The sequence below is a fragment of the Oncorhynchus gorbuscha genome, linkage group LG05, assembly GCF_021184085.1.
Source record: "Oncorhynchus gorbuscha isolate QuinsamMale2020 ecotype Even-year linkage group LG05, OgorEven_v1.0, whole genome shotgun sequence".
Taxonomy (NCBI): Eukaryota; Metazoa; Chordata; class Actinopteri; order Salmoniformes; family Salmonidae; genus Oncorhynchus; species Oncorhynchus gorbuscha.
The window spans coordinates 91,972,308-92,044,396 of record NC_060177.1 but is presented as its reverse complement, the minus strand read 5'-3'; the positions used below and the strand labels follow the sequence as shown (position 1 = coordinate 92,044,396).

Here is a 72,089-nt window from a genome sequence, read left to right as displayed (position 1 = left end):
CAGCACTATCAACAAGGCAGGTCCTACAGGCCCTAGTTTCTACCTTCTTAACAACACTATCAACAAGGCAGGTCCTACAGGCCCTAGTTTCTACCTTCTTAACAACATTATCAACAAGGCAGGTCCTACAGGCCCTAGTTTCTACCTTCTTAACAACACTATCAACAAGGCAGGTCCTACAGGCCCTAGTTTCTACCTTCTTAACAACACTATCAACAAGGCAGGTCCTACAGGCCCTAGTTTTGTAACACCTGGACTACTGTTCAGTCGTGTGGTCAGGTGCCACAAAAAGGGGCTTAGGAAAATTGCAATTGGCTCAGAACAGGGCAGCACGGTTGGCCCTTGGATGTGCACAGAGAGCTAATATTAATAATATGCATGTCAATCTCTCTTGACTGAAAGTGGAGGAGAGATTGACTTCATCACTACTTTTATTTATGAGAGGTATTGACATGTTGAATGCACTGAGCTGTCTGTCTAAACTACTGGCACACAGCTCAGACACCGATGCATACCTCACAAGACACGCCACCAGAGGTCTCTTCACAGTCCCCAAGTCCAGAACAGACAATGGGAGGCACACAGTACTACATAGAGCCATGACTACATGGAACTCTATTCCACAGTACTACATAGAGCCATGACTACATGGAACTCTATTCCACAGTACTACATAGAGCCATGACTACATGGAACTCTATTCCACAGTACTAGATAGAGCCATGACTACATGGAACTCTATTCCACAGTACTACATAGAGCCATGACTACATGGAACTCTATTCCACAGTACTACATAGAGCCATGACTACATGGAACTCTATTCCACAGTACTACATAGAGCCATGACTACATGGAACTCTATTCCACAGTACTACATAGAGCCATGACTACACGGAACTCTATTCCACAGTACTACATAGAGCCATGACTACACGGAACTCTATTCCACAGTACTACATAGAGCCATGACTATTCCACAGTACATGATGGAACTCTATTCCACAGTACTACATAGAGCCATGACTACACGGAACTCATTCCACAGTACTACATAGAGCCATGACTACACGGAACTCTATTCCACAGTACTACATAGAGCCATGACTACACGGAACTCTATTCCACAGTACTACATAGAGCCATGACTACACGGAACTCTATTCCACAGTACTACATAGAGCCATGACTACATGGAACTCTATTCCACAGTACTACATAGAGCCATGACTACATGGAACTCTATTCCACAGTACTACATAGAGCCATGAGAACTCATGACTACATGGAACTCTATTCCACAGTACTACATAGAGCCATGACTACATGGAACTCTATTCCACAGTACTACATAGAGCCATGACTACACGGAACTCTATTCCACAGTACTACATAGAGCCATGACTACATGGAACTCTATTCCAGAGCCATGACTACATGGAACTCTATTCCACAGTACTACATAGAGCCATGACTACATGGAACTCTATTCCACAGTACTACATAGAGCCATGACTACATGGAGCCATGACTGACTACATGGAACTCTATTCCACAGTACTACATAGAGCCATGACTACACGGAACTCTATTCCACAGTACTACATAGAGCCATGACTACATGGAACTCTATTCCACACTCTATTACAGTACTACATAGAGCCATGACTACATGGAACTCTATTCCACAGTACTACATAGAGCCATGACTACATGGAACTCTATTCCACAGTACTACATAGAGTCATGACTACATGGAACTCTATTCCACAGTACTACATAGAGCCATGACTACACGGAACTCTATTCCACAGTACTACATAGAGCCATGACTACATGGAACTCTATTCCACAGTACTACATAGAGCCATGACTACATGGAACTCTATTCCACAGTACTACATAGAGCCATGACTACATGGAACTCTAACAGTGGGTTACTGTGAAGCAACGCAAACATTGGCGCACACACACACACGATAACATACATACTATACATACACATGGATTTACTACTGTAGATATGTGGTGGAGTAAGGGCCTGAGGGCACACAGTGTGTTGTGACTGTATTGTAATGTTTTAAAATTGTATAAACTGCCTTAATTTTGCTGGACTCCAGGAAGAGTAGCTTCTGCATTGGCAGCAGCTAATGGAGATCCATAATAAATACAAATATAAGATTGTTTGATCATCTCTGTTTTCCTGAACATAGACTACTTATTTCAGACAGAAATTAGCCATTACCTCCCTGATTTGACATTTTATATTGAGATAATGGCAATAAGGTCCGATTCTAAGGATTCATCAAATTATTTTAAATATTTTTTGGTGGAGTGGTGGCAATGAATATAGGGGAAACACTGGCCTATATCTTAGGGCTATGCTATAGCCTGTATATGTAAAGGTTTTCTAGGTGTGAAGGAGAGTCGGACCAAACCGCAGCGTGTAGATTGCGATCCATGTTTAATCAACAACGTAAACACGAAATAACAAACACTACAAAACAATAAACGTAACGAAAACCGAAAACAGCCTATACTTGTCAACTAACACAGCGACAGGAACAAAGACACTAAGGACAATCACCCACCACGAACTCAAAGAATATGGCTGCCTAAATATGGTTCCCAATCAGAGACAACGATAAACACCTGCCTCTGAGAACCACTCCAGACAGCCATAGACTTTGCTAGATCACCCCACTAGCTACAATCCCAATACCAACACCAAAACCCCAAGACAAAACACACCACAATACAAAAACCCCATGCCACACCCTGGCCTGACCCAATACATGAAGATAAACACAAAATACTTCGACCAGGGCATGACAGAACTCCCCCCTAAGGTGTGACAGTATACTGTAATTGTACCATCGAGTTTTGTTTTTAAATAGGCTATTTTCTAGAGGGAAATGTATCCTAACGATTTGAGAATCTACACTAGTAGACCCATTTGTATTTATTTATTTCTATTTATAAGTATTTAACATCCTACTGTAGTAACATCGTTAAATCATTGTTTAACAACAATCTAGTCACCTAGTATTTGAGTCAACTTTAACCAACCATATTTTGCAGAGGTATCTCATGGCCTTCTGCCAGGCCGTCATTGTGAATAAGAATGTGTTCTTACTTGACTCACCTGGATTACAAAATGTTAAATTACAAACTTTTTTTTTTAACACTATGCCTGTATTTGGGCAATTCCTCAGTAACAGAATGATTCTGAGACTCATTTTTCACTTTAAAAGGTAAAACCATAAAACGCCAAACACAAACCTTTATTTTGTTACCCAACTTTGCATCTGCACTGTTCAGGTAAATTGTTTTTTTAGTACCATTTATACTGGAAATTGTTAAAAGTAGTCATTGTGCATAGTTGTGATCATTACATTTACATTACATTTAAGTCATTTAGCAGACGCTCTTATCCAGAGCGATCATTTGGTTTTTGTTTGAAATTTTAAATGTCTGAGCATCATTCTGTTAATGTAGGATCAGGTCCTCTCCCCGTCCGTGTCGTTATGGGATCGGGTCCTCTCCCCGTCCGTGTCGTTATGGGATCGGGTCCTCTCCCCGTCCGTGTCGTTATGGGATCGGGTCCTCTCCCCGTCCGTGTCGTTATGGGATCGGGTCCTCTCCCCGTCCGTGTCGTTATGGGATCGGGTCCTCTCCCCGTCCGCGTCGTTATGGGATCGGGTCCTCTCCCCGTCCGTGTCGTTATGGGATCGGGTCCTCTCCCCGTCCGCGTCGTTATGGGATCGGGTCCTCTCCCCGTCCGTGTCGTTATGGGATCGGGTCCTCTCCCCGTCCGTGTCGTTATGGGATCGGGTCCTCTCCCCGTCGTTATGGGATCGGGTCGTTATGGGATCGGGTCCTCTCCCCGTCCGCGTCGTTATGGGATCGGGTCCTCTCCCCGTCCGCGTCGTTATGGGATCGGGTCCTCTCCCCGTCCGCGTCGTTATGGGATCGGGTCCTCTCCCCGTCCGCGTCGTTATGGGATCGGGTCCTCTCCCCGTCCGCGTCCGGGTCCTCTCCCCGTCCGCGTCGTTATGGGATCGGGTCCTCTCCCCGTCCGTGTCGTTATGGGATCGGGTCCTCTCCCCGTCCGCGTCGTTATGGGATCGGGTCCTCTCCCCGTCCGCGTCGTTATGGGATCGGGTCCTCTCCCCGTCCCTGTCGTTTTGGGATCGGGTCCCCCCCGTCCCTGTCGTTTTGGGATCGGGTCCCCCCCGTCCCTGTCGTTTTGGGATCGGGTCCCCCGTCCCTGTCGTTTTGGGATCGGGTCCCCCGTCCCTGTCGTTTTGGGATCGGGTCCCCCCGTCCCTGTCGTTTGGGATCGGGTCCCCCCGTCCCTGTCGTTTTGGGATCGGGTCCCCCCCGTCCCTGTCGTTTTGGGATCGGGTCCCCCCCGTCCCTGTCGTTTTGGGATCGGGTCCCCCCCGTCCCTGTCGTTTTGGGATCGGGTCCCCCCCGTCCCTGTCGTTTTGGGATCGGGTCCCCCCGTCCCTGTCGTTTTGGGATCGGGTCCTCCCCCTGTCCCGTCCCTGTCGTTTTGGGATCGGGTCCTCCCCTGTCCCGTCCCTGTCGTTTTGGGATCAGCCACCCCCTTCCCCTGTCCCTTTCGTTTTGGGATCGGGTCTCCCCCCCCCTGTCGTTTTGGGATCAGCCACCCCCTTCCCCCTGTCCCGTCCCTGTCGTTTTGGGATCAGGTCCCGTCCCTGTCCCGTCCCTGTCGTTTTGGGATCAGCCCCCCCTGTCATTTTGGGATCAGGTCCTCCCCCTGTCCTGTCCCTGTCGTTTTGGGATCGGGTCCCCCCCGCCCCTGTCGTTTTGGGATCAGCCCCCCCCCCGTCCCGTCCTGTCGTTTTGGGATCAGGCCCCCCCCTGTCCTGTCCCTGTCGTTTTGGGATCGGGTCCCCCGCCCCTGTCGTTTGGGATCAGCCCCCCCTGTCCCGTCCCTGTCGTTTTGGGATCAGGTCCCCCCCCTGTCCCGTCCCTGTCGTTTTGGGATCAGGCCCCCCCCCCCTGTCCCGTCCCTGTCGTTTTGGGATCAGGCCCCCCCCCTGTCCCGTCCCTGTCGTTTTGGGATCAGGTCCCCCCTGTCCCGTCCATGTCGTTTTGGGATCAGTCCCGCCCCCTGTCCCGTCCCTGTCATTTTGGGATTGGGTCCCCCCCCTGTCCCGTCCCTGTCGTTTTGGGATCGGGTCCCCCCCTGTCCCGTCCCTGTCGTTTGGGATCGGGTCCCCCCCTGTCCCGTCCCTGTCGTTTTGGGATCGGGTCCTCCCCCTGTCCCGTCCCTGTCGTTTTGGGATCGGGTCCTCCCCCTGTCCCGTCCCTGTCGTTTTGGGATCAGCCACCCCCTTCCCCTGTCCCTTTCATTTTGGGATCGGGTCCCCCCGTCCCCCTGTCGTTTTGGGATCAGCCCCCCTTCCCCTGTCCCGTCCCTGTCGTTTTGGGATCAGGTCCCCCCTGTCCCGTCCCTGTCGTTTTGGGATCAGCCCCCCTGTCATTTTGGGATCAGGTCCTCCCCCCTGTCCTGTCCCTGTCGCTTTGGGATCGGGTCCCCCGTCCCCCCTGTCGTTTTGGGATCAGCCCCCCCCTGTCCCGTCCCTGTCGTTTTGGGATCAGGCCCCCCCCCTGTCCTGTCCCTGTCGTTTTGGGATCGGGTCCCCCGCCCCTGTCGTTTTGGGATCAGCCCCCCTGTCCCGTCCCTGTCGTTTTGGGATCAGGTCCCCCCCCTGTCCCGTCCCTGTCGTTTTGGGATCAGGCCCCCCCCCCCTGTCCCGTCCCTGTCGTTTTGGGATCAGGTCCCCCCCCCTGTCCCGTCCCTGTCGTTTTGGGATCAGGTCCCCCCGTCCCGTCCCTGTCGTTTTGGGATCAGGCCCCCCCCCCTGTCCCGTCCATGTCGTTTTGGGATTGGGTCCTCCCCCTGTCCCCCCCTGTCATTTTGGGATCGGGTCCTCCCCCTGTCCCGTCCCTGTCGTTTTGGGATCGGGTCCCCCCTGTCCCGTCCCTGTCGTTTTGGGATCGGGTCCCCCCCTGTCCCGTCCCTGTCGTTTTGGGATCAGGTCCCCCCCCTGTCCCGTCCCTGTCGTTTTGGGATCAGTCCCTCCCCCTGTCCCGTCCCTGTCATTTTGGGATCGGGTCCCCCCCCTGTCCCGTCCCTGTCGTTTTGGGATCCCCCCCCCTGTCGTTTTGGGATCAGCCCCCCCCTGTCCTGTCCCTGTCGTTTTGGGATCGGGTCCCCCGCCCCTGTCGTTTTGGGATCAGCCCCCCCTGTCCCGTCCCTGTCGTTTTGGGATCAGCCCCCCCTGTCCCGTCCCTGTCGTTTTGGGATCAGCCCCCCCTGTCCTGTCCCTGTCGTTTTGGGATCAGCCCCCCCCCTGTCCTGTCCCTGTCGTTTTGGGATCGGGTCTCCCCCGTCCCTGTCGTTTTGGGATCGGGTCTCCCCGTCCCTGTCGTTTTGGGATCAGCCCCCCCTGTCCCGTCCCTGTCGTTTTGGGATCAGGCCCCCCCCTGTCCCGTCCCTGTCGTTTTGGGATCAGGTCCCCCCCCCTGTCCCGTCCCTGTCGTTTTGGGATCAGGCCCCCCCCCTGTCCCGTCCCTGTCGTTTTGGGATCGGGTCCCCCCTCCTGTCCCGTCCCTGTCGTTTTGGGATCGGGTCCCCCCCCTCCTGTCCCGTCCCTGTCGTTTTGGGATCGGGTCCCCCCCCGCTGTCCCGTCCGTGTCGTTTTGGGATCGGGTCCGTGTCGTTTTGGGATCGGGTCCGTGTCGTTTTGGGATCGGGTCCGTGTCGTTTTGGGATCGGGTCCGTGTCGTTTTGGGATCGGGTCCGTGTCGTTTTGGGATCGGGTCCGTGTCGTTTTGGGATCGGGTCCGTGTCGTTTTGGGATCGGGTCCGTGTCGTTTTGGGATCGGGTCCGTGTCGTTTTGGGATCGGGTCCGTGTCGTTTTGGGATCGGGTCCGTGTCGTTTTGGGATCGGGTCCGTGTCGTTTTGGGATCGGGTCCGTGTCCCGTTTGGGATCGGGTCCGGTCCTTTGGGATCGGGTCCGTGTCGTTTTGGGATCGGGTCCGTGTCGTTTTGGGATCGGGTCCGTGTCGTTTTGGGATCGGGTCCGTGTCGTTTTGGGATCGGGTCCCCCCTGTCCCTGTCGTTTTGGGATCGGGTCCCCCCTGTCCCTGTCGTTATGGGATCGGGTCCCCCCTGTTCCTGTCGTTTTGGGATCGGGTCCCCCCTGTTCCTGTCGTTTTGGGATCGGGTCCCCCCCTGTCCCTGTCGTTTTGGGATCGGGTCCCCCCCGTCCCTGTCGTTTTGGGATCGGGTCCCCCCCTGTCCCTGTCGTTTTGGGATCGGGTCCCCCCGTCCCTGTCGTTTTGGGATCGGGTCCCCCCGTCCCTGTCGTTTTGGGATCGGGTCCCCCCGTCCCTGTCGTTTTGGGATCGGGTCCCCCCTGTCCCCCTGTCGTTTTGGGATCGGGTCCCCCCGTCCCTGTCGTTTTGGGATCGGGTCCCCCCCCCGTCCCTGTCGTTTTGGGATCGGGTCCCTCCCCTGTCCCGTCCCTGTCGTTTTGGGATCGGGTCCTCCCCCTGTCCCGTCCCTGTCGTTTTGGGATCGGGTCCTCCCCTGTCCCGTCCCTGTCGTTTTGGGATCGGGTCCTCCCCCTGTCCCGTCCCTGTCGTTTTGGGATCGGGTCCTCCCCCTGTCCCGTCCCTGTCGTTTTGGGATCAGCCACCCCCTTCCCCTGTCCCTGTCGTTTTGGGATCGGGCCCCCTGTCCCCCCTGTCGTTTTGGGATCAGCCCCCCTTCCCCTGTCCCGTCCCTGTCGTTTTGGGATCAGGTCCCCCCCTGTCCCGTCCCTGTCGTTTTGGGATCAGCCCCCCTGTCATTTTGGGATCAGGTCCTCCCCCTGTCCTGTCCCTGTCGTTTGGGATCGGGTCCCCCGCCCCTGTCGTTTTGGGATCAGCCCCCCTGTCCCGTCCCTGTCGTTTTGGGATCAGGCCCCCCTGTCCCGTCCCTGTCGTTTTGGGATCAGGCCCCCCCCCCCTGTCCCTGTCGTTTTGGGATCAGGTCCCCCTGTCCCGTCCCTGTCGTTTTGGGATCAGGTCCCCCCTGTTCCATGTCGTTTTGGGATCGGGTCCCCCTGTCCCGTCCCTGTCATTTTGGGATTGGGTCCCCCTGTCCCGTCCCTGTCGTTTTGGGATCGGGTCCCCCCCCCTGTCCCGTCCCTGTCGTTTTGGGATCGGGTCCCCCCCCTGTCCCGTCCCTGTCGTTTTGGGATCAGGCCCCCCCCTGTCCCGGCCCTGTCGTTTTGGGATCAGGTCCCCCCCCCGTCCCTGTCGTTTGGGATCAGGTCCCCCCTGTTCCATGTCGTTTTGGGATCGGGTCCCCCCCTGTCCCGTCCCTGTCATTTTGGGATCGGGTCCCCCTGTCCCGACCCTGTCGTTTTGGGATCAGCCCCCTGTCGTTTTGGGATCAGTCCCCCCTGTCCTGTCCTGTCCCTGTCGTTTTGGGATCGGGTCCCCCCCCCCGCCCCTGTCGTTTTGGGATCAGCCCCCCTGTCCCGTCCCTGTCGTTTTGGGATCGGCCCCCCCCCTGTCCGTCCCTGTCGTTTTGGGATCGGGTCCCCCCTGTCCTGTCCCTGTCGTTTTGGGATCAGCCCCCCTGTCCTGTCCCTGTCGTTTTGGGATCGGGTCTCCCCGTCCCTGTCGTTTTGGGATCAGCCCCCCTGTCATTTTGGGATCTGTCCCCCCCCCTGTCCCGTCCCTGTCGTTTTGGGATCAGGCCCCCCCCCCCCCCTGTCCCGTCCCTGTCGTTTTGGGATCAGGTCCCCCTCCTGTCCCGTCCCTGTCGTTTTGGGATCAGGTCCCCCTCCTGTCCCGTCCCTGTCGTTTTGGGATCGGGTCCCCCTCCTGTCCCGTCCCTGTCGTTTTGGGATCGGGTCCCCCCCCTGTCCCATCCCTGTCGTTTTGGGATCGGGTCCCCCTCCTGTCCCGTCCCTGTCGTTTTGGGATCGGGTCCCCCGCTGTCCCGTCCATGTCGTTTTGGGATCGGGTCCGTGTCGTTTTTGGGATCGGGTCTGTGTCGTTTTGGGATCGGGTCCCCCTGTCCCTGTCGTTTTGGGATCAGGTCCCCCTGTCCCTGTCGTTTTGGGATCGGGTCCGTGTCGTTTTGGGATCGGGTCCGTGTCGTTTGGGATCGGGTCCCCCCCGTCCCTGTCGTTTTGGGATCGGGTCCCCCCGTCCCTGTCGTTTGGGATCGGGTCCCCCTGTTCCTGTCGTTTTGGGATCGGGTCCCCCTGGGATCCCTGTCGTTTTGGGATCAGGTCCCCCTCTTCCTGTCGTTTTGGGATCAGGTCCCCCTGTCCCTGTCGTTTGGGATCGGGTCCCCCCTGTTCCTGTCGTTTTGGGATCGGGTCCCCCCCTGTCCCTGTCGTTATGGGATCAGGTCCCCCCTGTTCCTGTCGTTTTGGGATCGGGTCCCCCCCTGTCCCTGTCGTTTTGGGATCGGGTCCCCCCCTGTCCCTGTCGTTTTGGGATCGGGTCCTCTCCCCGTCCGTGCCGTCTTACTCATTATTATCTAAAAGGATGTTTCAGACTGAACCAATAGCATCTCTCCTAATATAAATCAAATCAAATCAAATCAAATTTATTTATATAGCCCTTCGTACATCAGCTGATATCTCAAAGTGCTGTACAGAAACCCAGCCTAAAACCCCAAACAGCAAACAATGCAGGTGTAAAAGCACGGTGGCTAGGAAAAACTCCCTAGAAGGGCCAAAACCTAGGAAGAAACCTAGAGAGGAACCGGGCTATGTGGGGTGGCCAGTCCTCTTCTGGCTGTGCCGGGTAGAGATTATAACAGAACATGACCAAGATGTTCAAATGTTCATAAATGACCAGCATGGTCAAATAATAATAAGGCAGAACAGTTGAAACTGGAGCAGCAGCACAGTCAGGTGGACTGGGGACAGCAAGGAGCCATCATGTCAGGTAGTCCTGGGGCACGGTCCTAGGGCTCAGGTCCTCCGAGAGAGAGAAAGAAAGAGAGAATTAGAGAGAGCATATGTGGGGTGGCCAGTCCTCTTCTGGCTGTGCCGGGTGGAGATTATAACAGAACGTGGCCAAGATGTTCAAATGTTCATAAATGACCAGCATGGTTGAATAATAGTAAGGCAGAACAGCTGAAACTGGAGCAGGAGCATGGCCAGGTGGACTGGGGACAGCAAGGAGTCCTCATGTCAGGTAGTCCTGGGACATGGTCCTAGGGCCCAGGCCAGTTGAAACTGGAGCAGCAGCATGGCCAGGTGGACTGGACTAGAGACTAGGTTCATAGAGTCATCATGTCAGGTAGTCCTGGGGCATGGTCCTAGGGCTCAGGTCCTCCGAGAGAGAGAAAGAAAGAGAGAAGGAGAGAATTAGAGAACGCACACTTAGATTCACACAGGACACCTGAATAGGACAGGAGAAGTACTCCAGATAAACAAACTGACCCTAGCCCCCCGACGCATAAACTACTGCAGCATAAATATACAGCCCTTTGTGCTAGGTGTCCCACTCTGCAGGTTTTCCCTGGTTGTGTCTCCTCATCACTCAGCGCTACGCCCTAAATGACACAATTATGTCCGTAATTGCACCCTGTGCCCTATATAGTGCACTACGTTTGACTAGAGTAGTGCACTATATAAGGCACAGGGTGCCATTACGGACATACAAAGTGTCTTCTTCCTTCATTAAAGGTTGAGTAGGATTCTCCTCTTTCATGAAGGAAACCACAGACTCCTTGTCTGTCTGAGACTAGATACACACACACACACACACACACACACACACACACACACACACACACACACACACACACACACACACACACACACACACACACACACACACACACACACACTGAACACGGCAGTGACACAGCACAATGTCACAGCTAACCCCCCCCTTCTCAACCCAGCACACACGAACACTGATGCACACACACCACACACACACAGTCCCCTCCTCAACCCAAGTCGCTCCCAATTTACCCTGCTCATTAGGACTGGTGACTCAGCCTCTGACCTTTGGCTAATTTTAGAGTGCAATCTATGGTCTCTCTCCTTATTTAGGGTGGTTTTAGTTGAGGGAAGCCATGAAGAGAATCAAACCAAATCATGAGAAACTGAAAGGAGAGAGGCCACCGTAGGTAGACCTGTCACTCAAGAGAAGACAGGCTATGTGCAACACTGCCCACAAAATGAGGTTAGAAAATGAGCTGCACTTCCTAACCTCCTGCCAAATGACCATATTAGAGACACATATTACACACACACACACACACACACACACACACACACACACACACACACACACACACACACACACACACACACACACACACACACACACACACACACACACACACACACACACACACACACACACACACACACACACAGAGAGAGACTTAATACAGTTTTTCCCAATTGTTAACTCACTAAAACTGGACCATAGAGGCACAATGACCCAAAACTGTAACTCATTTAGAAGAACCAGACACCAAATCTGCAATACAACTGGCTCATGTGTTTCTTCACACTCCGATTGCAATTCTACAACAAACATTTGGATAAAACCACCTTCACAACTAAAATATCTTGTGTACAAATGAAATGCGACACTGTTCGACAAGCTGCTAAGCTCAATTTCTCTCATCACAAACACTAATGTTCACTTTGCAATGAGACCATGTTGAAATATAAAACGTTGTTGTTGTTGTTGTTGTTGGTTGTTGTGTTTGTGTTCCCCTCTGAGTACACAAACAATTATACAGTGAAACAACAACATATCGGTCTCTGAAATAGCTTCTGATTGTTGTTGTGGTTTGAATATGTCACATTAGTGTGATCTCGGTTGTCACAAAATTAGATTTATTTGATGTGTGTGTTTCATTTGTATGCACAGTTTAATTTTGAGGCGCGATTACATTATTATGATTGATGTGTTTTAATTTGATAAGATGTCTGTGGGGTTTGGGGAAATTAATGAATTAGTACCTGAGATGGCGTTTCAGCAAATGTCTATTAACATTTGGGAAAAACTCTATGGAATTTGAAATGATTTATACTTTTTGATACTTAAGTATGTTATTGCAATTCCATTTAATACTTAAGTATAATTTAAAAACATTTGACTTATTTATTATTATTATTATTTACTGAGAGACTCACTTTTACTTGAGTCATTTTCTATTAAGGTATCTTTACTTTTACTCAAGTAGGACAGTTGGGTACTTTTTCCTCCACTGGGTACACCAATCTAGTACCGGGTTGGCCACCCCTTTGCTATGAAGGAAGGCACCTGGTCAGCAACAATGTTCAGATACACTGTGGTGTTCAATCGTTGCTCAATTGGTCTCAAGGGACTTAACGTGTGCCAGAAAAACATTCTCCACACCTTTATACCGGAAGGGTAGCCTAGTGGTTAGAGCGTTGGACTAGTAACCGGAAGGTTGCAAGTTCAAACCCCCGAGCTGACAAGGTAAAAATCTGTCGTTCTGCCCCTGAACAAGGCAGTTAACCCACTAGGCCGTCATTGAAAATAAGAATTTGTTCTTAACTGATCTTGCCTCGTAAAATAAAGGTCAAATAAAATAAAATACCAATGCCACCAGCCTGTACTGTTGACACCAGGCAGGATGGGGCCATGGACTTGTGCTGCTCACGCTAAACCTTGTTCCTGGCAGCAGCATGATGCAACAGGAACTGGGATTTGTCAGACCAGGCGATGTTTTTCCCACTCCTCTATTGTCCAGTGTTGGTGATGGCGTCCCTGCTGGAGCAACTTCTTCTAGTCTTTAGTTGACTTCATGTTTATAAAATAATGACACTGAATTCTAAGTAAATCTTGTCTGCCCTGGTCAGGTATTCTGCCAATGTGTACTTTTTTTGTTTATGGCCAAAAACATTTACATTTGTGTGGTTCTATCCATTGTGTCATGTAATAATATTTTAGTTTTCTGGTGCTTTGGTTGTGTCTAATGGTAATGCTGTCCTTGGGCTCTGTGGAGTCTGTTTCAAATCAAATTTAATTTGTCACATGCGCTGAATACAACCTTACTGTGAAACGCTTACTTTACAAGCCCTTAACCAACAAGGCAGAAAATATTTGCTAAAATAATTTTATAAACCCAATTTTATTTTATTTTTATTTTTAATATCACAATAAAAATAATGAGGTTTATACAGTGGGTACCGGTACCTAGTCAATGTGCAGGGATGATGGAGGTAATATAGATCATGTGTGTGTATATGTGTTTGATCAGAGCTCCAGAATCAACTGGCTGCGAGGGGACCCTTCTCTAGGTGATGGCTTTGTTATGGAAGGTTCACTTCCTTTTAGGTGGTTGTAGAATGTACCGACTCCTTTCTGGATTTTGATCATGAGCAGATCTTTTTCAAATTCTTCTCTACGTGCATTAACTGTTTTTTAAAAAACATTGTACACGGATATTTTGGCGAGTCTTAGTTGGACCACAACCGTACAGGGCAATAAGTTCTATAACTGATTCAAGTATTTTTTTTGCCAGATCCTAATTGGGGATGTCTAATTTTATGTTCCTTTTGATGGCGTAGAAGGCCCTTCTTGCGGTGTGTGTGTCTCTTTCTCTCTCAGGTCGTTGTCAAAGGTGTTTATTCCACAGACTCGTGTGACATATTTTTCTTGGTGTGGAGGATTTTAGCTATTGTTATTTTGAGAGACAATTTTCTTTTCCTGTTTCTGTCTCTCTCACACCCCCCGCCCCAGCTCTGAACTCTACCCCCCCCAGCTCTGAACTCTACCCTAGTGTACTACAGCTCTGAACTCTACCCCCCCCCAGCTCTGAACTCTACCCTAGTGTACTACAGCTCTGAACTCTACCCCCCAGCTCTGAACTCTACCCTAGTGTACTACAGCTCTGAACTCTACCCTAGTGTACTACAGCTCTGAACTCTACCCCTAGTGTACTACAACAGCTCTGAACTCTACCCCCCAGCTCTGAACTCTACCCTAGTGTACTACAGCTCTGAACTCTATCCTAGTGTACTACAGCTCTGAACTCTACCCCCCCCAGCTCTGAACTCTATCCTAGTGTACTACAGCTCTGAACTCTATCCTAGTGTACAACAGCTCTGAACTCTACCCCCCAGCTCTGAACTCTACCCTAGTGTACTACAGCTCTGAACTCTACCCCCCAGCTCTGAACTCTACCCTAGTGTACTACAGCTCTGAACTCTACCCTAGTGTACTACAGCTCTGAACTCTACCCTAGTGTACTACAGCTCTGAACTCTATCCTTGTGTACTACAGCTCTGAACTCTACCCTAGTGTACTACAGCTCTGAACTCTACCCTAGTGTACTACAGCTCTGAACTCTATCCTAGTGTACAACAGCTCTGAACTCTATCCTAGTGTACTACAGCTCTGAACTCTACCCTAGTGTACTACAGCTCTGAACTCTACCCCCCCAGCTCTGAACTCTACCCTAGTGTACTACAGCTCTGAACTCTATCCTAGTGTACTACAGCTCTGAACTCTACCCTAGTGTACTACAGCTCTGAACTCTACCCCCCCAGCTCTGAACTCTACCCTAGTGTACTACAGCTCTGAACTCTACCCTAGTGTACTACAGCTCTGAACTCTACCCCCCCCCCCAGCTCTGAACTCTATCCTAGTGTACAACAGCTCTGAACTCTACCCTAGTGTACTACAGCTCTGAACTCTACCCTAGTGCAGCTCTGAACTCTACCCTAGTGTACCCCAGCTCTGAACTCTACCCTAGTGTACTACAGCTCTGAACTCTATCCTAGTGTACTACAGCTCTGAACTCTACCCCCCCAGCTCTGACCCCCCACTCTGAACTCTACCCTAGTGTACTACAGCTCTGAACTCTACCCTAGTGTACTACAGCTCTGAACTCTACCCTAGTGTACTACAGCTCTGAACTCTATCCTTGTGTACTACAGCTCTGAACTCTACCCTAGTGTACTACAGCTCTGAACTCTATCCTAGTGTACTACAGCTCTGAACTCTATCCTAGTGTACAACAGCTCTGAACTCTACCCTAGTGTACTACAGCTCTGAACTCTACCCTAGTGTACAACAGCTCTGAACTCTACCCCCCCAGCTCTAAACTCTACCCTAGTGTACAACAGCTCTGAACTCTACCCCCCCCAGCTCTAAACTCTACCCTAGTGTACTACAGCTCTGAACTCTACCCCCCCAGCTCTAAACTCTACCCTAGTGTACTACAGCTCTGAACTCTACCCTAGTGTACTACAGCTCTGAACTCTACCCTATTGTACTACAGCTCTGAACTCTACCCTAGTGTACTACAGCTCTGAACTCTACCCCCCCCCCAGCTCAGAACTCTATCCTAGTGTACTACAGCTCTGAACTCTACCCTAGTGTACTACAGCTCTGAACTCTACCCCCCAGCTCTGAACTCTATCCTAGTGTACTACAGCTCTGAACTCTACCCCCCAGCTCTGAACTATACCCTAGTGTACTACAGCTCTGAACTATACCCTAGTGTACAACAGCTCTGAACTATACCCTAGTGTACAACAGCTCTGAACTCTACCCTATTGTACTACAGCTCTGAACTCTACCCTAGTGTACTACAGCTCTGAACTCTACCCTAGTGTACTACAGCTCTGAACTCTACCTCCCCCAGCTCTGAACTCTACCCTAGTGTACTACAGCTCTGAACTCTACCCTAGTGTACTACAGCTCTGAACTCTACCCTAGTGTACTACAGCTCTGAACTCTACCCTAGTGTACTACAGCTCTGAACTCTACCCTAGTGTACTACAGCTCTGAACTCTACCCTAGTGTACAACAGCTCTGAACTCTACCCTAGTGTACAACAGCTCTGAAATGTAAATGTAAAAATGTAACTCTACCCTAGTGTACAACAGCTCTGAACTCTACCCTAGTGTACTACAGCTCTGAACTCTACCCTAGTGTACTACAGCTCTGAACTCTATCCTAGCGTACTACAGCTCTGAACTCTACCCTAGTGTACTACAGGGACCTCGGTTCGGTCCGCACTGTGAACCCGATTGAATACATAAAAATATATATATATTTACTACGTAAAAACACTATAGGCTATGCCTCTTGAGTAAATTTGAGCTGAACATTGTTTTTCCGGGCTCTTCCATTTTAAAAATACATTCTGTACAGTTTTAGGGTGCATATTCTCATCTATAAACCGTTCTCGGTGGTTGATGGGAGGTTTGAGCACCTCGTGAAAGTGCTTGAGCCACGTTACCAACTTTCCTCTTGCATCCATTCAAGCTGTCGGGTTGTACCAGCTCTATTTAAACAAGCCAAAGACCAAGTCTTCAATGAATTGGTCAATGAACCCTGTGTTGCTCGTACTTAAGGGACAGCCCATCACGTTACCCTGGAGAAACGCCCCCCCCCCCCCCCCCTTTATGAGAGTCACAAGTGAGCATCTGACACTGAAGGAGATATGGTGCATTCGTAACCAAGTGGGAATTTCCCACATACGACTGGGGGAAAATACACTAGAATGCCCCCCCCCCAACTGGTAATTACTAGTAACACTTCTCTCATTCGGTGGCCTTTGATAGCCTCTTATAACAGCATTTTCGTCAGTTAAATGCAACCACAAAACATTTTATTTATAAAATCCAGAATCCTCCAACCAGAATTTCTGGAAAACCAGGGAATTTTATTGGAAGTTCACAGAATTTCCTTCAAATACCTCATTATTATCTATCCTGATGCCTAGTCACTTTACCCTGTCTTCATGCACAGTGGGGCAAAAAAGTATTTAGTCAGCCACCAATTGTGCAAGTTCTTCCACTTAAAAAAATGAGAGGCCTGTAACTTTCCTCATAGGTACACTTCAACTATAACAGACAAAATGAGGGGGAAAAAATCCAGAAAATCCCATTGAAGGATTTTTTTATTTTTAAATTTGCAAATTATGGTGGGAAATAAGTATTTGGTCACCTACAAACAAGCAATATTTTTGTCTCTCACAGACCTGTAACTTCTTCTTTAAGAGGCTCCTCTGTCCTCCACTCGTTACCTGTATTAATGGCACCTGTTTGAACTTGTTATCAGTATAAAAGACACCTGTCCACAACCTCAAACAGTCACACTCCAAACTCCAATATGGCCAAGACCAAAGAGCTGTCAAAGGACACCAGAAATAAAATTGTAGACCTGCACCGGGCTGGGAAGACTGAATCTGCAATAGGTAAGCAGCTTGGTTTGAAAAAATCAACTGTGGGAGGGGAATTCCAGCTCAGGATCTCAGGCCTCTTTCTAGAGCTCTTTGGTATTTTATTAGGATCCCCATTAGCTGTTGCAAAAACAGCAGCTACTCTTCCTGGGGTCCACACAAAACAGGCATGCATAGTATTTATATCAGCCCTGTGATTACAATGAAGAGCAAGACGTTCTGCTCTGTTCTGGACCAGCTGCAGCTTAACTAGGTCTTTCCTTGCAGCACTGGACCACACGACTGGACAATAATCAAGATAAGACAAACCTACAGCCGGCAGGACTTGCTTTCGGGGAGTGCGGTGTCAAAATCTCTTTATTACAGAGAGAACTCTCCCCATCTTTACAACCATTGAATCTATAATCTATATGTTTTGACCATGACAGTAATTTAGTCTCCTCAACTTGTTCAACAGTCACACCATTCATTACCAAATTCAGCTGAGTTCTAGAACTTAAGGAATGATTTGTACCAAATACAATGTTCCTTGTTTTAGAGATGTTCTGGACCAGTTTATTACTGGCCACCCATTCCAAAACAGACTGCAACACTTTAAGGATTTCAGTGACTTCATTAGCTGTGGTTGCTGATGCGTAGCTGGTTGAATCATCAGCATACATGGACACATGCTTTGTTGAATGCATTAACAACAGGGATCTAGACGGCCACAAACCCGGGACAATCTGCGGTCCCAGGCACAAAGGCTAACAGTGTCACGGGCTACGTTCAAGCCCTCAAACCCCGCTAGCTTGATAGGCAGCTAGACTAGCTGCTACACCAAATAGCTCCTCCGACCCGGCCTTGGTCGGCAGGATCACTGGACAGAGAATAGCAGTCCCAGCAACTGATGCAGACTGTTTATCGGGATCCAAAGTAAGAAGCTAGCTAGCTGCTAAGAACTTTCCAATACATTTTCAAAACAACAAACCGAGCTCTCCCTCGTTCCGCGTTCAACAGGAAGTTAACTTCTTTGGGACTGGGGGGGCAGTAATTGAGAAGCTTGGATAAAAAGGTGCTCAGAGTAAACTGTCTGCTACTGAGCCATAAAAGCTGAATATGCATATAATTAGTAGATTTTGATAGAAAACACTCTGAAGTTTCTACAACTGTTTGAATGATGTCTGTGAGTATAACAGAACTCAAATGGCAGGCGAAAACCAGAGAAAAAAATCCAACCAGTAAGTGAGAAATCTGAGGTTAGTAGTTTTTCAAGATATTGCCTATCGAATATACAGTGTCTATGGGGTCCTATTGCACTTCCTAAGGCTTCCACTACATGTCAACAGTTTTTAGAACCTTGTTTGACGCTTCTACTGTGAAGGAGGTGGGAATGAGAGCTGAATGAGTCAGGGCTCTCAAGTGAGAGCGACCTGCGTTCCATTGCATTTCTAAAGACAAAGGAATTCTCCGGTTGAAACATTATTGAAGACTTATGATTATGACTTTTCGTCTGAACTTTCGTCTGAACTTTCGCCTGGACTTGCCCGCGCCTCCGTGAGTTGGATTGTGTACTAAACGCGCAAACAAAAATGAGGTATTTGGACATAAATGATGGACATTATCGAACAAAATAAATATTTATTGTGGAACTGGGATTCCTGGGAGTGCATTCTGATGAAGATCATCAAAGGTAAGTGAATATTTATAATGCTTTTTCTGACTTCTGTTGACTCCACAACATGGCGGGTATCTGTATGGCTTGTTTTGGTCTCTGAGCGCTGTAGATTATTGCATGGTGTGCTTTTTCCGTAAAGTTTCTTTGAAATCTGACACAGTGGTTGCATTAAGGAGAAGTGGATCTAAAATCCCATGCATAACACTTGTATCTTTTAGCAATGTTTATTATGAGTATTTCTGTAAATTGATGTGGCTCTCTGCAAAATCACCGGATGTTTTGGAACTACTGAAAATAACGAACTGATGTAAACTGAGATTTTTGCATATAAATATGAACTTTATCGAACAAAACATACATGTATTGTGTAACATGAAGTCCTATGAGTATCATCTGATGAAGATCATCAAAGGTTAGTGATTTAATTTGATCTCTTTCTGCTTTTTGTGACTCCTCTCTTTGGCTGGAAAAAATGGCTGTGTTTTTCTGTGACGAGGCGGTGACCTAACATAATCGTTCGGTCTGTTTTCGCAGTAACGCCTTTTTGAAATCGGACACTGTGGCTGGATTAACAACAAGTTTATCTTTAAAATGGTGTAAAATACTTATGTTTGAGGAATTTTAATTATGGGATTTTTGTTGTTTTTGAATTTGGCGCCATGCAATTTCACTGGCTGCTGTTGAGGTGGGACGCTACCGTCCCACATATCCCAGAGAAGATAAGAGTTCATATAAGGAAAACAATCAATTGAAATAAAAAAAATTAGGCCCTAATCTATGGATTTCACAAGACTGAGCAGGGGTGCAACCATGGGTGGGCCTGGTAGGGCATAGGCCAACCCACTGGGGAGCCAGGCCCAGCCAATCAGAATGAGGGCTTTATTACAGACAAAATATACTTATCCGTTTCATCAGCTGTCTGGGCGACTGGTATCAGACGATCCAGCAGGTGAAGAAGCCAGATGTGGAGGTCCTGGGCTGGCGTGGTTACATGTGGTTGTGAGGCCAGTTGAACGTACTGCCAAATTCTCTAAAACAACGTTGGAGGCGGCTTTGGTAGAGAAATGAACATTCAATTATCTGGCAACAGCTCTGGTGGACATTCCTGCAGTCAGCGTGCCACTTGCACGCTCCCTCAACTTGAGACATCTGTGGCATTGTGTTGTGGGACAAAACCGGACATTTTAGTGGGCTTTTGTCCCCAGCACAAGGCGCACCTGTGTAATGATAATGCTTCTTGATCATCCATCTGACAGGTGTGGCATAACTTGACAAAAGAGAAATGCTCATTAACAGAGATGTAAAAAAAAATGTGTGCAAAATTGGAAAAAAAAAAAAAATTGTGCCTATGGAAATGGGATCTTTTTACATGTTGCGTCTTTATATTTTGGTTCAGTATAGTATCATTGTTTGGTTTTATTTGTGCTGACACACTAGTATTCTAGTCTAACGCTGTGTGTGTGTGTGTGTGTGTGTGTGTGTGTGTGTGTGTGTGTGTGTGTGTGTGTGTGTGTGTGTGTGTGTGTGTGTGTGTGTGTGTGTGTGTGTGTGTGTGTGTGTGTGTGTGTGTTAGGAGGCAGCTGGAGAGGACAGATTGGGTCTGGCTGAGGGAGATGGAGACCGAGAGTCTAACGCAGGCACTCCAGAAGTTCCTCCCTCCACAGTAGACAACACTCCACAGTTCCTCAACAAGGCTGTGGAGGGCCTCAACCCCAGGTAACACACATAAATACACACACACACTTCAGTCTCTCAACAGGAAGTTGAGGCGGGAATGTCCGTTTAAAACCCCCTAAGGTCGATGACCACGCCCCCCCCTCCGGGAATCTAATTAGCATAATAAAACAATCCCGAGCAAGAAATGGGGGGGGGGGGGGGTTCTGCATTGGATGAGTCTCAATCCTCCACTCTGTCGATATTCTGCATCTGGAGAAAGTTGGCCGAGCTAAAGTGGTGTTTGTCAGACCATGTGATATCCAGAAAATCTGTCTTCTCACAAAATCATCTGTAGAGTCTGAACTGTTGGCCTACAAACCCCTCTAGGACCCCTCTAGGACCCCTCTATGACCCCTCTAGGACCGCTCTATGACCCCTCTATGACCCCTCTATGACCCCTCTATGGAAAGCTGAGACTCTCGCAAACACGATGGTGTTCCCCGTCTTGGTCTACGACTCCCACAAGCGTCTTGGGATTCGTCTGAAGCCGATCTACCAACTTCTGGCTGGAGCGTCCGAACAGTTTGGGCTACACACCAATATAATAGCCCTCTGTGGAAAGGTGACTCTCTCTCATGAACACCTACATATAGGTTGTTTTGCTCTAGGATGCCCACAGGCCTCGCAACTCGTCTAAAGGTCCCCCGGTCGGTACCAGTTGAAACAACTCAATGGACATATACAACGTTTTAGAACACCTACTCATTCAAGTTTTTATTTTATTTTTATTTTTTATTATTTCCTACATTGTAGAATAATAGTGAAGACATCAAAACTATGAAATAACACATATGGAATCATGTAGTAACCAAAAAAATGTTCAACAAATCAAAATATAATTTATATTTGCGATTCTTCAAATAGCCACCCTTTGCCATGATGATAGCTTTGCACACTCTTGGCATTCCCTCAACCAGCTCAACCAGATCTCCATTTAAGTCACAACAATAGACAAACATAGTGTGCTTAAACAAACAAACAAACAAAAGACTTAAAGGTCGAGACAGAGTCTGCGTCTATCACATGGGTAGGCAGACCATTCCATAAAAATGGAGCTCTATAGGAGAGAGCCCTGCCTCCAGCTGTTTACTTAGAAATTCTAGGGACATTGTTGGACAAAACCCACTGAGTCGATGGTGGCGCCGAAAGGTCTTTTGGAGTGGGTCTGTGGACTTTTCCATGTGAATATTGAAGTCACCGAATATTTGAATATTATCTGCCGTGACTACAAGGTCCAATAGGAGCTCAGTGAGGAACGCTGTATATGTCCCAGAAGGCCTGTAAACAGTAGCTATAAAAAGGCTGCATAGATTTCATGACTAGAAGCTCAAAAGACAAAAACGTATTGATGTATCTGTGTGTATTGATGTGTATCTGTGTGTGTTGATGTGTATCTGTGTGTGTTGATGTGGATCTGTGTGTGTTGATGTGGATCTGTGTGTGTTGATGTGGATCTGTGTGTGTTGATGTGGATCTGTGTGTGTTGATGTGGATCTGTGTGTGTTGATGTGGATCTGTGTGTGTTGATGTGGATCTGTGTGTGTTGATGTGGATCTGTCTGTGTTGATGTGTATCTGTCTGTGTTGATGTGTATCTGTGTGTATCTGTCTGTGTTGATGTGGATCTGTATGTATTGATGTGGATCTGTGTGTGTTGATGTGGATCTGTGTGTATCTGTCTGTGTTGATGTGGATCTGTATGTATTGATGTGGATCTGTGTGTGTTGATGTGGATCTGTGTGTATCTGTCTGTGTTGATGTGGATCTGTGTGTATCTGTCTGTGTTGATGTGGATCTGTCTGTGTTGATGTGGATCTGTCTGTGTTGATGTGGATCTGTGTGATGTGATGTGTATCTGTCTGTGTTGATGTGTATCTGTCTGTGTTGATGTGTATCTGTCTGTGTTGATGTGTATCTGTCTGTGTTGACGTGTATCTGTCTGTGTTGACGTGTATCTGTCTGTGTTGACGTGTATCTGTGTGTGTTGACGTGTATCTGTGTGTGTTGATGTGTGTTGATGTGGATCTGTCTGTGTTGATGTGGATCTGTCTGTGTTGATGTGGATCTGTGTGTGTTGATGTGGATCTGTGTGTGTTGATGTGTATCTGTGTGTGTTGATGTGTATCTGTGTGTGTTGATGTGTATCTGTGTGTGTTGATGTGGATCTGTCTGTGTTGATGTGGATCTGTCTGTGTTGATGTGGATCTGTCTGTGTTGATGTGGATCTGTCTGTGTTGATGTGGATCTGTCTGTGTTGATGTGGATCTGTCTGTGTTGATGTGGATCTGTGTGTGTTGATGTGTATCTGTGTGATGTTGATGTGTATCTGTGTGATGTTGATGTGTATCTGTCTGTGTTGATGTGTGTCTGTGTTGATGTGGATCTGTGTGTATCTGTCTGTGTTGATGTGGATCTGTGTGTATCTGTCTGTGTTGATGTGGATCTGTCTGTATTGATGTGGATCTGTGTGTATTGATGTGTATCTGTGTGTATTGATGTGTATCTGTCTGTATTGATGTGTATCTGTCTGTGTTGATGTGGATCTGTCTGTGTTGATGTGGATCTGTCTGTGTTGATGTGGATCTGTCTGTGTTGATGTGGATCTGTCTGTGTTGATGTGTATCTGTGTGTTGTGATGTGTATCTGTCTGTTGATGTGTATCTGTCTGTTGATGTGGATCTGTGTGTATCTGTCTGTGTTGATGTGGATAAGAGCGTCTGCTAAATGACTTAAATGTAATGTAAATGTAAATCTGTGTGTGTTGATGTGGATCTGTCTGTGTTGATGTGGATCTGTCTGTGTTGTGTTTCCAGATGGAAGAACTGGTGGATCCGAGGGGTTCTGTCTCTGGCCATGATTTCAGGATTCTTTATGGTCATCTACCTGGGACCCACCATGCTCATATTAGTGGTATGAGGCTTCATAACACCATGCTCATATTAGTGGTACGAGGCTTCATAACACCATGCTCATATTAGTGGTACGAGGCTTCATAACACCATGCTCATATTAGTGGTACAAGGCTTTATAACACCATGCTCATATTAGTGGTACAAGGCTTCATAACACCATGCTCATATTAGTGATACGAGGCTTCATAACACCATGCTCATATTAGTGGTACGAGGCTTCATAACACCATGCTCATATTAGTGGTACAAGCCTTTATAACACCATGCTCATATTAGTGGTACAAGGCTTCATAACACCATGTTCATATTAGTGGTACGAGGCTTTTTTTTATGACCAGTGGTGGTAACCAGTGGTAACTCCCCCTGGGTGGGTAGGTGGTAACTCCCCCTGGGTAGGTAGGTGGTAACTCCCCCTGGGTGGGTAGGTGGTAACCAGTGGTAACTCCCCCTGGGTAGGTAGGTGGTAACTCCCCCTGGGTAGGTAGGTGGTAACTCCCCCTGGGTAGGTAGGTGGTAACTCCCCTGTAGGTAGGTGGTGGTGGTAACTCCCCTGGGTATGTGGAGGTGGTAACTCCCCTGGGTAGGTAGGTGGTAACTAACTCCCTGGGTGGGTAGGTGGTAACTCTCCCTGGGTGGGTAGGTGGGTGGTAACTCTCCCTGGGTGGGTAGGTGGTAACTCTCCCTGGGTGGGAGGTGGTAACCTCTCCTGGGTTAGGTGGTGGTAACTCCCCTGGGTGGGTAGGTGGTGGTAACTCCCCTGGGTGGGTAGGTGGTAACATCTCCTGGGTGGGTATTAGTGGTAACCAGGGGTAACTCTTCCTGGGTGGGGGTAGGTGGTAAACCAGGGGTAACTCCCCTGGGTGGGTAGGTGGTAACCAGGGGTAACTCCCCTGGGTGGGTAGGTGGTAAACCAGGGGTAACTCATATCCTGGGTGGGTAGGTGGTAACTCCCCTGGGTGGGTAGGTAACCAGGGTAACTCCCTGTGGGTATTAGTGGTAACTCCCCCTGGGTGGGTAGGTGGTAAACCAGGGGTAACTCCCCTGGGTAGGTGATAGGAGGTTCAACTCCCCTGGGTCCCCTGGGGGTAGGTGGTAACTCCCCCTGGGTAGGTAGGTGGTAACTCCCCTGGGTGGGTAGGTGGTAACCAGGTGGTCCCCTGGGTAGGTAGGTGGTAACTCCCCCTGGGTGGTAACTCCCCTAGGTGGTAACTCCCCTGGGTAGGTGGTAACACCCTGGGTGGGTAGGTGGTAACTCCCCTGGGTGGGTAGGTGGTAACTCTCCCTGGGTGGGTAGGTGGTAACTCCTGGTGGTAAGGTGGTAACTCCCCTGGGTGGGTAGGTGCTAACTCTCCCTGGGTAGGTAGGTGGTAACTCCCCTGGGTGGGTAGGTGGTAACTCCCTGGGTAGGTGGTAGGTGGTAACCCCTGGGTAGGGGTAAGGTGGTAACCAGGGGTAACTTCTCCTGGGTGGGTAGGTAAGGTGGTAACTCCCCTGGGTGGGTAGGTGGTAACTCCCCTGGGTGGGTAGGTGGTAACCAGGGGTAACTCTTCCTGGGTGGGTAGGTGGTAACCAGGGGTAACTCTTCCTGGGTGGGTAGGTGGTAACTCTCCCTGGGTGGGTAGGTGGTAACTCTCCCTGGGTGGGTAGGTGGTAACTCTCCCTGGGTGGGTAGGTGGTAACTCTCCCTGGGTGGGTAGGTGGTAACTCTCCCTGGGTGGGTAGGTGGTAACTCTCCCTGGGTGGGTAGGTGGTAACTCTCCCTGGGTGGGTAGGTGGTAACTCCCCCTGGGTGGGTAGGTGGTAACCAGGGGTAACTTCTCCTGGGTGGGTAAGTGGTAACCAGTGGTAACTCCCCCTGGGTGGGTAGGTGGTAACCAGGGGTAACTCTTCCTGGGTGGGTAGGTGGTAACCTCTTCCTGGGTGGGTAGGTGGTAACCAGGGGTAACTCTTCCTGGGTGGGTAGGTGGTAACCAGGGGTAACTCTTCCTGGGTGGGTAGGTGGTAACCAGGGGTAACTCTCCCTGGGTGGGTAGGTGGTAACCAGGGGTAACTCCCCCTGGGTGGGTAGGTGGTAACCAGGGGTAACTCCCCCTGGGTGGGAAGGTGGTAACCAGGGATAACTTCTCCTGGGTGGGTAAGTGGTAACCAGTGGTAACTCCCCCTGGGTGGGTAGGTGGTAACTCCCCCTGGGTGGGTAGGTGGTAACTCCCCCTGGGTGGGTAGGTGGTAACTCCCCCTGGGTGGGTAGGTGGTAACTCCCCCTGGGTGGGTAGGTGGTAACTCCCCCTGGGTGGGTAGGTGGTAACTCCCCCTGGGTGGGTAGGTGGTAACTCCCCCTGGGTGGGTAGGTGGTAACTCCCCCTGGGTGGGTAGGTGGTAACCAGGGGTAACTCTTCCTGGGTGGGTAGGTGGTAACCAGGGGTAACTCCCCCTGGGTGGGTAGGTGGTAACCAGGGGTAACTCCCCCTGGGTGGGTAGGTGGTAACCAGGGGTAACTCCCCCTGGGTGGGTAGGTGGTAACCAGGGGTAACTCCCCCTGGGTGGGTAGGTGGTAACCAGGGGTAACTCCCCCTGGGTGGGTAGGTGGTAACCAGGGGTAACTTCTCCTGGGTGGGTAAGTGGTAACCAGTGGTAACTCCCCCTGGGTGGGTAGGTGGTAACTCCCCCTGGGTGGGTAGGTGGTAACCAGGGGTAACTCTTCCTGGGTGGGTAGGTGGTAACCAGGGGTAACTCTTCCTGGGTGGGTAGGTGGTAACCAGTGGTAACTCCCCCTGGGTGGGTAGGTGGTAACCATGTGATCCTCTCTCCTTTGTAGGTGATGACCATCCAGATCAAGTGTTTTCAGGAGATCATAGATATCGGCTACAGAGTCTACCATTCCTACGAGCTGCCCTGGTTCAGGACACTCAGCTGGTGAGGACATTGTATCTAAACTGAACAAAAATATAAACGCAACATGCAACTATTTCAAAGATTTTTTTACTGAGTTACATTTCATTTAAGGAAATGAGTCCAATTGAAACAAATTCATTAGGCCCTAATCTATGGATTTCACATGACTGAGAATACAGATATGCATCTGTTGGTCACAGAGACCTTAGACAAAGTAGGGGCGTGGATCTGAGAACCAGTCCGTATCTGGTGTGACCACCATTTGCCTCATGCAGCGCGACACATCTCCTTCACACAGAGTTGATCAGGCTGTTGATTGTGGCCTGTGGAATGTTGTCCCACTCCTCTTCAATAGCTGTGCGAAGTTGCTGGATATTGGTGGGAACTGGAACATGCAGGCGTACACGTCGATCCAGAGCATCCCAAACATGCTCAATGGGTGACATGTTTGGTGAGTATGCAGGCCATGGAAGAACTGGGATATTTTCAGCTTCCGGGAAGTGTGTACAGATCCTTGCGACATGGGGCTGTACATTATCATGCTGAAACATGAGGTGATGACGGCGGATGAATGGCACAGCAATGGGCCTCAGGATCTCATCACGGTATCTCTGTGCATTCAAATTTCCATTGATTTAAATGCAATTGTGTTCGTTGTTCGTAGCTTATACCTGCCCATACCATAACCCCACCACCACCATGGGGCACTCTGTTCACACCGTTGACATCAGCAAACCGCTCGCCTACACGACGCCATACACGCTGTCTGCCATGGACAGTTGAAACCGGGATTCATCCGTGAAGAGCACACGACTACAGCGTACCAGTGACCAACATTCAGTTCTCTGGCAACAGCTCTGGTGGACATTCCTGCAGTCAGCATGCCAATCGCACGCTCCCTCAAGACATCAGTGGCATTGTGTTGTGTGACAAAACTATACATTTTAGAGTGACCTTTTATTGTCTCCAGAGACAAGGTGCACCTGTGGAATGATCATGCTGTTTAATCAGCTTCTTGATGTGCCACACCTGTCAGGTGGATGGATAGTCTTGGCAAAGGACATATACTCACGAACAGGGATGAGAGAAATTAGCTGTTTTGTTGCTTATTTCAGCTCGTGAAACATGAGACCAGCACTTTACATGTTGCCTTTATATTGTGGTCCTTCTGTAGCTCAGTTGGTAGAGCATGGCGCTTGTAACGCCAGGGTAGTGGGTTCGATCCCCGGGACCACCCATACGTAGAATGTATGCACACATGACTGTAAGTCGCTTTGGATAAAAGCGTCTGCTAAATGGCATATATTATTATTATTATATTATTGTTGTTCAGTGTATCTCGATCTCTCCTGTAACACACAGCCTTTAAAGGAGGTTAAAATGTCTGAAGGTTACATTTAGTAGGTCTCTTTTTTTCCCCCCTCTATTTCACCCATCTCTCTCTTTCTGGTTCCCTACGGTCCCTACCCTCTCTCTCTTTCTGTTTCCCTACCCTCTCTCTCTCTCTCCTTCTGGTGCCCTACCTTCTCTCTCTCTCTCTCTCTCTCTCTCTCTCTCTTTCTGGGTCCCTACCCTCTCTCTCTCTCTCTTTCTGGGTCCCTACCCTCTCTCTCTCTCTTTCTGGTTCCCTACCCTCTCTCTCTCTTTCTGGTTCCCTACCCTCTCTCTCTCTTTCTGGTTCCCTACCCTCTCTCTCTCTGGTTCCCTACCCTCTCTCTCTCTTTCTGGTTCCCTACCCTCTCTCTCTCTCTCTTTCTGGTTCCCTACCCTCTCTCTCTCTTTCTTTCTGGTTCCCTACCCTCTCTCTCTCTTTCTTTCTGGTTCCCTACCCTCTCTCTCTCTCTTTCTGGTTCCCTACCCTCTCTCTCTCTCTTTCTGGTTCCCTACCCTCTCTCTCTCTTTCTGGTTCCCTACCCTCTCTCTCTGGTTCCCTACCCTCTCTCTCTCTCTCTGGTTCCCTACCCTCTCTCTCTCTCTTTCTGGTTCCTACCCTCTCTCTCTCTTTCTGGTTCCCTACCCTCTCTCTCTCTGGTTCCCTACCCTCTCTCTCTCTTTCTGGTTCCCTACCCTCTCTCTCTCTTTCGTTCTGGTTCCCTACCCTCTCTCTCTCTCTCTTTCTGGTTCCCTACCCTCTCTCTCTCTCTTTCTGGTTCCCTACCCTCTCTCTCTCTCTCTTTCTGGTTCCCTACCCTCTCTCTCTCTCTTTCTGGTTCCCTACCCTCCCTCTCTCTCTCTTTCTGGTTCCCTACCCTCTCTCTCTCTTTCTGGTTCACTACCCTCTCTCTCTTTTCCGGTTCACTACCCTCTCTCTCTTTTCCGGTTCACTACCCTCTCTCTCTTTTCCGGTTCCCTACCCTCTCTCTCTTTTCCGGTTCCCTACCCTCTCTCTCTTTTCCGGTTCCCTACCCTCTCTCTCTTTTCCGGTTCCCTACCCTCTCTCTCTTTTCCGGTTCCCTACCCTCTCTCTCTTTCCGGTTCCCTACCCTCTCTCTCTTTCTGGTTCCCTACCCTCTCTCTTTCTGGTTCCCTACCCTCTTTCTCTCTTTCTGGTTCCCTACCCTCTCTCTCTCTCTCTCTCTCTCTCTCTCTCCTTCTGGTGCCCTACCCTCTCTCTCTCTTTCTTTCTGGTTCCCTACCCTCTCTCTCTTTCTTTCTGGTTCCCTACCCTCTCTCTCTCTCTTTCTGGTTCCCTACCCTCTCTCTCTCTCTTTCTGGTTCCCTACCCTCTCTCTCTCTTTCTGGTTCCCTACCCTCTCTCTCTCTTTCTGGTTCCCTACCCTCTCTCTCTCTTTCTGGTTCCCTACCCTCTCTCTCTCTTTCTGGTTCCCTACCCTCTCTCTCTCTTTCTGGTTCCCTACCCTCTCTCTCTCTTTCTGGTTCCCTACCCTCTCTCTCTCTTTCGTTCTGGTTCCCTACCCTCTCTCTCTCTTTCGTTCTGGTTCCCTACCCTCTCTCTCTCTTTCGTTCTGGTTCCCTACCCTCTCTCTCTCTTTCTGGTTCCCTACCCTCTCTCTCTCTCTTTCTGGTTCCCTACCCTCTCTCTCTCTTTCTGGTTCCCTACCCTCTCTCTCTCTCTTTCTGGTTCCCTACCCTCTCTCTCTCTCTTTCTGGTTCCCTACCCTCTCTCTCTCTCTTTCTGGTTCCCTACCCTCTCTCTCTCTCTTTCTGGTTCACTACCCTCTCTCTCTCTCTTTCTGGTTCACTACCCTCTCTCTCTCTCTTTCTGGTTCACTACCCTCTCTCTCTCTTTCTGGTTCCCTACCCTCTCTCTCTCTCTTTCTGGTTCCCTTTCTCTTTCTGGTTCCCCCTCTCTCTCTCTCTTTCTGGTTCCCTACCCCCTCTCTCTCTCTCTTTCTGGTTCCCTACCCTCTCTCTCTCTCTTTCTGGTTCCCTACCCTCTCTCTCTCTCTTTCTGGTTCCCTACCTCTCTCTCTCTCTTTCTGGTTCCCTACCCTCTCTCTCTCTCTTTCTGGTTCCCTACCCTCTCTCTCTCTTCTTTCTGGTTCACTACCCTCTCTCTCTCTCTTTCTGGTTCCCTACCCTCTCTCTCTCTCTCTTTCTGGTTCACTACCCTCTCTCTCTCTCTCTTTCTGGTTCACTACCCTCTCTCTCTCTCTCTTTCTGGTTCTTTCTGGTTCACTACTCTCTCTTTCTGGTTCACTACCCTCTCTCTTTCTGGTTCACTACCCTCTCTCTTTCTGGTTCACTACCCTCTCTCTTTCTGGTTCACTACCCTCTCTCTTTCTGGTTCACTACCCTCTCTCTCTCTCTCTTTCTGGTTCACTACCCTCTCTCTCTCTCTCTTTCTGGTTCACTACCCTCTCTCTCTCTCTCTTTCTGGTTCACTACCCTCTCTCTCTCTCTCTTTCTGGTTCACTACCCTCTCTCTTTCTGGTTCACTACCCTCTCTCTTTCTGGTTCACTACCCTCTCTCTTTCTGGTTCACTACCCTCTCTCTTTCTGGTTCACTACCCTCTCTCTCTTTTCCGGTTCACTACCCTCTCTCTCTTTTCCGGTTCACTACCCTCTCTCTCTTTTCCGGTTCACTACCCTCTCTCTCTTTTCCGGTTCCCTACCCTCTCTCTCTTTTCCGGTTCCCTACCCTCTCTCTCTTTTCCGGTTCCCTACCCTCTCTCTCTTTTCCGGTTCCCTACCCTCTCTCTCTTTTCCGGTTCCCTACCCTCTCTCTCTTTTCCGGTTCCCTACCCTCTCTCTCTTTTCCGGTTCCCTACCCTCTCTCTCTTTTCCGGTTCCCTACCCTCTCTCTTTTCCGGTTCCCTACCCTCTCTCTCTTTTCCGGTTCCCTACCCTCTCTCTCTTTTCCGGTTCCCTACCCTCTCTCTCTTTTCCGGTTCCCTACCCTCTCTCTCTTTTCCGGTTCCCTACCCCTCTCTTTTCCGGTTCCCTACCCTCTCTCTCTTTGCGGTTCCCTACCCTCTCTCTTTTCCGGTTCCCTACCCTCTCTCTTTTCCGGTTCGCTACCCTCTCTCTCTTTTCCGGTTCCCTACCCTCTCTCTCTTTTCCGGTCCCCTACCCTCTCTCTCTTTTCCGGTCCCCTACCCTCTCTCTCTTTTCCGGTCCCCTACCCTCTCTCTCTTTTCCGGTCCCCTACCCTCTCTCTCTTTTCCGGTCCCCTACCCTCTCTCTCTTTTCCGGTCCCCTACCCTCTCTCTCTTTTCCGGTCCCCTACCCTCTCTCTCTTTTCCGGTCCCCTACTCCTCTTTTCTCGGCTTTTCCGGTTCCCTACCCTCTCTCGCTTTTCCGGTTCCCTACCCTCTCGGTTCCCTACCCTCTCTCTCTTTCCGGTTCCCTACCCTCTCTCTCTTTTCCGGTTCCCTACCCTCTCTCTCTTTTCCGGTTCCCTACCCTCTCTCTCTTTTCCGGTCCCCTACCCTCTCTCTCTTTTCCGGTCCCCTACCCTCTCTCTCTTTTCCGGTCCCCTACCCCTCTCTCTTTTCCGGTCCCCTACCCTCTCCTTTCTCCCCTCTTCGCTTTTCCGGTTCCCTACCCTCTCTCGCTTTTCGGTTCCCTACCCTCTCTCTCTTTTCCGGTTCCCTCTCTCTCTTTTCCGGTTCCCTACCCTCTCTCTCTTTTCCGGTTCCCTACCCTCTCTCTCTTTTCCGGTTCCCTACCCTCTCTCTCTTTTCCGGTTCCCTACCCTCTCTCTCTTTTCCGGTTCCCTACCCTCTCTCTCTTTTCCGGTTCCCTACCCTCTCCGGTTCTACCCTTTTCCGGTTCCCTACCCTCTCTCTCTTTTCCGGTTCCCTACCCTCTCTCTCTTTTCCGGTTCCCTACCCTCTCTCTCTTTTCCGGTTCCCTACCCTCTCTCTCTTTTCCGGTTCCCTACCCTCTCTCTCTTTTCCGGTTCCCTACCCTCTCTCTTTCTGGTTCCCTACCCTCTCTCTCTTTTCCGGTTCCCTACCCTCTCTCTCTTTTCCGGTTCGCTACCCTCTCTCTCTTTTCCGGTTCCCTACCCTCTCTCTCTTTTCCGGTTCCCTACCCTCTCTCTCTTTGTGGTTCCCTACCCTCTCTCTCTTTTCCGGTTCCCTACCCTCTCTCTCTTTTCCGGTTCCCTACCCTCTCTCTCTTTTCCGGTTCGCTACCCTCTCTCTTTCTGGTTCGCTACCCTCTCTCTCTTTTCCGGTTCGCTACCCTCTCTCTCTTTTCCGGTTCGCTACCCTCTCTCTCTTTTCCGGTTCCCTACCCTCTCTCTCTTTTCCGGTTCCCTACCCTCTCTCTCTTTGTGGTTCCCTACCCTCTCTCTCTTTTCCGGTTCCCTACCCTCTCTCTCTTTTCCGGTTCCCTACCCTCTCTCTCTTTTCCGGTTCCCTACCCTCTCTCTCTTTCCCTACGGTCTCTCTCTCTCGCTCACGTCCCTCTCTCTGCTCTGCCTCTGTCTAAAATGCTGCCTAGTGTTACTCTGCAGGTAATAGTGTGAATATGGAGTGGCCCTCTCCCCTTTTGAGTTTTACATTTCTGTACAGCAGAGCAGCTTTCGTGCACTTTGTTTTAAAAATATTTTTCTTATTTTATTTCAGTTTAGAAAATAGTTTCCAATTTTAGTTTCAGTTGACCATAATAACCTTGACACACAACACACACTCACACACCAGTCAAGCCAACCCTGAACAAAGGCCACTGCAATGAAACCCTCTCAACCAACCCTTATCACTCACACAACCAAACTCTAACCTTGATACCCAACAAATATGTGAGGTAAAAAAACACACATTAAACCAATGGAGGGATTACAATATCCTTCCTCTGTTTTTCCAGGAACTTTAGGTTACTTTTTGATTTGTGTTGAACTGATTGATACTGAATAAATAGAGCCTATGTGATGCAAAACACACACACACATTTAAAGAGAGAGCTACATATTCACAGTATCCATCTTTGTTTGTTTGTCTTCCAGGTACTTCCTGATTTGTGTGAATTATTTCTTCTACGGTGAGACGTTGGCGGAGTACTTTGGTGCGTTGGTTCAGAGAGAGGATTCACTCCAGTTCCTGGTCCGATACCACCGCTTCATCTCCTTCACTCTCTACCTGGCAGGTGAGCCTCGGTGGAAGATCGATACAGCATGTGCTGTGTTTACTATAGAAGAAGAAGAAGACGGCGCATTAGGAAAGTATTCAGACCCCTCGGTGGAACACAGCAGAAACACAGCCATCGATACAGCATGTGCTGTGTTTAATATAGAAGAAGACGGCGCATTAAGAAAGTATTCAGACCCCTTTTGTATTTTTCCACATTTTGTTACGTTAGTCTTATTCTAAAATGGGTTCAATTGTCGTCCCCCCCCCCATCAATCTACACACAATACCCCATAATGACATCACAATACCCCATAATGACATCACAATACCCCATAATGACATAATAATAATAATAATAATATATGCCATTTAGCAGACGCTTTTATCCAAAGCGACTTACAGTCATGTGTGCATACATTCTACGTCATAATGACATCACAATACCCCATAATGACAAAGCAAAAACGTTTTTTTTAAAATATATATTTGCAAAAGTATACAAATAATATCACATTTCCATAAGTATTCAGACCCTTTACTCAGTACTGTGTTGAAGCACCTTTGGCAGTGATTACAGCCTCAAGTCTTGTTGGGTATGACGCTACAAGCTTGGTACACCTGTATTTGGGGAGTTTCTCCTGTTCTTCTCTGCAGATCCTCTCAAACTCTGTCAGGTTGGATGGGGAGCATTGCTGCACAGCTTTTTTCAGGTCTCTCCAGAGATGTTCGATCGGGTTCAAGTCCGGGCTCTGGCTGGGCAACTCAAGGACAATCAGGTCACAGCCAAGAAAACTCCCGCGTTGTCTTGGCTGTGTGCTTAGGGTCGTTGTCCTGTTGGAAGGTGAACCTTTTCCCCATTCTGAGGTGCTGAGCACTCTGGAGCAGGTTTTCATCAAGGATCTCTCTGTACTTTGCTCTGTTCATCTTTCCCTCGATACAGACTAGTCTCCAAGTCTCTGCCGCTGAAAAACATACCCACATCATGATGCTGCCACCACCACCATGCTTCACCGTAGGGATGGTGTCAGGTCTCCTCCGGATGTGACGCTTTGCATTCAGGCCAAAGAGTTCAATCTTGATTTCATCAAAGCAGAAAATATTTTTCCTTATGGTCTGAGTCCTTTTAGGTGCCTTTTGGCAAACTCCAAGTGGCTTGTGACTTTTACTGAGGAGTGGCTTCCGTCTGACCACTCTACCATAAAGGCCTGATTGGTGGAGTGCTGCAGAGATGGGAGAACCTTACAAAAGGACAACCATCTCCACAGAGGAACCTTGGAGCTCTGTCAGATTGACCATCTGGTTCTTGGTCACCCCCCTCACCAATGCCCTTCTCCTCCCCTGGTTGCTCAGTTTGGCCAGGCGGCCAGCTTCAGGAAGAGTCTTGGTGGTTCCAAACTTCTTCCATTTAAGAATGATGGAGGCCACTGTGTTCTTAGGGACCTTCAATGCTGCAGACATTTTTTGGTACCCTTCCCCAGATCTGTGCCTCGATACAATCCTGTCTCGGTGCGCTACGGACAATTCCTTCAACCTAAATTTGCAAAAAAAATCTAAACCTGTTTTCACTCTGTCATTATGGGGGATTGTGATGTCATAATGGGGGATTGTGATGTCATTATGGGGGATTGTGATGTCATTATGGGAGACTGTGTGTAGATTGTTGAGAAACATTTGATTTAATCCATTTTAGTATAAGGCCGTAACGTAACAAAATGTGGAAAAGATCAAAGGGGCCTGAATACTTAACACACTGTACGTCTATGCCATTTAGCAGGACCTTTTCCATCAAAAGTGACTAACAGTCATGTGTGTATATATTTTCCATATAGGAAACCCTCTAACATTTAACATAGAGAATAACGGCGTCTTCGTAACGGCGTCTTCGTAGCCATTTTATCATGTTTCTGGTGTATCAGAAAATCGACAAAACCCTCTACACCAATCAGAATCGAGTATTCAGCTAATGCAACATGTTATCTATATAGCCACAGTACAACAGATATGTATAGACATAAGTGTTATATATATATATACACACACACACACACACACACACACACACACACACACACACACACACACACACACACACACACACACACACACACACACACACACACACACACACACACACACACACACACACACACAGTGGGGCAAAAAAGTATTTAGTCAGCCACCAATTGTGCAAGTTCTCCTACTTAAAAAGATGAGAGACGCCTGTAATTTTCATCATAGGTACACCTCAACTATGACAGACAAAATGAGAAAAAAAATCCAGAAATCACATTGTAAGATTTTTTTAATGAATTTATTTGCAAATTATGGTGGAAAATAAGTATTTGGTCACCTACAAACAAGCAAGATTTCTGGCTCTCACAGACCTGTAACTTATTCTTTAAGAGGCTCCTCTGTCCTCCACTCGTTACTTGTATTAATGAACATTTTAATCGATGCCTTCAGCACAAATTATATAGTTCTATTATCCTGGATTCACGTCGGGTTCTGTCTTGACAACTCAGTGTGACAATGGTCATACGGCTCGGCACCATATGGATGTGATGATGATGATGATGCCCCGCCCCACCTTGTACAGAGAAACTGATCGCATGTTATTTGATTTTTCACAGGTTTCTGCATGTTTGTTCTGAGTCTAGTGAAGAAACATTACCGTCTGCAGTTTTATATGGTGTGTATGAGCCAAGTAACCCTGGATACCACTGACTAACCACCACCATACTGCACACTGCATACCATCCACTATACTGTATACCACACTGCATACCATCCACTATACTGTATACCACACTGCATACCATACTGTATACCACACTGCATACCATCCACCACACTGCATACCATCCACTATACTGTATACCACACTGCATACCATACTGTATACCACACTGCATACATACTGTATACCACACTGCATACCATCCAACACACTGCATACCATCCAACACACTGCATACCATCCAACCACCATACATCCAACACATACCATCCACCATACTGAATACCATCCACTGTACTTCACACTGCATACCATCCACCATACTGCATACCATCCACCACACTGAATACCATCCACCACACTGCATACCATCCACCATACTGCATACCATCCACCACACTGTATACCACACTGCATACCATCCAACACACTGCATACCATCCACCACACTGTATACCACACTGCATACCATCCAACACACTGCATACCATCCACCATACTGCATACCATCCACCACACTGAATACCATCCACCATACTGTATACCACACTGCATACCATCCACCACACTGCATACCATCCACCACACTGCATACCATCCACCATACTGCATACCATCCACCACACTGCATACCATCCACCATACTGCATACCATCCACCACACTGTATACCACACTGTATACCACACTGCATACCATCCACCACACTGTATACCACACTGCATACCATCCACCACACTGCATACCATCCACCACACTGCATACCATCCACCACACTGCATACCATCCACCACACTGCATACCATCCACCACACTGCATACCATCCACCACACTGCATACCATCCACCACACTGCATACCATCCACCACACTGCATACCATCCACCATACTGCATACCATCCACCACACTGCATACCATCCACCACACTGCATACCATCCACCGTACTGCACACTGCATACCATCCACCACACTGAATACCATCCACTGTACTGCACACTGCATACCATCCACCACACTGAATACCATCCACCGTACTGCACACTGCATACCATCCACCACACTGAATACTATCCACCGTACTGCACACTGCATACCATCCACCACACTGCATACCATCCACCACACTGCATATCATCCACCATACTGCACACTGCATACCATCCACCACACTGCATACCATCCACCACACTGAATACCATCCACTGTACTGCACACTGCATACCATCCACCACACTGAATACCATCCACTGTACTGCACACTGCATACCATCCACCACACTGAATACCATCCACCGTACTGCACACTGCATACCATCCACCATACTGCATACCATCCACTGTACTGCACACTGCATACCATCCACCATACTGCATACCATCCACCACACTGCATACCATCCACCACACTGCATACCATCCACCACACTGCATACCATCCACCGTACTGCACACTGCATACCATCCACCACACTGCATACCATCCACCGTACTGCATAGCCTGGGCACCAGAGCGGTTTGTGCTAACATTCCACTTCCTTGTATATATGGTATGGAGTGGCATGATGGCACAAACAGAATGGTAACCAGGCTAGCCTACTCCCAGGCTACGACACAAATGGCACACTATTCCCAATGTAGTGCACTTTGTTTTGTTTTTTGTTATGGTTTATTAAAAACTAGTTGACTACATAGGGAGTAGGAATGTTGTTTGAAACGCAGCCAGTAGAACCAGCTGTACCCTTCTAGGTCTGGCCCAAGAGAACATTCTAGATTACAGCCAGTAGAACCAGCTGTACTCTTCTAGGTCTGGCCCAAGAGAACATTCTAGATTACAGCATAGCTTGTTTTTCTCCCCTCACACACACACACACACACACACACACACACACACACACACACACACACACACACACACACACACACACACACACACACACACACACACACACACACACACACACACACACACACACACACCTCCACAAATATGTTGTATTTTAATGTCTCCATCCATCACCTGTGTCTTTTTAACGTAAAGGATCAGCTATGTGTTATTGACTGTACGTCTCACACACACACACACACATTGCTAGCCTGCTTTGTAAAAGGCATCTTCATCCGCCTAGCATTGTGTCATTGATGTGGTAGATGTCAGTAGTGAACTGACTATACTTCTCTCTGTGCTCAATCCATATTCCCCACCACTAACGTGTGTGTGTGTGTGTGTGTGTGTGTGTGTGTGTGTGTGTGTGTGTGTGTGTGTGTGTGTGTGTGTGTGTGTGTGTGTGGTGGTTTGCCCCTCCAGTTTGCGTGGACCCATGTAACCCTCCTGATCGTGGTTACACAGTCTCACCTAGTCATTCAGAACCTGTTTGAAGGAATGATCTGGTAAGAAACACACACCACACACACACACACATTCACACAGGGCTCTACAGTGCGACCCTTTTGCTCACAAAATATTTTGCTGTGCGACCTGACATTTTTATTTAGGAGCCCCAGTGCACCAGATTCTAGCTTTATTACGCCAAATATTTGTCATTGTGCACCTACATTTTCCAACTTAGGTCACATGCTCCTTGTAAAAAAGGTTAGCGTAGAGCCTTGACAAAGCATCAGTGTCTCTGGTCACAAAGAAATGTCACGCCCAGACAGACCAGGGCCAGTATCCACACAGAACCCTTGTGCCCAGACAGACCAGGGCCCGTATCCACACAGAAACGTTGCGCCCAGACAGACCAGGGCCTGTATCCACACAGAAACGTTGCGCCCAGACAGACCAGGGCCCGTATCCACACAGAAACATTGCACCCAGACAGACCAGGGCCCGTATCCACAAAGAAACGTCGCGCCCAGACAGACCAGGGCCCGTATCCACAAAGAAACGTTGCGCCCAGACAGACCAGGGCCCGTATCCACAAAGAAACGTCGCGCCCAGACAGACCAGGGCCCGTATCCACAAGGAAATGTCGCGCCCAGACAGACCCGGGCCCGTATCCACACAGAAACCTTGTGCCCAGACAGACCAGGGCCCGTATCCACACAGAAACATCGCGCCCAGACAGACCAGGGCCCGTATCCACAAAGAAACGTCGCGCCCAGACAGACCAGGGCCCGTATCCACACAGAAACCTTGTACCCAGACAGACCAGGGCCCGTATCCACAAAGAAACCTCGTGCCCAGACAGACCCGAGCCCGTATCCACACAGAAACGTCTCGCCCAGACAGACCCGGGCCCGTATCCACAAGGAAATGTCTCGCCCAGACAGACCCGGGCCCGTATCCACACAGAAATGTCGTGCCCAGACAGACCAGGGCCCGTATCCACACAGAAACGTCTCAGAAAAGGTCCTAAGAATCCTGCTTTAATCCTAAAAAACTCTCAGCCCAGAGTAGGTTATAGTGTGACTTTAAAACACTACCCGCACTAACTCTAATCCAGGAGTAAAATCAACTCATTAAGTTTATCTCAACTGGTAGAGCGGTAGCCTACCAGGTATGGTGCTGTAGCCTACCAGGTATGGTGCTGTAGCCTACCAGGTATGGTGCTGTAGCCTACCAGGTATGGTGTGGTAGACTACCAGGTATGGTGCGGTAGAGCGGTAGACTACCAGGTATGGTGCGGTAGAGCGGTAGACTACCAGGTATGGTGCGGTAGAGCGGTAGACTACCAGGTATGGTGCGGTAGAGCGGTAGCCTACCAGGTATGGTGCGGTAGCCTACCAGGTATGGTGCGGTAGACTACCAGGTATGGTGCGGTAGAGCGGTAGCCTACCAGGTATGGAGCGGTAGACTACCAGGTATGGTGCGGTAGAGCGGTAGCCTACCAGGTATGGAGCGGTAGACTACCAGGTATGGTGCGGTAGAGCGGTAGACTACCAGGTATGGTGCGGTAGCCTACCAGGTATAGAGCGGTAGCCTACCATGTATGGAGCGGTAGACTACCAGGTATGGTGCGGTAGAGCGGTAGACTACCAGGTATGGTGCGGTAGAGCGGTAGACTACCAGGTATGGTGCGGTAGACTACCAGGTATGGTGCGGTAGAGCGGTAGCCTACCAGGTATGGAGCGGTAGACTACCAGGTATGGTGCGGTAGAGCGGTAGACTACCAGGTATGGTGCGGTAGCCTACCAGGTATAGAGCGGTAGCCTACCATGTATGGAGCGGTAGACTACCAGGTATGGTGCGGTAGAGCGGTAGACTACCAGGTATGGAGCGGTAGACTACCAGGTATGGTGCGGTAGAGCGGTAGACTACCAGGTATGGTGCGGTAGAGCGGTAGACTACCAGGTATAGAGCGGTAGCCTACCAGGTATGGAGCGGTAGACTACCAGGTATGGTGCGGTAGAGCGGTAGACTACCAGGTATGGTGCGGTAGAGCGGTAGCCTACCAGGTATAGAGCGGTAGCCTACCAGGTATGGAGCGGTAGAGCGGTAGACTACCAGGTATGGTGCGGTAGAGCGGTAGCCTACCAGGTATGGAGCGGTAGACTACCAGGTATGGTGCGGTAGAGCGGTAGACTACCAGGTATGGAGCGGTAGACTACCAGGTATGGTGCGGTAGAGCGGTAGCCTACCAGGTATGGAGCGGTAGACTACCAGGTATGGTGCGGTAGAGCGGTAGCCTACCAGGTATGGAGCGGTAGACTACCAGGTATGGTGCGGTAGAGCGGTAGCCTACCAGGTATGGAGCGGTAGCCTACCAGGTATGTTACGGTATATTGAATCTGTATGTAAGCGGTGTCTATAACCGGTAAACAGTTTTTTTCAAATCTTTGACAATGTTTACATCTTGAATGTTGTTTTCCAGGTTCATCGTCCCCATCTCCATAGTGATATGCAATGACATCATGGCCTACCTGTTTGGTTTCTTCTTTGGCAGAACGCCACTCATTAAGGTACACTTATATTATATATATATATATATTGTAAACTGGGTGGTTTGAGCACTGAATGCTGATTGGCTGATAGCTGTTAGTATATCAGATCGTATACCACGGGTATGACAGAGCATTTCCTTGTACTGCTGTAATTGGGTTGGTAACCAGTTTATAATAGCAATAAGGCATCTGGGGACTTTGTGGTATTATATGGCCAATATACCACGGCTGATGGCTGTATCCCGGGACTCCGTGTTGCGTCGTGCCAAGAGCAGCCCTTAGCCGTGGTATATTGGCCATATAATACCACAAAGCCCCGAGATTCCCTATTGCTATAATATATGACGTGTTTGTACCAGGGTTACTTTGGGCCCAATTCCACCCTAATCCCAGTCCATCCACGAAGAGAAGAGGAGCTCCTAGAACCAAGAAGAAGAATACTTTGTTGGACATTCTTGCAATGAGTCTTTTCTTGCTTAAACCCAATCCCTCCACCCACACACACACACACACACACACATACACACATACACATGCACGCACAAACACACACACACACACACACACACACACACACACACACACACACACACACACACACACACACACACACACACACACACACACACACACACACACACACTGAGAAACAGACAGAGATTCTCAGTATGGCTGTAGGACAGATAGATGACCTTCATCTTTCCCAGTGAAGATGAGTCACATGTGGCTTGGGGTTAGGGTTGGCACACTGAGGTAAGGCCAGGACAGGCTGGATACTGTTATCCCCTGTGTGAAACGCTATGTTATCCCCTGTGAGAAACGATATGTCATCCCCTGTGTGAAACGCTATGTCATCCCCTGTGTGAAACGCTATGTCATCCCCTGTGTGAAACGCTATGTCATCCCCTGTGTGAAACGCTATGTCATCCCCTGTGAGAAACGCTATGTCATCCCCTGTGTGAAACGCTATGTCATCCCCTGTGTGAAACGCTATGTCATCCCCTGTGTAAAACGCTATGTCATCCCCTGTGTGAAACGCTATGTCATCCCGTGTGTGAAACGCTATGTCATCCCGTGTGAAACGCTATGTCATCCCGTGTGAAACGCTATGTCATCCCCTGTGTGAAACGCTATGTCATCCCCTGTGTGAAACGCTGTGTCATCCCCTGTGTGAAACGCTGTGTCATCCCCTGTGTGGAACGCTATGTCATCCCCTGTGTGAAACGCTATGTCATCCCCTGTGTGAAACGCTATGTCATCCCCTGTGTGAAACGCTGTGTCATCCCCTGTGTGAAATGCTGTTATTGTATCTGTCTCCACTCAACTCTGAATTTAGTTTGTATACTCCCAGTTCAGGAAGTGGAATTGCAATGAAAAATATATATTTTTCATGAATTTTAAAATACATAGAGAGAAATAATTGGGCCGTTCCAAATGAAATGTATATATTTTTAATTTTGTTACAGCTGTCTCCTAAGAAGACGTGGGAGGGGTTTATAGGAGGCTTCTTCGGGACCCTGGTCTGTGGCTTCGTAGTGAGTACTATAGCGCAGTAAAGTTACGATGATAGTGGTCGTACGTTTTTACATTTGGAGCACGGAAATAAAGTGCCCATCCTCATTGAGGATCGATCCTCTGCTGTGTTTCTCCTAGCTGGCCTACCTGCTTGCTCAGTTCCAGTACTTTGTATGTCCTGTGGAGTACAACAGCGAGACCAACCGTTTCACCGCGGACTGTGAACCCTCTGACATCTTTGTGATGCAACAGTACACATTTCCTTTCGCTGTCCAGAACATCCTCACATGGGTAAGGAAATTCCTGAAACCTTCCTAAGAAATCCCCAGTTGAAGAATTCAAAATATGGTTTCATGTGCTCCTAGATGGCTTAGACATTAATAGGCAGACTGGTCTGTTACTGGTATAGTGAGGATGCGAGGGAGAGAGTCTGTTACTGGTCTGGTGAGGATGGGAGACCGAGAGAGTCTGTTACTGGTCTGGTGAGGATGGTAGACCGAGAGAGTCTGTTGTCGTGTGTTCTAGACAGGCAGACTGGTCTGTTACTGGTCTAGTGAGGATGTGAGAGAGAAAGAGAGAGAGAGTCTGTTACTGGTCTGGTGAGGATGGGAGACCGAGAGAGAGTCTGTTGAGGATAGGAGACCGAGAGAGTCTGTTGTCGTGTGTTCTAGACAGGCAGACTGGTCTGTTACTGGTCTGGTGAGGATGGGAGACCGAGAGAGAGAGAGTCTGTTACTGGTCTGGTGAGGATGTGAGAGAGAAAGAGAGAGAGAGTATGTTACTGGTCTGGTGAGGATGGGAGACGGGGAGAGAGAGAGTTGTCGTGTGTTCTAGACATGGTCAATACTGAGTTGTATTTACTACGTTGTTCAGAACATTCACTAATTAGCTGATGCCCAATACATACTGGTACTTGTTTTAGTGAGTCCAATCGGAAACCCTAAACAACGTGTGTGTGTCCGTCTCTACAGAAAACGGTGAACCTGTACCCATATCAGATCCACAGTGTGGTGCTCTCCACCTTCGCCTCTCTGATTGGTCCCTTTGGAGGATTCTTTGCCAGCGGCTTCAAGCGAGCGTTCCAGATCAAAGTGAGAGAACACACACAGGCTGGCGTAAGGTGATCTCCATGGATACCTTAAAGACACAATCTGTGATTTCTCTGTAATAATTTATCTATCTCTCGCTCTCGCTCGCTCTCAGGACCTTCTCTGTAATAACTTACAGTGGGACAAAAAATTATTTAGTCAGGTGAGAGGCCTGTAATTTTCATATAGGTACACTTCAACTATGACAGACAAAATTAGAAAAAAAAACAGAAAATCACATTGTAGGATTTTTTATGAATTTATTTGCAAATTATGGTGGAAAATAACTATTTGGTCACCTACAAACAACCAAGTTTTCTGGCTCTCACAGACCTGTAACTTCTTCTTTAAGAGGCTCCTCTGTCCTTCACTTGTTACCTGTATTAATGGCACCTGTTTGAATTTGTTATCAGTATAAAAGATACTTGTCCACAACCTCAAACAGTCACACTACAAACTCCACTAAAAACGTATCTATCTCTCGCTCGCTCTCAGGTCCTTCTCTGTAATAACTTCTCTCTCTCTCCTGTCAGGACTTTGCAGACACCATCCCTGGTCACGGGGGCATCATGGATCGCTTTGACTGTCAGTATCTGATGGCTACCTTCACTCACGTTTACATAGCCAGCTTCATCAGGTAAGCTTCGTCACTTTAACCTAGCCAGCTTCATCAGGTAAGGGTCGTCACATTCACCTAGCCAGCTTCATCAGGTAAGGGTCGTCACATTCACCTAGCCAGCTTCATCAGGTAAGGGTCGTCACTATCACCTAGCCAGCATCATCAGGTAAGGGTCGTCACATTCCCTCGCAGCTTATAATGCAAGTCGTGGTGATATAGGCTCTGCTCCTTCAGGGTAGATCACTGCTAAAGCATAGCATGAATATAAAATATCTTACAGACGGTGACCCATACCAATCCACCAAACTGTTTGGATACAGTTGAAGTCAGAAGTTTACACCTTTGCCTAATACATTTAAACTCCGTTTTTCACATTTCCTGACATTTAATCCTAGTACAAATTCCCTGTCTTTGGTCATTTAGGATCACCACTTTATTTTAAGAATGTGAAATGTCAGAATAATAGTAGAGAGAGTGATTTATTTCAGCTTTTAATTCTTTCATCACATTCCCAGTGGGGCAGAAGTTTACATACACTCAATTAGTATTTAGTAGCATTGCCTTTAAATTGTTTAACTTGGGTCAAATGTTTTGGGTAGCCTTCCACAAGCTTCCTACAATAAGTTGAGTGAATTTTGGCCCATTCCTCCTGACAGAGCTGGTGTAATGGAGTCAGGTTTGTAGGCCTCCTTGCTCGCACACGCTTTTTCAGTTCTGACCACAAATTTTCTATGGGATTGAGGTCAGGGCTTTGTGATGGCCACTCCAATACCTTGACTTTGTTGTCCTTAAGACATTTTGCCACAACTTTGGAAGTATGATTGGGGTCATTGTCCATTTGGAAGACCCATTTGCGACCAAGCTTTAACTTCCTGACTGATGTCTTGAGATGTTGCTTCAATATATCCACATAATCTTCCTCCCTCATGATGCCATCTATTTTGCGAAGTGCACCAGTCCCTACTGCAGCAAAGCACCCCCACAACATGATGCTGCCACCCCCGTGCTTCCCGGTTGGGATGGTGTTCTTCAGCTTGCAAGCTTCCCCCTTTTTCCTCCAAACATAACGATGGTCATTATGGCCAAACAGTTCTATTTTTGTTTCATCAGACCAGATGATATTTCTCCAAAAAGTATGATCTTTGTCCCCATGTGCAAACTGTAGTCTGGCTATTTTATGGCGGTTTTGGAGCAGTGGCTTCTTCCTTGCTGAGTGGCCTTTCAGGTTATGTCGATATTGGACTCGTTTAACTGTGGATATAGATACTTTTGTACCCGTTTCCTCCAGCATCTTCACAAGGTCCTTTTCTGTTGTTCTGGGATTGATTTGCACTTTTCTCACCAAAGTACGTTCATTTCTAGGAGACAGAACGCGTCTCCTTCCTGAGTGGTATGACAGCTGCGTGGTCCCATGGTGTTTATACTTGCGTACTGTCTGTACAGATGAACATGGTACCTTCAGGTGTTTGGAAATTGCTCATTTACATTACATTTAAGTCATTTAGCAGACGCTCTTATCCAGAGCGACTTACAAATTGGTGCATTCACCTTATGACATGCTCCCAAGGATGAACCAGACTTGTGGAGGTCTACAATTTTTTTCCTGATGTCTTGGCTGATTTCTTTTGATTTTCCTGTGATGTCAAGCAAAGAGGCACTGAGTTTGAAGGTAGGCCTTGAAATACATCCACGGGTACACCTACAAATGACTCAAAGTATGTCATTTAGCCTCTAAAGCCATGACATAATTTTCTGGAATTTTCCAAGCTGTTTAAAGGCACAGTCAATTTAGTGTATGTACACTTCTGACCCACTGGAATTGTGATAGTGAATTATAAGTTAAATAATCTGTCTGTAAACAATTGTTGGAAAAAAATACTTGTCATGCACAAAGTAGATGTCCTTACTGACTTGCCAAAACTATAGTTTGTTAACAAGAAATTTGTGGAGTGGTTGAAAAATGAGTTTTAATGACTCCATCCTCAGTGTATGTAAACTTCCGACTTCAACTGTAGTTACACAGCAGCACAGAGAGAAACATCTAAACTCAGCAAAAAAGAAACGTCCTCTCACTGTCAACTGCGTTTATTTTCAGCAAACTTAACATGTGTAAATATTTGTATGAACATAACAAGATTCAACAACTGAGAACAAGTTCCACAGACGTGACAAACAGAAATTGAATAATGTGTCCCTAAACAAAGGGGGGTTGGGGGGTCAAAATCAAAAGTAACAGTCAGTATCTGGTGTGGCCACCAGCTGCATTAAGTACTGCAGTGCATCTCCTCTTCATGGACTGCACCAGATTTGCTAGTTCTTGTTGGGAGATGTTACCCCACTCTTCCACCAAGGCACCTGCAAGTTCCTGGACATTTCTGAGGGGAATGGTCCAAGCCCTCACCCTCCGATCCAACAGGTCCCAGACGTACTCAATAGGATTGAGAACCGGGCTCTTCGCTGGCCATGGCAGAACACTGACATTCCTGTCTTGTCAGTCCGATGATGCTGTGACACACCGCCTCAGACCATGATGGACCCTCCACCTCCAAATCGATCCCGCTCCAGAGTACAGACCTCGGTGTTATGCTCATTCCTTCGACGATAAATGCGAATCCTGCCTTACAACAGGCCTACAAGCCCTCAGTCCAGCCTCTCTCAGCCTATTGCGGACAGTCTGAGCACTGATTGAGGGATTGTGGGTTCCTGGTGTAACTCGGGCAGTTGTTGTTACCATTCTGTGCCTGTCCCGCAGGTGTACCGATCCAGTGCAGGTGTTGTTACCATCCTGTACCTGTCCCGCAGGTGTACTGATCCAGTGCAGGTGTTGTTACCATCCTGTACCTGTCCCGCAGGTGTACCGATCCTGTGCAGGTGTTGTTACCACCTGTACCTGTCCCGCAGGTGTACCGATCCAGTGCAGTTGTTGTTACCATCCTGTACCTGTCCCGCAGGTGTACCGATCCAGTGCAGTTGTTGTTACCATCCTGTGCCTGTCCCGCAGGTGTACCGATCCTGTGCAGGTGTTGTTACCATCCTGTACCTGTCCCGCAGGTGTACCGATCCTGTGCAGGTGTTGTTACACGTGGCAAGGGATGTTTCTTTTTTTTTGCTGAGTTTAGTTACACAGCAGCATAGAGAAACATCTAGTTAAAATGCAGAACACGAAGCCATATTAGCAGTAGCATTAATGCAGAACACAAAGCCAGTTTATAGTAGCAGTAGCATTAATGCAGAACACAAAGCCAGTTTATAGTAGCAGTAGCATTAATGCAGAACACAAAGCCAGTTTATAGTAGCAGTAGCATCAATGCAGAACACAAAGCCAGTTTATAGTAGCAGTAGCATCAATGCAGAACACAAAGCCAGTTTATAGTAGAAGTTGCATCAATGCAGAACACAAAGCCAGTTTATAGTAGCAGTAGCATCAATGCAGAACACGAAGCCAGTTCATAGTAACAGTAGCATCAATGCAGAACACGAAGCCAGTTTATAGTAGCAGTAGCATCAATGCAGAACACGAAGCCAGTTCATAGTAACAGTAGCATCAATGCAGAACACGAAGCCAGTTCATAGTAACAGTAGCATCAATGCAGAACACGAAGCCAGTTTATAGTAGCAGTAGCATCAATGCAGAACACGAAGCCAGTTTATAGTAGCAGTAGCATCAATGCAGAACACAAAGCCAGTTTATAGTAGCAGTAGCATCAATGCAGAACACAAAGCCAGTTTATAGTAGCAGCAAGCAGCAGTAGGATGAGTGAGCCAGTTTATAGTAGCAGCAAGAGTCAGTAGGATGAGTGAGCCAGTTTATAGTAGCAGCAAGCAGCAGTAGGATGAGTGAGCCAGTTTATAGTAGCAGCAAGCAGCAGTAGGATGAGTGAGCCAGTCAGCTGAAACAGACCAGCAGTAAGGTTGGTGTGATTGATACTAACCTCTAATTGATGCCATCTCAGCTGATGGCAAGCCTGAGGCGATGACTCTAATTGATGCCATCTCAGCTGATGGCAAGCCTGAGGCGAGGCCTCTAATTGATGCCATCTCAGCTGATGGCAAGCCTGAGGCGAGACCTCTAATTGATGCCATCTCAGCTGATGGCAAGCCTGAGGCGAGGCCTCTAATTGATGCCATCTCAGCTGATGGCAAGCCTGAGGCGAGGCCTCTAATTGATGCCATCTCAGCTGATGGCAAGCCTGAGTCGAGGCCTCTAATTGATGCCATCTCAGCTGATGGCAAGCCTGAGGCGAGGCCTCTAATTGATGCCATCTCAGCTAATGGCAAGCCTGAGGCGAGGCCTCTAATTGATACCATCTCAGCTGAATACAAGCCTGAGGCGAGACCTCTAATTGATGCCATCTCAGCTGATGGCAAGCCTGAGGCGAGGCCTCTAATTGATGCCATCTCAGCTGATGACAACCCTGAGGCGAGACCTCTAATTGATGCCATCTCAGCTGATGACAAGCCTGAGGCGAGACCTCTAATTGATGCCATCTCAGCTGATGACAAGCCTGAGGCGAGGCCTCTAATTGATGCCTTCTCAGCTAATGGCAAGCCTGAGGCGAGGCCTCTAATTGATGCCATCTCAGCTGAATACAAGCCTGAGGCGAGGCACTCTGGTTTCCCATCAGAACTGGCTCCAATTAATTTAGTTATTATTGTCTGACCCTGTCCTGTGGTTTGATAAGAGGTTATTGGTAGTTAGTTATTATGGCTGATCCTGTTATGTTATGTAGTGCTGAGCGATTACCAGAAGTGTCTCTGTTATTTTTCGTTTTTTAAACAACTAATTTATCGACATTTGTTCAATTATTTGAATTCCATTTTGGTCTGTTTTTTTCTGTGAACTCAATGTGCTGCATTTATTTTCTAGATCATGCCCTAACAATGTGATGTAGAGTAGGGAGTTGTAGTTTCCAACAGGCCAATGTTCTTCATAGTTTAACCACATTTTCTGTACTATTAACTACAATGACCATAATCCTTTGCACGCCTGCTACATAAGGAACAGAATAATGCACAATCAAGAGGGGATTACATAGAGAACAATTGCTTTGAGGTATCTCTACCTGAAAATACGTGATCTAAGTGATTTGATAGTTGGCATTCAGCAGTCATAAAAGTATACCTTATTTACTGTGAAGAACTACTAAAATAGTGATTTTTGTCAGACAGCAGCTCTATAGAGATGAGAGAATGACTTGGAATGAAATAATAAAGTAATCACATAAAACTAATGTAATATACTCCATAACATAACGGGGTGGTTGGGTAGACTAGTGGTTAGAGTGTAGAGGCGGCAGGTAGTCTAGTGGTTAGAGTGTAGAGGCGGCAGGTAGTCTAGTGGTTAGAGTGTAGAGGTGGCAGGGTAGACTAGTGGTTAGAGTGTAGAGGCGGTTGGGTAGACTAGTGGTTAGAGTGTAGAGGTGGCAGGGTAGACTAGTGGTTAGAGTGTAAAGGTGGCAGGGTAGACTAGTGGTTAGAGTGTAGAGGCGGCAGGGTAGACTAGTGGTTAGAGTGTAGAGGCGGTTGGGTAGACTAGTGGGTAGAGCGTTGGACTAGTAACCGGAAGGTTGCAAGTTCAAATCCCAGAGCTGACAAGGTCGTTCTGCCCCTGAACAGGCAGTTAACCCACTGTTCCTAGGCCGTCATTGTAAATAAGAATTTGTTCTTTAACTGACTTGCCTAGTTAAATAAATAAAAAATAACTGAAATATTGTATTAAAGTAATGTGATGGTTAATAAGCAGTAATGGGTCACTATACCACTATATTTATTCTGTGAATTCAATGTTGGCCAAAAATGATTGAAATATAAATTGTGATTCTTAAAAAAAAAAAACGAACTGAAACCAAACTGACTTCAAAGAGCATTAATGACATGTGACAACCCCAGAAAGGTGTTTATATTATAATATGTTATGTCTGTGTTCCAGAGGTCCTAGCAGCTGTTTATATTATAATATGTTATGTTAAGGTGTTTATATTATAATATGTTATGTTAAGGTGTTTATATTATAATATGTTATGTTAAGGTGTTTATATTATAATATGTTATGTTAAGGTGTTTATATTATAATATGTTATGTTAAGGTGTTTATATTATAATATGTTATGTTAAGGTGTTTATATTATAATATGTTATGTTAAGGTGTTTATATTATAATATGTTATGTTAAGGTGTTTATATTATAATATGTTATGTTAAGGTGTTTATATTATAATATGTTATGTCTGTGTTCCAGAGGTCCCAGCAGCTGTTTATATTATAATATGTTATGTTAAGGTGTTTATATTATAATATGTTATGTCTGTGTTCCAGAGGTCCCAACCCCAGCAGGTGTTTATATTATAATATGTCATGTTATGTCTGTGTTCCAGAGGTCCCAGCAGCTGTTTATATTATAATATGTTATTATATTATAATATGTTATGTTAAGGTGTTTATATTATAATATGTTATGTCTGTGTTCCAGAGGTCCCAACCCCAGCAGGTGTTTATATTATAATATGTCATGTTATGTCTGTGTTCCAGAGGTCCCAACCCCAGCAGGTGTTTATATTATAATATGTCATGTTATGTCTGTGTTCCAGAGGTCCCAGCAGCTGTTTATATTATAATATGTTATTATATTATAATATGTTATGTTATAATATTATAATATGTCATGTTATGTCTGTGTTCCAGAGGTCCCAGCAGCTGTTTATATTATAATATGTTATTATATTATAATATGTTATGTTATAATATTATAATATGTCATGTTATGTCTGTGTTCCAGGGGTCCCAGCAGCTGTTTATATTATAATATGTTATTATATTATAATATGTTATAATATTATAATATGTCATGTTATGTCTGTGTTCCAGGGGTCCCAACCCCAGCAAGGTGTTACAGCAGCTGTTGGTCCTGCAGCCAGAGCAGCAGCTCAGTATCTTCAACGCCATGAGAGACCGCCTGAGAGACAGGGGAATACTGCCCCCTGCTGCCATGTAGTACACACACACAGAGAGAGAGAGGGTGTGTGCGAGAGAAATTGTCTTTTGGCTGCTTGTGTGTTACTAGATTTACACATCTAGTTTTTCTGGATCTATGTCAAGTAAATGCGAGGGGGAAAAAAATGGCACAGCAGCCATTTTGAGACTGGGTGTAGATGAGCACACATGGCAATCATCTTCTTTTGGTGATTTCTACCTTCTTCCAGAAACTCTTCTGAACAGCGACTGTTTTGTTTTTATTGTTCTTTTAACCAGTCCTCATTACTGTGAACTAAGGTGTTGCTCCCAGCAACAAGAAGTTACCTTTTACAAATAACAACAATACTTTCGCGACTTTACATGTACCACTGGGACCTGCACCAACAAACTACAGTAAGCCAATGTAATGCTACCATGCTAACATTTTAAAGACTAAAGGCTGCGTTGCTCTGAAGAAACCAAATTGATCCTAGTTAAGAGCGCATATGGTTTGTTTCATACCGTACTGTAGGGGACAGTGACTGGCGGTCACCCTGTGGATGGATGGAGATTATTACAGTGATTTTATCCGAATTGAAGGAAGACACAGGGAAAATCTTACAGAACCTGGATAGCAGCTTATCCTAGGTTGGCGTTGGCTTGGAGCAACAGCAGGGTCTTATTCACTAGACACCAAACCGAAGAAAACGGACCGGAACAGGGAGGTACTGACCTGAATTTGTCCAATTAGAAACGTCTGTTTTTTTGTTGCATAATGTTTTGCTAAAGTGTGCACTAATGAACGGAATATGTTGAAGATACTAAACACACTTGCCTTGGGCATGGTGTTTATTTAATAGTAGTATGTATCTGTCTATATCAGAGATGATGGTCTTCACGTCAACATGACGTATACAACAATAATACGATCTAAAACGTTTAAGCATGTTCCTAAATCCTGTCGTTCATTACAACTGAAATAAGCTGTTTTTCTTCTGAAGTAGTTTTAGTTTCTAGATTGACCTACTGTTCACCTCACGTTATAATAATACACACTACCATTCAAAAGTCTTTCTTTATATGTACTGTTTTCTACATTGTAGAATAATAGTGAAGACATCAAAACTATGAAAATAACACAGTAATCCAAAATGTGTTAAACAAATCTAAATATAATTTATATTTGAGATTCTTCAAAGTAGCCACCCAGTGCCTTGATGACAGCTTTGCACACTATTGGCATTCTCTCAACCAGCTTCATGAGGTAGTCACCTGGAATGCATTTAAATTAACAGATGTGCCTTGTTAAAAGTTCATTTGTGGAATTACTTTCCTTAATGCATTTTAGCCAATCAGTTGTGTTGTGACAAGGTAGGAGTGGTATACAGAAGATATCCCTATTTGCTAAAAGACCAAGTCCATATTATGGCAAGAACAGCTCAAATAAGCAAAGAAAAACAACAGTCCATAATTACTTTAAGACATGGTCAGTCAATCCGGAACATTTCGAGAACTTTGAAGTGCAGTCAGTGTTCAGAGGAGACTGAGTGAATCAGACCTTCATGGTCGAATTTCTGCAACAACAAAAAAACACTACGAAAGGACACCGATAAGAAGAAGTGACTTGCTTGGGCCAAGAAACAAGAGCAATGGACATTAGACCAGTGGAAATCTGTCCTTTGGTCTGATGAGTCCAAATTTGAGGTTTTTGGTTCCAACCACCGTGTCTTTGTGAGACGCAGAGTAGGTGAACGGATGATCTCTGCATGTGTGGTTCTCACCGTGAAGCATGGAAGAGGTGGTGTGATGGTGCTTTTGCTGGTGACAGTCTATGATTTACTTAGAATTCAAGGCACACTTAACCACCATGGCTACCACTGCTTTCTCCAGTGAAACGCCATCCCAGCTGGTTTGCGCTTAGTGGGACTATTATTTGTTTTTCAACAGGACAATGACCCAACACACCTCCAGGCTGTGTAAGAGCTATTTGACCAAGAAAGAGAGTGATTGAGTGCTGCATCAGATGACCTGGTCTCCACAATCACCTGACCTCAACCCAATTCAGATGGTTTGGGATGAGTCGGACCGAAGCGTGAAGGAAAAGCAGCCAATAAGTGCTCAGCATATGTGGGAACTCCTTCAAGACTGTTGGAAAAGCATTCCAGGTGAATCTGGTTGATAGAACACCAATAGTATGCAAAGCTGCCTTCAAAGCAAAGGGTGGCTACTTTGAAGAATCTAAAATAAAATCTATTTTGGTTACAATGTTATTCTATGTGTGTTATTTCATAGTTTTGATGTCTTCACTATTATTTTACAATGTAGAAAATAGTAAAAATTAAAGAAAAACCCTGGAATGAGTCGGTGTGTCCAAACTTTTGACTGGTAGTGCATTTCTGTAGGTATGGATCACTGTAAACAAATGCAGAACAATTACAGTAAATTTCCCAAAATCCTAGTTGTAATATTCCCCAAAAATCGGGAGGGAATAGGCAAGAAATCCGATATCCTCCAACCGGGATTTCTGGGAATTTGGGGAAAGTTACCGGAATTTGGCAACTATAGCAACCAGCACACACTACACTGTGTACATATCTCCAATGTATTACTGTACACACGAATATCATATTTATCTGAACAAAGACCTAATATCAAATCTTTAAACTATGAAAACTATATGCAAAATAACCATACAATGGGACGTTATTATTTATCTGTAGCAATAGCATTATTAAACTGTGGTTGAATAGGTAGCTAGGTGGGGAGGGGGTATACACTTTTTTTAGGGGGGGGGGTGCATCTATTAACATATAAGGTGAATTGGTGGCTGCTGATGTGAGAATGTCTGGGGTAACTTAAACTTGAGATTGTGAAAGATATCATTTTTTAACTACCTTTTTCAGTCTAGCCTTAACCAATTATTTTAGTTGATTGTCCATCTCTCTTCAGCTGACCTGAACCATTCAACTGTTCCAATATTCCTATTATTTTTCTTACCAGACTATCTTTTGTAAAAATATTTGTAGAAAATAACATTTTAGAAGTCTACTTATTTGTTGTATTGCTCTTAAAGGGGTTGGTATTGAGAGAATTCAAGATATTTTGGTAACATTTCATGTTATGATTGCGGTGTGAGGAGAATTACAGTGCGTGTACACACATTACTCAGTGGCCAGTTTATTAGGTACACCACCCCGTTCACATAAATGCTTTGCTCCTACAGTGAGTCAAGTGGATGTGGTTTGCTATATAAAGGAAACAGACAGGCATCGAGACATTCAGTTACTGTTCCATTGACCGTTAGAATAGGGGAAAACTAGTGACCCAAGTGACTGGGCGTGGTGTGATCGTTGGTTCCAGTATCCCAGAAACGGCCGGCCTCCTGCGTTTTTCACTCACGACAGTCAGTGGGAGTCCTGCGGACGGAAACAGCTTGTTGAAGAGAAAGTCAAAGGAGAATGGCAAGAATCGTGCGAACAGGCGGGCAACAAACAGGCAAATAACAGGCACAGTATAACAGTGGTGTGCTGAACGGCATCTAGGAACGCACAACTCGTCGGACCGGGTTCCGGAATGTTTTTGGACCGGGTTCCGGGATGTTTTCGGACCGGGTTCCGGGATGTTTTCGGACCGGGTTCCGGATGTTTTTTTCGGATGTTTTCGGAACGGGTTCCGGAATGTTTTCGGACCGGGTTCCGGAATGTTTTCGGACCGGGTTCCGGAATGTTTTCGGACCGGGTTCCGGAATGTTTTCGGACCGGGTTCCACTCCTATCAGCTAAAAACAAGAAGAAGAAGCGGATCCAGTGGACATCACCAACACTGGACAGTTGAAGAGTGGAAAAACATCGCCTGGTCTGACAAATCCCAGTTCCTGTTGCATCATGTTGATGGCAGGGTCAGGATTTAGCGTAAGCAGCATGAGTCCATGGCCCCATCGTGCCTGGTGTCAACGGTACAGGCTGGTGGTGGTGATGTCGGGAATGTTTTTCTGGCACACGTTAGGTCCCTTGATACCAATTTGAGCAAGGTTTCCATGCCCTGAATAATTCAGGCTGTTCTGAACGCAAAACGGAGTCCAACCTGGTACTAGATGGGTGTACCTAATAAACTGGAACTGGAGTGTATATAAAGTATATTATATTCAGAAGAGTAGCTGTATCTTTCAGAAATGTGGTTGCTTTTGAATCTATGAAGGCATATGGATGGGGCTTCTGTGTTAGGCTGTTATTCAATCAAACACCAGTACAGGAAAATCTGCACTGTGGCAAAACATGACCACTTTGCGGTAACATGAAAGTCGTGATTTGATAAACAATGTTTACTGGTTGAAAAATAATCAGAAAACAAACTCTCACTCATTTGAATGATTCAAAGAAAGGGTGATTTGTTGTTGTTGTTGCATTGGAGAGAGAAAGAAAATCCATCTTGTCTTTTGATTGATTTGAATCCAAACCTTCATCTGTTCTGATTAGCAGAGAGAGATACTTCCAGAAACGTTTACCAAAGCACGGTCTGAAACACTTCCTTTATTTGAGGTTTTTACGTATTTATTTCCTCCAGATACATTTTTGTGCTTCCTGGTTTCTTTCTCATGTTGAAGTAACTGCTCCCTTCTGTGGATTTGTGGAACTAGTTCTGTACTGTAGAATTGTGGTGTCACTTCTCTTGAGAATCTGAATTCATGAACATATATTTTATATATATATATTTTCACCACAAGGTTCTCACCTGTTAAACCCTTTCAAGGAAGCACTTTTTTTTTCTTCCTAAACTGGTTTGGTGTAGAACTCGGAGCCTGTATTCTAAGAGAGGATGAGTGCTGATCCTGGATCAGTTTTCTTGACGGCGCTATATGGATGCAAGATCAGTATGTTACATTTAAAAAAATTTTTTTAAAGACAGTTCCTTTTTTTTAAGCAGTTTATTGATTATTTAAAAAAAATTAAAAAAAGACTTGCAGTGTTAACAGTGATTGACATAGAACTTGTATAGCTTCATCTCTCGGGATCTACGTAAACACAACTGGTGCTGTAGAATTTTGTCGGGAAGGAATGGGGGAAACCGAGCAGCAGTAGTTTACAAAGAGAGAGGGAAAGGGGGTGGAGCAAAGAGAGAGGGAAAGGGGGTGGAGCAAGAGAGGGAAAAGAGAGAGGGAAAGGGGGTGGAGCAAGAGAGGGAAAGGGGTGGAGCAAGAGAGGGAAAGGGGGTGGAGCAAAGAGAGGGAGAGCAAGAAAGGGAAAGGGGTGGAGCAAGAGAGAGGGAAAGGGGGTGGAGCAAGAGAGAGGGAAAGGGGGTGGAGCAAGAGAGAGGGAAAGGGGGTGGAGCAAGAGAGAGGGAAAGGGGGTGGAGCAAGAGAGAGGGAAAGGGGGTGGAGCAAAGAGAGGGAAAGGGGGTGGGGAAAGGGGTGGAGCAAGAGAGAGGGAGGGGGTGGAGCAAGAAAGGGGGGGTGGAGCAAAGAGAGAGGGAAAGGGGGTGGAGCAAAGAGAGAGGGAAAGGGGGTGGAGCAAAGAGAGAGGGAAAGGGGGTGGAGCAAAGAGAGAGGGAAAGGGGGTGGAGCAAAGAGAGAGAAAGGGGGTGGAGCAAAGAGAGAGAAAGGGGGTGGAGAGAGAGAGAAAGGGGGTGGAGCTTCTCGTTCCGGTTCAGCTCCTCATTTTAAACAACACATCGACCCAGAACTTCAAACAGCTGACCAATTATGCATTATTAGTTCTGGATGAAGAACATTTGATTCCTTATTTGAGCTCTAAAAGCAGAGAACACTGAAGCATTCTGATTTTAAAGTGCTTTTTCAACATCAAAACACAAAACATTATTGCAGCAATAACAGTGACCTCCGTTACTTTTTTTTTAAAAATCGGGAAAGAAACGTGACATCCAGAATATTGCAAAGAAAAAATGTGTTTTACATCTCAATATAATGTAACATTGCACATCTATATTAAATAAATCTCTGTCTTCAACCATGTCTTTCATTTCATTGTATGGTTTGATTTTAAATGGCCCAGTAATGTAAAATAATTTCTGAAATGAATCTACTCTGAGTACAACATATTGTCTGGACAGATGAGAATGGCTATTCACATTTCTTTTATTTACTTAATTTAAAAATGTAAATCAAATAAATGTAACCTAGCCTGAGAAGAAAGAATGCTACAAAATGGGACTTTTTCAGCTAATGCCAGGCATACGCTACACATTTTCATGATCGGGCTGAAATCCTATGAACTTGGGATAGGTTGTTTTGAGAGGTCAAGGACACAACGGCTGTTGGCTGTCCCGATACATTTTCTTAAAATGTTGGTCGTGCATCTTGTAGTATGATCAGTGCTCTAGGACGCAATTGGGCAAGGGGTCTGATGCCAATGAGAACGCCGCATGAGGAGGGACGCAACAACACGCCCGGTGTGGACCGAGGTGATGGGAGCCTGATTGGTGGAGCTGTGGAGAAAACACACCTGCCTTTTTTTTTTTAAATGGGTGAGTTGGTGTTAAGTGGCCCGATGAACAGCGTTTCATAATTATTTATTCCATTGGTCCTTAACGTGAAATCTCCACGCACCGGGGCCATGCAAAATTAACTCCAATATTACGTCCTTATTCTGCGCCTCCCATCGGTTTCTGCAAATAATGTGCACTCCAATAAATCAGCTGTTTTTGTTACGACCCCCCTATGACAATGGAGAAAACACAAGGGACTAACAGTGTAACGTGAGCACCCACATCCTGGGGTTGAACATGGACGGAATTAAAGATTTGTGAAAAGGGAATTTTAAAAAATTAAATCAGGAAACGTGAGCAATTCCAAGTTACGATTTTAGAAGTATTGTAGCGTATGCCAGTATAACGTATAGGATTTGTATTGTGTAAAATAAGAAGTGCAATATTTTGAGCTGACCCAACACATTGTGAGTACATTCCTGTGGACGGTTATTATATTCTGAACTGAAAGTGAAGTTACCCTGTTGGTCAGATTCATGCTGCTCACTCACTCTTTCATGTTATAGAAGGGGAAAAAAACGATTTATAGAATTTATAGTCCGTGATTAAACTCGGTCAATATGTGCAGTGAGTAAATGTCGGACGGGCGGTACATAATGAGGACTTCCATTTTATCTGCTATTTGTATGTTGGGAAGTGGACATGAATATTCAGAATTAATGAAACCCCAAAATTAACTAGCCTGAAATTCAGTCGGTGCTAACATTTCACTCCTTTTGCCTCAGGGGTCACGTTAAATGCAGAATTCTGCGCTGTTCACCACAAATACCTTCCTTGTTCATTGTAAGCTCATTTACTAGTAGTACTAGCGTAGTGGCTGCTAACGCCAAATAGAATTTACACTTCTGTTGTCATCTGATGAAAATGAAGCTATTTTGAGAATTTTAAGGTATTTTCTGCGAAGGAAATCTATTGCTGCAAGTTCCTGATCACTCTATTGAAGCAGACAACAAATAAACTTGACTTTCAATATTAAAAACGCAGGTGAAATGGTTTAAAAATGCAGATTTCTGAACTCTTAACACGACCCCCTGTGCCTCGTCACGCCAAACATGTTTGGCGTGCAAATGTTGGCACAAACAGACTAGATTCTCAACGGTACAAATTATAACAATGGGAGGGCTGTCAATTACATTGGTTGTAATCTCCACTTCTCTCTGGATCAGTGCCATTTCCTTTAACGACCACTTGACTTAGCAACCAATTTGAAAAGAAAATGACTCATCAATACAAAACTGAATGTGCAGTTCAAATGGAATCGACCTCAAACTCTCCCTTCAGAGGTCAAGACGAGCTGTAGCTACTGTACATCTGTCCGACAGACCACGTCCCCAGTCCCAGAACCTGTATTCACAAAGCTGATCTAGGATCAGGAACCCACTTGTCCATATAATCTTATTCATTATATACACATTATGATATAACCGTCAACTGAGCCTAGATCAGCACTCCTACTCTGCAACATTTGTGAATACAGACCCGGAGCAAACTGACCATCGAGCTAAATGACAACCACTAAGTGACCACCACTAAGTGACCATGGTATTGAAGGGCATCCTAGCCTCCTCTTCCTCCTCCTCCAGAGCACTCCTCGTCTCCGGCCCATCCGGGCAGAATATGAGCCGGAGCAGCGTCAACCCGCCTCTGACCAGCAGCCTCAGCAACAGGAAGGCAAACGGCACCGTAATCTCCATCAGGTGGAAAATAGACGCGCTGAATTGACTGAGAATACAGGTGAGGAAGAAGGTCCCCAGGGCCACGCACGGGTACAGCGCCAGCTTGGCCAACATGAAGGCGTGCTCACGGCCGCCGTAACGCACATAAGGGTGTAGCGTCTCGCGTTCGCTGAACAGCGCCGCCACCCAGATGGCGAGCTGGAAGACGCCGGCGAAGAAGATGATGACGCAGCTGATCTGGATGGCCTCCAGCTCGTTGCGGGAGTTCCGGGGGAACTCGTGGGTCAGCTGGTAGGCCAAGGGCAGGCCCCCTACGAAGGCCAGAGAGAAGGTGTTGAGGAGGCCCATGAAACGAGTGGTCCTGGATGACGAGTCAGAGAGAGGTAGGTAAAAACCACATCAGTCATTGTGAGTAAAACATTCCCAAATACATAACAGTACAATTCTAATGTACAATACTCATTTTCTTTACCTTTTAACCTGACAACTGCAGATGTTAAAAATATATATTTAAAAAAAATGTTAATTTATTTGATGAATTGAATTTGTTCTATATTACCTGGTGACGTGAAGGAAGAGAGAGTGATGGACAAACCAGAGGAGAGCCACGGTAGCGAAGGAGCCGAAGTAGGCCAGGTACTCTGGACCATAGTTCTGCAGGGCAGCCACCAGACTGCCACCATACTGTTTCTGGACCATCACTGGGTCGGGGACATTGTCCTCACTGGAAAAAGACATATTTACCATCATTATTTTACAGGGCTTCCTCCCTGCTTAAAATAAACATTTACAAATTAGCATAATTTAAATTACAACAATATTCATCTTCCTGCCCGCCGCCCCTCGCCCGCCTCGCCCGCCCCTCGCCCGCCTGCCCAAATAAAAACACTAACCATATGTCTAAGATGAGTAGAGTAGCTACGATGGCAAACACGCCGTCGCTGAAGGCCTCCACCCTCTCCTTGCTGAGGGGTTCGTTTGGATGGTAAGTATAAAACATCATGGAATCAGGTGTCTCCTCCACCTGGCCTGAGGGGTAACCAGCACAGCAACAGACTTTTGGTCAAGTAGTGTATGTGGACACCTGCTCGTCAAACATCTCATTCTAAAATCACCGGTATTAATATGGTGATGTAACAGCCTCCACTCTTCTGGGAAGGCTTTCCACTAGATGTTGGGTCATTGCTGCTATAACAGCCTCCACTCTTCTGGGAAGGCTTTCCACTAGATGTTGGAACATTGCTGCTATAACAGCCTCCACTCTTCTGGGAAGACTTTCCACTAGATGTTGGAACATTGCTGCTATAAACAGCCTCCACTCTTATAACAGCCTCCACTCTTCTGCTTTCCACTAGCTTTCCAGGCTTTCCACTAGATGTTGGAACATTGCTGCTATATTGCTGCTATAACAGCCTCCACTCTTCTGGGAAGGCTTTCCACTAGATGTTGGAACATTGCTGCTATAACAGCCTCCACTCTTCTGGGAAGGCTTTCCACTAGATGTTGGAACATTGCTGCTGGGACTTGCTTCCATTCAGACACAAGAGCATTGTTGATGGTGGGCGATTAGGCCTGGCAAGCAGTCGGCGTTCCAATTCATCCCAATGGTGTTTGATGGGGTTTAGGTCAGGGTCTGTGCAGGCCAGTCAAGTTCCTCCAGACCGATCTCGACAAACCATTTCTGTATGGATCTAGCTTTGTGCACGGGGGCATTGTCATGCTGAAACTGGTTGACTGAAACCTCAAACTGTTGCTACAATGTTGGAAGCACAGAATAGTCTATATTGTATGCTGTAGCGTAAAGACTTCCCTTCACTGGAACTAAGGGGCCTGAACCATGAAAAACAGTCAGAGACCATTATTCCTCCTCCACCAAACTTTACAGTTGTCACTATGCATTGGAGCAGGTAGCGTTCTCCTGGCATCCGCCAAAACCAGATTTATTCTCAGAGTCCAATGGCGGCGAGCTTTACACCACTCCAGTCGACACTTGGCATTGTGCATAGTGATCTTAGGCTTGTGTGCGGCTGCACGGCCATGGAAACCCATTTCAGTTGACTGGGGGGCAGCTTTAGCAGGGCAAAAATTTGACGAACTGACTTGTTTGAAAGGTGGCATCCTATGACAGTGCCACGTTGAAAGTCACGGAGCTCTTCAGTAAAGCCATTCTACTGCCAATGTTTGTCTATGGAGATTGCATGGGTGTGGCTAAAATAGCCGAAAACAACTCATTTGAAGGGGTGTCCACATACATACACTATAGACTATATATACAAAAGTAAAGTCAGCATAACACACAGGTGTAAAACAGCAGTCTGGGGGCCTTCTATATTTGGCCTGACCACAACAGATCCGGCAGCCTGGGGCCTTCTATATTTGGCCTGACCACAACAGATGCAGCAGTCTGTGGGCCTTCTATATTTGGCCTGACCACAACAGACTATATTTGGCCTGACCACAACAGATCCAGCAGTCTGGGGGCCTTCTATATTTGGCCTGACCACAACAGATCCGGGGCCTTCTATATTTGGCCTGACCACAACAGATCCAGCAGTCTGGGGCCTTCTATATTTGGCCTGACCACAACAGATCCGGGGCCTTCTATATTTGGCCTGACCACAACAGATCAGTCTGGGGGCCTTCTATATTTGGCCTGACCACAACAGATCCAGCAGTCTGGGGGCCTTCTATATTTGGCCTGACCACAACAGATCCAGCAGTCTGGGGGCCTTCTATATTTGGCCTGACCACAACAGATCCGGGGCCTTCTATATTTGGCCTGACCACAACAGATGCAGCAGTCTGGGGGCCTTCTATATTTGGCCTGACCACAACAGATCTCTTCAACTAACAAATTAAATATATTATGATTTAACGGTAGTTAAAGTCTGTCTGTCTTCAACCTCAATGTACTGTTAGGTTATTTGTTTATACCCAACATTTGACAATCTAAATAATAAATAAAGACTCAACCTTATTTCAACCTAAACGTAGCAATTGGCATCCACGTATAACATACTCACCGATAGCTTTGCTGCGGCACCATTTTAGAGACTGGGAGATGTAAGGCAGGAAGATTACGATGGCTAGGATCACATAGGACTGAAAGACAACGGGAGAACGTTAGGACTGAAAGACAACGTTAGGATCACATGGGACTGAAAGACAACGTTAGGATCACATGGGACTGAAAGACAACGTTAGGATCACATGGGACCGACGTTAGGATCACATGGGACTGAAAGACAACGTTAGGATCACATGGGACCGAAAGACAACGTTAGGATCACATGGGACTGAAAGACAACGTTAGGATCACATGGGACTGAAAGACAACGTTAGGATCACATGGGACCGACGTTAGGATCACATGGGACCGAAAGACAACGTTAGGATCACATGGGACTGAAGAGAACATCTTGTTACAAGAGGCTAAGACTATTTGAATTATGTTTACAAGCAGACTGTAAAAAAAACATTGATAAAAGATATACAAAACAGATATCCCACTGGGCAACAACTGTTTGAATCAAAACTAGATGTTGAACTGACGAGTGTGCCCAGTGAGATAAGAGCCAACCGAGATAAAAGATGGCACAAGTTTTAGTGTCATCGCTAGGAGACTATGGAGTGTCAAGTTACACCTCACTGGGGCAATAGTTCTAACAATACTGCCCTGGGGCAATAGTTCTAACAATACTGCCCTGGGGCAATAGTTCTAACAATACTGCCCTGGGGCAATAGTTCTAACAATACTGCCCTGGGGCAATAGTTCTAACAATACTGCCCTGGGGCAATAGTTCTAACAATACTGCCCTGGGGCAATAGTTCTAACAATACTGCCCTGGGGCAATAGTTCTAACAATACTGCCCTGGGGCAATAGTTCTAACAATACTGCCCTGGGGCAATAGTTCTAACAATACTGCCCTGGGGCAATAGTTCTAACAATAACAATACTGCCCTGGGGCAATAGTTCTAACAATACTGCCCTGGGGCAATAGTTCTAACAATACTGCCCTGGGGCAATAGTTCTAACAATACTGCCCTGGGGCAATAGTTCTAACAATACTGCCCTGGGGCAATAGTTCTAACAATACTGCCCTGGGGCAATAGTTCTAACAATACTGCCCTGGGGCAATAGTTCTAACAATACTGCCCTGGGGCAATAGTTCTAACAATACTGCCCTGGGGCAATAGTTCTAACAATACTGCCCTGGGGCAATAGTTCTAACAATACTGCCCTGGGGCAATAGTTCTAACAATACTGCCCTGGGGCAATAGTTCTAACAATACTGCCCTGGGGCAATAGTTCTAACAATACTGCCCTGGGGCAATAGTTCTAACAATACTGCCCTGGGGCAATAGTTCTAACAATACTGCCCTGGGGCAATAGTTCTAACAATACTGCCCTGGGGCAATAGTTCTAACAATACTGCCCTGGGGCAATAGTTCTAACAATACTGCCCTGGGGCAATAGTTCTAACAATACTGCCCTGGGGCAATAGTTCTAACAATACTGCCCTGGGGCAATAGTTCTAACAATACTGCCCTACACTCCTCACTGGGGCAATAGTTTTAACAATACGCACACCTCACTTTTTAGTCCCAGAGGAGAGAAGCGGAAAAGGGAGAAGCAGAAAAGAAACAAAAAGAGAAGACGAGAGAAGAAGACTACTGACTTACCATCTGAAAGAAGATGAATGAGAAGATACTGGCGAAGAAGCACATGATGGGGACCCTCATGATGACCTTCAGGATGTGATGCTTATAGAACACCTGGTTCTCAGACACCTGGATCTGGTCGTTGAGCAGGAACGGACGGCTGAAGCCGTACACCACTATAACAGCCTGGGGAGGGAGTAGAGGGGGGGGGTGAGGGAAGTAGAGGGGGAGGGAAGTAGAGGAGAGGGAAGGAGGGAAGTAGAGATGTAGAGGGAAGGGAGGGAAGGAGAGGAGAGGGAAGGAGGGAAGTAGAGATGTAGAGGGAGGGAGGTAAGGAGGGAAGTAGAGGAGAAGGAAGGAGGGAAGTAGAGGAGAAGGAAGGAGGGAAGTAGAGGAGAGGGAAGGAGGGAAGTGGAGGAGAGGGAAGGAGGGAAGTGGAGGAGAGGGAAGGAGGGAAGTGGAGGAGAGGGAAGGAGGGAAGTGGAGGAGAGGTAAGGAGAGGAGAGGTAAGGAGGGAAGTAGAGGAGAGGTAAGGGATTCAACCATAGTTTTACTGTGTAATTACACCAAGAAAAACAACATGTAATGATTCGGAAGGTTGCGAGTTAAGAAATTATACACACACACTGTATCCTCACCTGAATGAAGCCTAACACCATGACGCAGGCACAGAACAGGAGGATTCCCAAGATGTTCTCAGGAAACGTCGCCATGAGGGAGAACTGCAGAGGAAAACAAATGATGTGTAAAAAGGGACTGTGTTCTTATTGAACAAGTTCAGACAGCAACTCCCCATTTAATCTGATGACACATTTCCAACCCAGTCAGTAGGGCCGGGACCATACCAGCCAGTCAGTCAACCAGCCAGTCAGTCGGGACCAGCCAGTCAGTAGAGCCGGGACCATCAACCAGCCAGTCAGTAGAGCCGGGACCATACCAGCCAGTCAGTAGAGCCGGGACCATACCAGCCAGTCAGTAGAGTCGGGACCATACCAGCCAGTCAGTAGAGCCGGGACCATACCAGTCAGTCAACCAGCCAGTCAGTAGAGTCGGGATCATACCAGCCAGTCAGTAGAGCCGGGACCATACCAGCCAGTCAGTAGAGCCGGGACCATACCAGCCAGTCAGTCAGTAGAGCCGGGACCATACCAGCCAGTCAGTAGAGCCGGGACCATACCAGCCAGTCAGTAGAGCCGGGACCATACCAGTCAGTCAACCAGCCAGTCAGTAGAGCCGGGACCATACCAGCCAGTCAGTAGAGCCGGGACCATACCAGCCAGTCAGTAGAGCCGGGACCATACCAGCCAGTCAGTAGAGCCGGGACCATACCAGTCAGTCAACCAGTCAGTCAGTAGAGTCGGGACCATACCAGCCAGTCAGTAGAGCCGGGACCATACCAGCCAGTCAGTCAGTAGAGCCGGGACCATACCAGCCAGTCAGTAGAACCGGGACCATACCAGCCAGTCAGTAGGGCCGGGACCATACCAGCCAGTCAGTAGAACCGGGACCATACCAGCCAGTCAGTAGGGCCGGGACCATACCAGCCAGTCAGTAGGGCCGGGACCATACCAGCCAGTCAGTAGGGCCGGGACCATACCAGCCAGTCAGTAGGGCCGGGACCATACCAGCCAGTCAGTAGGGCCGGGACCATACCAGCCAGTCAACCAGTCAGTAGGGCCGGGACCATACCAGCCAGTCAACCAGTCAGTAGGGCCGGGACCATACCAGCCAGTCAGTAGGGCCGGGACCATACCAGCCAGTCAGTAGGGCCGGGACCATACCAGCCAGTCAGTAGGGCCGGGACCATACCAGCCAGTCAGTAGGGCCGGGACCATACCAGCCAGTCAACCAGTCAGTAGAGTCGGGACCATACCAGCCAGCCAGTAGAGCCGGGACCATACCAGTATCGCGATACAAAGCAGATTTAACTTGTTTAAGAAAAAACGACCTTAATGTTGGTAACAAACACGTTGTCATCCACAGTTACATGTATTTATTATCCAGGCTACACACAATATATTACATACTAAAAGGAACAACGAGTTGTCTGTCATGGACAAAATATGACGATACGGGTATGGTCTCGGCCCTATCGGTCAGTCAGTGTAAAGTTCACACCCCCCCCGACTGATCTAACATGATTCAGACTCACTGTGTACGGCAGGAAGGTGATCAACATCATACAAGCCTAGAAGAGAAAAGGGGAAGGTTTAGACCACAGTAAAACACACGGCTTCACTACATGGTGAATCATACCACCGTTACAATGACAGAAGTGAAACTGTTTTAGTGAGTTAATGAAAGGACATGTCCTATATCCTGACCAACTGGCCCAGTGCTTTGATGCTGTATCCTGACCAACTGGCCCAGTGCTTTGATGCTGTATCCTGACCAACTGGCCCAGTCCTTTGATGCTGTATCCTGACCAACTGGCCCAGTCCTTTGATGCTGTATCCTGACCAACTGGCCCAGTGCTTTGATGCTGTATCCTGACCAACTGGCCCAGTCCTTTGATGCTGTATCCTGACCAACTGGCCCAGTCCTTTGATGCTGTATCCTGACCAACTGGCCCAGTGCTTTGATGCTGTATTGACCAACTGGCCCAGTCCTTTGATGCTGTATCCTGACCAACTGGCCCAGTGCTTTGATGCTGTATCCTGACCAACTGGCCCAGTGCTCTGATGCTGTACCCTGACCAACTGGCCCAGTGCTTTGGTGTTGTATTCTGACGGTTCATGTCCCAAAGTGGGCACACAATATAAGAGAGGTATATTGAGCCATTATGTGTTGTGATGTACTGTGATCCATGGTGGTGTGGTGTGCTGCAGGGTGGTGTGGTGCGGTGTGGTATGCTGCAGGGTGGTGTGGTATGCTGCAGGGTGGTGTGGTGCAGGGTGGTTTGGTGTGCTGCAGGGTGGTGTGGTGTGGTATGCTGCAGGGTGGTGTGGTGCAGGGTGGTGTGGTGTGGTGCAGGGTGGTTTGGTGTGGTGCAGGGTGGTGTGGTGCAGGGTGGTTTGGGTGGTGCGGGGTGGTGCGGGGTGGTGTGGTGTGGTGCAGGGTGGTGTGGTGTGGTGCAGGGTGGTGTGGTGTGGTGCAGGGTGGTGTGGTGTGGTGCAGGGTGGTGTGGTGTGGTGCAGGGTGGTGTGGTGCAGGGTGGTTTGGTGCAGGGTGGTGTGGTGCAGGGTGGTTTGGTGTGCTGCAGGGTGGTTTGGTGTGCTGCAGGGTGGTGTGGTGTGCTGCAGGGTGGTGTGGTGTGGTGCAGGGTGGTGTGGTGTGGTGCAGGGTGGTGTGGTGTGCTGCAGGGTGATGTGGTGTGCTGCAGGGTGATGTGGTGTGCTGCAGGGTGATGTGTTGTGCTGCAGGGTGGTGTGTTGTGCTGCAGGGTGGTGTGGTGTGATGTGCTGCAGGGTGGTGTGGTGTGATGTGCTGCAGGGTGGTGTGGTGTGATGTGCTGCAGGGTGGTGTGGTGTGGTGTGCTGCAGGGTGGTGTGGTGTGCTGCAGGGTGGTGTGGTGTGCTGCAGGGTGGTGTGGTGTGTTGTGCTGCAGGGTGGTGTGGTGTGCTGCAGGGTGGTGTGGTGTGCTGCAGGGTGGTGTGGTGTGCTGCAGGGTGGTGTGGTGTGCTGCAGGGTGGTGTGGTGTGGTGTGGTGTGCTGCAGGGTGGTGTGGTGTGTTGTGCTGCAGGGTGGTGTGGTGTGTTGTGCTGCAAGGTGGTGTGGTGTGTTGTGCTGCAGGGTGGTGTGGTGTGGTGTGCTGCATGGTGGTGTGATGTCCTGCAGGGTGGTGTGGTGTGCTGCAGGGTGGTGTGGTGTGCTGCAGGGTGGTGTGGTGTGCTGCAGGGTGGTGTGGTGTGCTGCAGGGTGGTGTGGTGTGCTGCAGGGTGGTGTGGTGTGCTGCAGGGTGGTGTGGTGTGCTGCAGGGTGATGTGGTGTGCTGCAGTGGGTGATGTGGTGTGCTGCAGAGTGGTGTGGTGTGGTGTGCTGCAGAGTGGTGTGGTGTGCTGCAGAGTGGTGTGGTGTGGTGTGCTGCAGAGTGGTGTGGTGTGGTGTGCTGCAGAGTGGTGTGGTGTGGTGTGCTGCAGAGTGGTGTGATGTGGTGTGCTGCAGAGTGGTGTGGTTTTGAGAACCAGTAGTTCTTACTAGGTTGAGAAGTGCAAGGCAGTCATCAATACGTTCAATGACTTGAAATAACCTGTAAAAACACAGAGAGAGAAAGACGTGACCATCAGTGCATGTCTGAATGGTCAAACATGATACTATTTAACGCGGCAGTCAGTGCTTCCTTCCTTCCTACCTTCCTTCCTTCCTTCCTTTAAGTTATCACAGATCTCAAATAAAATAACATTTTATTAGTCACATGCGCCGAATACAACAGGTGTAGTAGACCTCACAGTGAAATGCTGAATACAACAGGTGTAGTACACCCATACGTAGAATGTATGCACACATGACTGTAAGTCGCTTTGGATAAAAGCGTCTGCTAAATGGCATATATTATTATTATTATTATAGTAGACCTCACAGTGAAATGCTGAATACAACAGGTGTAGTTTGGCCCCAGTGATGTACTGGGCCGTTCGCACTACCCTCGGTAGTGCCTTGCGGTCGGAGGCCGAGCAGTTGCCATACCAGGCGGTGATGCAACCAGTCGGGAAGCTCTCGATGGTGCAGCTGTAGAACCTTTTGAGGATCTGAGAACCCATGCCAAATATTTTCAGTCTTCTGAGGGGGAATAGGTTTTGTCATGCCCTCTTCACAACTGTCTTGGTGTGCTTGGACCATGTTAGTTTGTTGGTGATGTGGACACCAAGGAACTTGAAGCTCTCAACCTGCTCCACTGCAGCCTCACCAATGAGAATGGGGGGGTGCTCGGTCCTCCTTTTCCTGTAGTCCACAATAATTTCCTTTGTCTTGATCACATGGAGGGAGAGGTTGTTGTCCTGGCACCACACGGCCAGGTCTCTGGTCTCCTGCCTATAGGCTGTCTTGTCGTTGTCGGTGATCTGGCCTAACACTTGTGTCATCGGCAAATTGAATGATATTGTTGGAGTCGTGCCTGGCCGTGCTGTCATGAGTGAATAGGGAGTACAGGAAGGGGCTGAGCACGCACCCCTGAGGGGCCCCTGTGTTGAAATTCAGCATGGCAGATGTGTTGTTGCCTACCCTTACCACCTGGGGCGGCCCGTCAGGAAGTCCAGGATCCAGTTGCAGAGGGAGGTGTTTAGTCCCAGGGTCCTTAGCTTAGTGATGAGCTTTGAGGGCAATATGGTGTTGAATGCTGAGCTGTAGTCAATGAACAGCATTCTCACATAGGGGTTCCTTTTGTCCAGGTGTGAAAGGGCAGTGTGGAGTGCAATAGAGATTGCATCATTTGTGGATCTGTTGGGGCGGTATGCAAATTGGAGTGGGTCTAAGGTTTCTGGGATAATGGTGTTGATGTGAGCCATTATCAGCCTGACAAAGCACTTCATGGCTACGGACGTGAGTGCTACAGGTTGGTAGTCATTTAGGCAGGTTACCTTAGTGTTCTTGGGCACAGGCACTATGGTGGTCTGCTTAAAACATGTTGGTATTACGAACTCGGACAGGGAGAGGTTGAAAATGTCAGTGAAGACACTTGCTAGTTGGTCAGCGTATGCTCACAGTACACGTCCTGGTAATCAGTCTGGCCCTGCAGCCTTGTGATTGTTGACCTGTCTTACTCACATCGGTTGCGGAGAGCGTGATCACACAATCGTCCGGTACAGCTGGTGCTCTCATGCATGTTTCAGTGTTATTTGCCTTGAAGCGAGCATAGAAGTAGTTTAGCTCATCTGGTAGGCTCTTGTCACTGGGCAGCTCTCGGCCGTGCTTCCCTTTGTAGTCTGTAATAGTTTACAAGCCCTGCCACATCCGACGAGTGTCGGAGCTAATATGATTTGATCTTAGTCCTGTACTGACGATTGCCTGTATGATGGTTTGTCGGAGGGCATAGCGGGACTTCTTATAAGCTTCCGGGTTAGAGTCCCGCTCCTTGAAAGTGGCAGCTCTAGCTTTTAGCAGTGCAAATGTTGCCTGTAATCGATGGCTTCTGGTTGGGGTATGTACGTACAGTCACTGTGGGGACGACGTCATCAATGCATTATTGATGAGGAACTCCTCAATGCCATTGGAGGAATCCCAGAACATATTCCAGTCTGTGCTACAAAAACAGTCCTGTAGTTTAGCATCTGCTTCCTCTGACCACTTTTTATAGATCTGGTCTCTGGTGTTTCCTGCTTTCATTTTTGCTTGTCAGCAGGAATCAGGAGGATGGAATTATGGTCAGATTTGCGAAATGGAAGGCGGGGGAGAGCTTTGTATGCATCTGTGTGTGGAGTAGAGGTGGTCCATACACATTTAACATGCAGATAGAAATTTGATAAAACGGATTTAAGTTTCCCTGGATTAAAGTCCCCGGCTACTAGGAGCACCACCTCTGGGTGAGCGTTTTCTTGTTTGCTTATGGCGGAATACTGCTCATTCAATGCTGTCTTAATGCCAACCTCTGACTGTGGGGGTATGTAAAACAGCTACAAAGAATACAGATGAAAAAGTCTCTCGGTAGGTAGTGTGGATTACAGCCTATCATGAGATACTCTACCTTAGGCGAGCAATAGCTGGAGACTTCTCTAGATATCGTGCATCAGCTGTTTTTCAAAAATACAAAGACCGACGCCCCTTGTCTTAACAGACGCTGCTGTTCTATCCTGCCGGTACATCGTATAACCAGCCAGATCTATGTTGATATTGTCGTCGTTCAGCCACGACTCCGTGAAGATTAAGATGTTACCGTATTTAATGTCCCGATGGTAGTTTAATCTTCCACGTAACTCGTCGATTTTATTGTCCAAAGATTGCACGTTTGCTAGCAGGATTGAGGGAAGTGGGGTTTTATTCGCCCGCCTTCGAATTCTCAGGAGGCAGCCCGCTCTCCGGCCCCTCTTCACGCAGATCATGAGGGTCGTGGCCTGTTCCCGAAGGAGCCGTAGTATCTCCTCCTCCGCCTCGTCAGAGTGGTGAAAGAAGAAAAATGATTCTGCTAGTCCGTGGTGAGTAATCGCATTCCTGATGTCTAGAAGTTATTTTCAGTCATATGAGATGATAGTGGCAACATTATGCACAAAATATATATTTAAAAAAAAACTAAGTTACAAACAACGCAGATAAACAAACAAACAAAAAACAGTTGGGGAGACATAAAACGTCTGCCTTCTGCTCCAGCGCCATCTTACTTTATCCAATCTAAAAGTTTGATTAGTGAAACTAGTTATGTGGTAACCTTGTGTAACAGTATAATTTTATACCGCCCCCTCACCCATACCCGGGCGTGAACCAGGGACCCTCTGCACACATCAACAACAGTCACCCTCGAAGCATCGTTACCCATCGCTCCACAAAAGCCGTGGCCCTTGCAGAGCAAGGGGAACTACTACTTCAAGGTCTCAGAGCAAGTGACGTCACCGATTGAAACGCTGTTTAGCGCGAACACCGCTAACTAAGCTAGCCGTTACACTTGCTTACACCTATCCAATCAATGTAGGCCAACTTTGTGCTTCCCTCAAGAAAACAAGAAACAAAAGGTTTATTTGAACAGGGCATATGATAATCATGACCTATGACCTTACCTGATATGAGCAGCCCATGCTACGGTCACTATGAGAAAGGTCATCAGGTACACAGCTATCTTAGTGGTGAGCAGAACCTGCAGACTCTCCTTCAATTCCTACCAGACAGACAGAGATACTTTTTATTCAAGAGTTTCATCAGATGTTTCTGTATCAATTTTCAGAATATATTATTGGTCATATTCTATATATGTTATCACGTTATTAGCCTACATATATATTATAGCGTAACTAACCAGGTTTACCTACCTCGTTATCTTGGACTTTTGTATGTGCAACAGGTAATATCTGCAAATACATAGATAACATCAAATCTAATTGTATGTGTCACATGCTTCGTACACAACAGTGAAATGCGTACATACGGGTAATTTTCCAACAATGCAGAGTTAAAGATAAAACATTAAAATAAAAAAGTTTTTAAATAGTCCAACGGTGATTAGCTTAATGCTCCATTTCAATAAATATCGAGGGTCTTATTCAGGTGACATGATGATTGACGCTTGGCTGCCGCTTGACAAATAATATCAAATCAAGCAAGCTAGACTATTACCCGCAAGTACCAAGATCAGAGTGGGCACATTCTCTATATAACGCAACATGTCGTGACAAAACCATCAGTAGAGTTGAAAATGCGATATAAACACATTTCATTGACATATATGTTTTTATTCCGTACGTGGAAATCGCAACGCAAAAGTTATGTGCACTACGTCATCACGCACACGCTTTTAATTAACAACAGGTAAATTTGATGGGAAACATCTCTGGTGGGAAAATGCACATATTGTTTATTTGCAGATGTTAGAATATTCGCATGAAAATCTGTCACCAATTGGATGGAAACAT

General features: G+C 47.4%; 2 protein-coding genes across 2 annotated transcripts in view; one reads left to right on the top strand and one right to left on the bottom strand.

Moving 5' to 3' along the window:
* The first annotated feature begins 18,633 nt into the window (after positions 1-18,633).
* On the top strand, positions 18,634-51,706 carry LOC124034965 (phosphatidate cytidylyltransferase 1-like). The gene is made up of 13 exons (XM_046348356.1): positions 18,634-18,651; positions 20,481-20,623; positions 23,436-23,532; positions 26,350-26,447; positions 32,842-32,981; positions 35,596-35,654; positions 38,010-38,092; positions 40,516-40,603; positions 42,052-42,120; positions 42,239-42,391; positions 43,072-43,191; positions 43,722-43,825; positions 50,672-51,706. The coding sequence occupies exons 1-13, from the start codon at positions 18,634-18,636 to the stop codon at positions 50,796-50,798; spliced, it is 1,299 nt and encodes a 432-aa protein (XP_046204312.1). The 3' UTR covers positions 50,799-51,706.
* Positions 51,707-57,728: 6,022 nt separating this feature from the next.
* Positions 57,729-72,089, bottom strand: part of tmem175 (transmembrane protein 175) — a 14,906-nt gene continuing 545 nt past the window's right edge. Inside the window, exons 2-11 of the mRNA XM_046351506.1 lie at positions 71,490-71,528; positions 71,241-71,338; positions 67,735-67,786; positions 65,750-65,785; positions 64,236-64,319; positions 63,619-63,783; positions 61,958-62,036; positions 59,828-59,963; positions 59,494-59,658; positions 57,729-59,295 (exon numbers count right to left, since the gene is read on the bottom strand). Of these exons, the coding sequence (XP_046207462.1) occupies positions 58,788-59,295; positions 59,494-59,658; positions 59,828-59,963; positions 61,958-62,036; positions 63,619-63,783; positions 64,236-64,319; positions 65,750-65,785; positions 67,735-67,786; positions 71,241-71,338; positions 71,490-71,528 (1,362 nt within the window). The 3' untranslated portion in view covers positions 57,729-58,787. The remainder of the gene's footprint in view (positions 59,296-59,493; positions 59,659-59,827; positions 59,964-61,957; positions 62,037-63,618; positions 63,784-64,235; positions 64,320-65,749; positions 65,786-67,734; positions 67,787-71,240; positions 71,339-71,489; positions 71,529-72,089) is intronic.

Coding starts and splice junctions, on each gene's coding strand:
- LOC124034965 (XM_046348356.1), top strand. Junction 20,624..23,435: donor GTGGAGGGCCTCAACCCCAG/GTAACACACATA, acceptor TTGTGTTTCCAG/ATGGAAGAACTGGTGGATCC. Junction 40,604..42,051: donor GCAGAACGCCACTCATTAAG/GTACACTTATAT, acceptor ATTTTGTTACAG/CTGTCTCCTAAGAAGACGTG.